Consider the following 70427-nt stretch of genomic DNA (forward strand, 5'->3'; position numbering starts at 1 on the left):
ATTTCTCTCTCTCTCTCTCTCTTTCTCCCCCTTTCTCTAAAAGCAACAAAAAGATGTCCTCAGGTGAGGATGAAATAAGAAAGAGAGGGAAATTTCAAATCAGACTTTTCGGAGTCTCTCAAAATCTAGTTTGCCACGCTCTAGAGCCCTTCTGAAGCATTTTAACATCTTACTCAAGTCATCAAAAATCTTTAGTAAGTACCCATTGATGCTCAGCACTGTTCTTGCTGCTGAAGGGGAAATAAGTGTAGACTCTAGTTAGAAACAGAATCCCAACTCAGATAACATGACTGGAATTAATACTACGTTATTATACTGCAAGCTCAGCTCTCAGAGGGCAGTTCTAAGTTGCAGAAGTTCACCAAGGATTGCAGAAGTCAGGCTGGATGTCACAAAAGCTGTGAGGTAGGAGATTTGGGTCGGGAGGGAGGAGAAAGGGTGGCATTCCCTTGGAGAAGAAGAGCTTGAGTAAAAGCAAGCGATAGAAAAAGCAGGGCCTGAAAAGTGGGCAAAGCAAAGCTCTAGGCACGCTAGCTATTGGCTCAGCAGACTGCGTTGCTGCCAAAGTGTGGTTAGGGAACCGTTGAACAGACTGGTCACATGGACATTGCCAGCGGGGGTCCTCCAGGGAACTGAGGTAGGTAAGGGACAGAGACCTAGGCCACCAAGGAAGGGCGTCTACTCAGCGCTCACTGATGCAGAGAACTGGCCGGGGTCCACGGGACATTAAAGCTTGTAAAATGGTCAATGGCTGCCTACACGTTTCCTTTGGTCTAATGAAGAAACTTAGTTGTTGAAAGATCATTGTTGAGGGTGGACTTCCCAGCTCTTTTTCTTTGTGTGACCCGAGATCTTCCAGCAATTAAGCACTCATATACGGCCACGTGCTGCATACCAGCATCTCGGTCAATGATGGACCGCATACACGACGGTGGTCCCATAGGATTATAAATGGAGCTGGAAAATTCCCACCACCCAGTGACATGGTAGCCATGTGGTGAAGCACATTTCTCACATGTCTGTGTCAACACTAGCATGAGCAAACATGCTCTGCCACCAGTCGTATGAAAGTATAGTGCACAAGTATGTACCTCCATACATACATACGACTTGATAATGACAATACACAACTATGTTATTGGTTTATGTACCTATAGTATATTTTTATTGTTATTTGAAATGTACCCTTTTTACTTCAAAGGACAGGTCTGCCATGAAACAGTCGCTGTGTCACATTGCAGCGACCTCACACACTCCATGTCCTGGTGGCATCATCTTCTCTTCTGGATTTGACCCCGTGCTTTTTTGCCCAGGTGTGCAGTGGAGAAGCAGGAGGCTGTACCACACAGACCAGGTGAGCGGCAGGCTCTGCTCTCTAGGTCTGTGTAGTGTGCTCCGTGGTGTTTGCTCAACGATGAAGTCACCCGGTGATGCATTTCTTAGATCTTACCCTCATCCTTAAAGAGGCACATGACTGTAATTTGGCTGTTGATGGTTAGACAAAGTTCTGAATACCACACCTTTGCCGTTGTCCCTCTAGTAATAATGAGAGGTTTGGGTTAAGTAACCGCAGATATTTTTGACCAGAAACTCACAGTAGCAAGAGAAGGGAAGGATGACCCTGGCTCCGTGGACCACAGCCCAGCTGAGACGATCACCCAGGACCCAGTTCCGCAGTCCCGGCTTCACTGACACCTCAGATTGCCAACCCAGGTCTCCCCACACACGTGGAGCTTCCCACGCCGGCTGAGAAGGGGCCTGGCGCGCTCACTTCTCTCCATCCTGGCCTTGGGGACTGGCTGGGCATGAAGGTAAAGGGCAGAGGAGTGAAGCCATATTTACAATGTGTTGCAAACACTTTTCAATAAGCTCTAACAACATGAATGCTTTCAGACTCAAACTGCATTTCCATTTATATTATTTATTTATTTTGGTCCCTCCAATTCCTTTGGCTGTGTCTAAAAAAAAAATCTAGCCATTTTCTTATTGAAGTGTACAACATCACAATTTTCAATCAACACACCTATGATTTACCCAGAGTTAAATATCAACTTAAAGTACACTGTGGATTTTCACTGTTTAGTAAGATAAGATCTATGTTCTAAACAAGGTCAAAAGCCAAGGGCTTTGGGTGTGGCTGGGGAGATGAGGGTGGAACCCAGAATTTTTCAGGCAATTATGGCTTGAGAAGAATGGAAGATTTTAAAGCAGAGAATTTCAAAGAAAAAAAGGTTTTCTTTTTCTTCCCAAAGACCAAAGGGTCCCTTGGCAGTTGCTAGAATCAAAAAGAAGAAAGGGGTGCAATACTTTTGTGTATGGAAAAAGGCCCACGGGCAGCCCCGTCAAAAAGACAGCGGAGCAGTTGTAGAATTTGGTGGTATCTTCAGGGCAGGTGGGGTGGGCAGCCTTCAGCTCGTTTCAACAGGCGTGTGTAGAAATTACTAAATTGGTAAGTTTCTGAGTGACATCACTGTCCCGATGAACTTCTTCAATGGTTCCCCAGCAAACAGGCATTTCTATCCTAGTGATGCCGTTCTGAGTAAAATGTTGAATCACTCAAAGCTTTCAGATTAGAAAGAGAGAGAAAAAAAAATGCTCCGTGGGAGGGGCCGAGCTTTATAAAACCAGTCATCACCGTGTGTGAACCCCGACAGCTCTTCGAGGGTGTGTTTCCTGCCAGAGAGCCACTCGGCGACGACCAGGTATTTCAGAGATTTCTGTGGCTGTCCCTGGGCAGCGCGACCTCGTGGCTGCTCCTCCTTCCTCACTGCTCTTACTGACAGAGTGTGGTTCTGTTGTTACGAATGAAATGTCAAGTGTGTGATGTTTTTAGAGGGTAAGTGAGCGTTTAGTGGCGTTGTCTTGTTTAGCTGTTTGACTGGATATATTTTAGCTCAAGATCTGAATTAAATGTATATAGCAAGACTTAATTTTGAATCTTGGAAGCCAGCCAATGCTTAAATATTTAGCCAAATCTTTCACAACATTAACCAAACCAAAATGTACATTAGAGTTTCCATATCTGTTTTCTTGACGAGGTTAGAATGTGTATGTTCTTTACTAGCTAGTGTTTGGACACTGAATTTAATGGGAATAGCTAGGATATTTTAAATATATTATTTTAAGTAATGGGAAATAATCTACCCATTGAATACAAATATTTAAAAAAAGTTAACTGAGGTTTTTTTCTAAAATAATCAGAAATTAAGCAGTTTTCTAGGTTAGGTCAGCTCAATACCAGAATGTATGTATTGAATTTAGTTGATCGGTGAATTTAGCGAAAGGGAAAAATCAGCCGAACTTGTTGCACTGAGTGAAGTGATAGCTCAATAAATAATTTAGTACTCCATAAGCGACAATTATTCACCAAGAAAGTCATCAAATACCAGAAACTGCTTTCCACTGTGTGTGTGTGTGTGTGCGTGTGCGTGCACGTGGCGGGGGTGGGGAGCGGAAATGTGGTCATTTTGGACAAAAAGTTTCCTAGGACTTACTGTTTTCTCTCCGTTCTCATTGATTTTTGTGGTCAATATCAAACCGTTTGCACTGTGTAGTCACAAATGATTTGGTTTAAACGCCGCAGCAAATTCGAATCTAGCATGGAGTGTTAGGGAGGAGAGGGCCCCAGCAGCCCCTCCCGGGTCCTTGGCTGCCTGGGCCAAGTTTCAGTGGCACAGCTGTCAACCCGCACAGCAGGAATTGCCACACGCCCGAGGAGCCCAGCCCTGCCTGTGCTTCCCACCCTCTCTTCTCGAGGATCGGAGCAAACAGTAATTACGAGCATAGCATACGGGTTAGTGAAGGTGTGTGACTGACTCTCGTTAAGAAACTCGGAACAGGTGCTCCCTGTTCTGGGTGGTCATGCTTTCGGTGTCCCCTCTGTGACTTCAGCTTCACATTGTCTTGGGCAGATTCCCATGCAAATGTAAGCCACGGACGTGTCTGAGGGTCAGGGGACACTGTATATGGGTGTCTCCAGAGAGTTCTTATTTTTTAAAAATGTTTATTGAGTTCATTGGGGTGAGATTGGTTAATAGAATCATATAGGTTTCAAGTGCACATTTCTGTGATGCAAGAGCTATGTATGGCACTGTGTGACCACCGCCCAAATTCAAACCACCTCCTGTCACTATATATTAGATTCCTAAAGCTATAAACTTCTTAAACCTCATTTGGAAGGTGCGTAGGAAAAACCCTAGACTTTCAATCAAAGGCTGAGGTTCAGTTGAGGCTTCGGAACTAATTAGGGGTGCAATCTCCATCTCCATCATTTCGTCTGTATGACAGGGATCACTGGGCTTTACTGGGTGAGTGATTATGCAGATTAAACAAAACAACTCAGTTGAAAAAATTTGGTAACTGCAACATAGACATCAGATATTACTTTTATGTTACATGCAGTTAATTGTATCTTCTTTTTAAAAAAGGAAATTTAGACTATTTTTAAAGGAAGGAAATGCATGTGGGGCAATTTAATTTTGTCCTTATCTTCTTTTTTCCCCCGTGTGCGGTCACCTGAAACCCTAACGCGGCACTGGAAGCCCTGTCTGAGAGTTTGTCGTGACCCCTCCCTTCTGTTCGTGTCCGGGTGACGGACCATGCAGGTCCTCATGCAGAGTCAGCTACGAGCAAGGCTTGCATTTACTCTTCCGGTTCTGATCTCTGACTTTTTTCAAGTGGGAATACAGAAATATTTTATTTATTCATTCTCAGTTTGTTTCCAAAACACTGAGATGTTTTACGAAAAACATTTTCCGCATAAGACTAATTAATTTAAAAGACCATTGGAAAGCAGTGGAAGGAAGAGGGAACACACTTCCGAGCCACTCAAGTTAACCTAATCTCAGCGACGAAGCAAGAGAAAAAACGTAGTCTTTTTTTTTTTTAAACTTAAAAGGCCTTCTTGGAGCATGAAAGACTTGCAATCTTCCTCTTTTTATTTTCTTTTTCTAGCATTTCTCAAACTAGTAACTTGCGTAATCCCTTACGCATCAGAGTCAAGGTCAACACCGGCGTGGGGGCAGTGTGGGGCGCTGGATAGAGCGGCTTTCTGAAGCAGACCTGGGCTTGCATCCCTGCACCGTCACGTCACGCTGACCTTACACAAGGTAGCTGACCTCTCTGAGCGTCAGTGTGAAACCTGCCCTTTTAATGAAGATGACAGTATGTATCTCCTAGAGACCTCATGAAGATCGAATGAGAAGACGTGAGAAAGTTTCAGAGAGACGTTTTACTTAATGTACTAGTTTGTCTGGATAAAACACAGTAGGGTGGTATCTCAAAGGAGAAATTTTGATACAAATTGAGATCGCTGTCTTAAAAGGAAATGTTCATGACCCACGTGTTCACATAAGACATCCACAGATTAGGCGGGGAGGTGAGGGCCGGCTGGGGGGAAGCCGTGCCCAGCAAGCCTAGACGAGGGCTCAGGGCGTGCCTCAGCCGGGGGGCCTCCGCAGCTCCCCCAGCTGCTCCCCAGCCCTGGGAAACCACCTTCACAAGAAGTTTTGCTGTGGAATCATGAGTGTCAGCATCGTTTGGTATATTTGTGTACTCTGGTAACTGTAGGGTGTGTTTAAGCCAATACGAAAGCATAACATACAGAGGGGAAGGCAATCAGTGGCCAGGACCAACAGATACCTCCACCCACCTGGGTGTGTCCGAGCATTTGGCTGCACGTGAAGCCTTTGGCCATGGGAGGTGTGTCTGCTGTGTTTGTTCAGACGGGTGATCTGGGGTGTGTGTGTGTGTGTGTGTGTGTGTGTGTGTGAGTGTGAGAGATATACCCAGAATCAGTCCTGTGGTGCTACCTGGCACTGGCTTTCCTGCCAGCATGTGGCAGGACAGGAAGGGACCTTCCCAGCACTCCAAGAAATGAACTTCTCAGCATAAGAAGCTCTTTTGTAGCAAGGCTGTACCCCTGTACCCCTCTGCTGACATCACCCAAAATGCTGTTTCATCTTTTAGAGCTGTATTTCCTTCCTTCCTTTCCCTCTAGGTTGACATGATGGAAGACATTTATGTGGCAAACACCATCTTTGCCATCAATTTCTTCAAGCAGCTGGCAAGCACGAGCCCCACCCAGAACCTCTTCTTCTCCCCGTGGGGCATCTCATCCACCATGGTCATGGTCTACATGGGGGCCAGAGGCAACACCTCAGAGCAGATGGCCAGGGTGAGTTTCTGTGGGAGCCCCACACGAGGGCCGCGCGACTCCTGAGCTGAGCCGCCGAACCGCTCTGATCGCGTGCTCGAGATATCTCGCCTATCTCAAGGTCAGCCTTCATCACCCGCCCAGGTGTGGCGACATCACCTGTCCTGCCATTACAACACAAGTTCCTCAGATTCAAGTCAGCCAAAGACCCAGATCACAAACCACCGACGCGAGACAGCAAAAGCTGATAGGAGTTTCTGACACAGCAGGGCTGGACGTGAGGAACAGTGACCACATTTTACATCGTAATAATATAATGTTTATGTTTTTAAAGTGTCTTACCTGCCTTATAACACTTTTGGCTTTAAGACAAGTGCCATTTTGCAGGCGGGAAGGTGGGCCGTGGGAGGGGAAGGCCTTTTCCGGGCCTCCTAAGCTGCCCTCACTGCTAGGTCAGACGCCTTCCATGGCTCAGCCTGTGCGCTGTGTTTGCTCCCCGTTCGTGAGAGAATTCCTCCTAATGGGTTTAAGGGAGTGTCGCACAGAGAAAAGCATGTTCCAGAGCCGTGGAGACTCTGCTCTTGCAGACACACGGAGACCAGTGACAACTCGCCCACGTCATCAGCCCCGTGAGATCATGTCAACAAAATGAGGCCTGACCTGATGGTCAGCTTTTGAAATCCAGATGGACAGGGTGTGGGCAGCTGGCCTCCTCCCGGGAAATGACACAAGCGCAGACGGGGGACCCTTTCACTGAGTGCAGGGTCCTGAAATTACACTGGGCTAGTTCAACCGCACAGGGCGATATTCCCAGGAGGCGAATTCAACCCATTGAAGATCCACGGGATTCTGTTATTTCCTGGGTCAGAGACCCGGACGAGGTCGCCCTGTAATGAAATTCTTTCCTGTACACATGCACACGAACGTTACCATGGGATCGCTCTGGTTTCTTACAGGCACGCCTTGTACTTTCGGTCACACCAAAATGCCGCTGGCTACTTTCAGGTTTCCCGTGAGCCTTGTACCTCGGTGCATATCTGCCCTTCCCAGGTCCAAGGGGACCCATGCAGGATGGGCCTTTTTGAAGGAGAGAGTGTTGGCCAATGTCCTCGCAGGAGGAAGGGGATGGATGCATTGCTCCTTGTATGTGGCAGTTTAAACATCAAGACTGGTAACGATAGTCAGTTGTTCAATCCTGACACCAACAACCTTTTGCAACCTTCCTTCCCCTTTATTTTCTTTGCCTTGAAAAAGACCATGACCTGCACTGAAACTTTAGAAAACATCAGGGTCTTAATTTTTTAAATGTAAAGAAATCACTAGCACTCAGAAGCATTTTATTTTGAGGGCAAATGCTGAATGAAGCACTCTAGGTTGCTGAAATTAAATAAAGTAGCTTATGGTTCACTCTGGGCACAATAAACCTTCTCTGTCTCTGGAAAGGGCTAGAGCATGTGGGACTATGCAAAGGTTTTGTAATGTTTTCTTGTAACTCTGCTGCATGTATACATTTTAAAATTCAGAAGCAGCCCTGACTGGTGTGGCTCAGTGGATAGAGTGCCGGCCTGTGAACCAAAGGGTTGCCAGTTCAATTCCCACTCAGGGCACATGCCTGGGTTGTGGGCCAGTTCCTCAGTAGGGGACACTTGCGTGGCAATCACACATGGATGTTTCTCTCCCTCTCTTTCTCCCTCCCTTCTCCTCTATCTAGAAATGGCTAAGTAAAATCTTTAAAAAAATAAATAAAATTCAAAAACAAATTTACTCAGTTCCCTACTAAAACTCAAGAAAAAAATCTTTGGCTTGGAGGGAGAAGCACACGCTTTGGGGACAAGACCTCCTATCTGTGTTTGGTGGCTTTGCCACTTCAACGAGGTGTGTGAGTGAAGGCATTCAAGCTCCCTGAGCCTAGAGACTAGTGACTAGTATACAGACTAGTATAGATACCTCACACTGACTGCTGCGAGGGAAATTTCAGTTGGCTGATGCTTATATATTACATAGAAAAAGTACCTATGCTTGTACCCCATACATGAGGGCAGGGAACTGGACATAGAACTTCTAAGAGGAACCTGTTGGCAGCAATTTAAAAGTTGAGTAATTTAGCAGGAGTGTATCACCATTCCCTCTAATTCCCGTTGTAGGTGCTTCAGTTCAGCAACATCGGAGTCGGGGCAGTCACCGCAGTGAGCCCAGAGAACGTCACCGGTTGCCCATTCATGCAGCAGATCCAGAGAGCCACTTATCCTGACGCTATTTTGAAGGTATTGGACTTATTCGCTCATATTGGTTTTGTGTGTTATTTGTAGAATCTTCTGAAGTCACAACCTTAGACTGAGAGGGAACCCAGTACAACTCCCCCATTCCCAGAAAGAAAAACAAAGGTTCACAGTCCTTAAGGAAATATTCTGTGGTTCCACCACTAAGAAAGAACAAAGCCAGAGCAGAATCTAGACTTCCTGACTTTGAGGCCAAGATTCTTTCAAAATTCTGTGACACCCCTCTGTCGCTGGTTGGGTTTGTGTGATTTGTTCTAAAACCATGCCAGAGGAGGCTCCTGGAATACGCATGCGTGAATGCAGACTTCCAGAGGGGCAGGGGAAGGAGTGACAAAGAGCTGAGGAATGGAGAAAGTCAGGCTCAATGACTTCCTAAGAGGCCAAGGACCTTTAGATATCCCTCCCCTAGCCCTCTGTCTATCCATCTATTATCTTTCTGTCTATCTCTCTGTCTCAAGTAGTATTATGTTTTCTCAATACTGCATTCCTTAAACACCAGCTCTCCAGCTAAATTATAGGAACTGGACACAGATAAGCTTCTCCTGGTGACACCTCCCATAATTACACTCCTGAGTAAGGTTATGGGAGAACAACTCCTGTAGCTTCCTTCTTGGGACCACCGATGCTTCCTCCAGCTGTTACCCAGGGAATTATGGTCTAGCGGAGGTGGAGGTGGAGAGGGCCCATCTATGGACATTCACCAGGTGTCTGGAGACAGCTGGCAGTCATCTGCAGGGCTCTGTCTACTGCTGTGACTGGCCCCCATGTCTGGCATCGTGTTCACAAACGTTGGGCTGTAGACTGGAATTCCCCTTTGCTTTTGTGGTTCTCTAAAACCTGTGTTTCCCACTGCCTCAACTATCCCTTAATTATAAAAGAAGTCCTTTTCAAAGTTGTATGAATTTTTAAAGCACATTCGTAAAGGAACATTTTAATACAATAAAAATTCCTTAGAGACCTTCGAGTTTAGGAGACTGTAACAGGAGCTTCTCTTTCCTCTAGGATGTTGGCTACTTCATGGTCAGATCCAGTCCGTAGGTGAAATATGAAACAAGGAAAACACTACCTCATTAGTTTAGCACCATAGCCACATCAAAAGTATTTCCTCAGAGATTCCTCTAAAGTACCAGAAAAAAAGTATATAGTAATACAGCATTTTATTGTTGCATAGGAAAAAATGCCATTGCTTGAGAAATATCTTCCCGTGTTACATAAAGAGGACCCCTCCCTTCTGTTCAAGGCACAGGCTGAAGACACAATCCTCTCCGGCTTCAGCACGCTCATCTCTGCCATCAACACATCCACAGAGGGTTACGTATTGGAAAGTGTCAATAAGCTGTTTGGAGAGAAGTCTGCGAGATTCAGGAAAGTAAGTAACCCTGTCATTGAAACAGCAGGGCCCTGAACCTGCAGTGAGGTCACTTACAAAGCTGTTGTCTAGCATTCATACCCACTGGGAGAGTCAGAATTGCACAGGGCTCTCCAAGGCTCCCTAAGGCTCCCTAAGGCCCTGGTCGTGGCAGCTGACCCTGTGCTTCTCCTATTGGTGCTGCTGCAAAAGCCCCACTTGCAGGGCTGTAAGTCAAGAAGAACAGAACTGACTCCCACAGCCACTATCTGCAGCCAGCTCCCTCTGATTTAGTGTCTATAATGCGAAGCAAGCCAGAGGACAAAGAGAGTTGGAGCTTCCTCGTAGGGAAGGGGGTCCACTGTGTGTGTATATTGTGCACTATCTCCTCTTTGAACACACTATCCGGCTTCCACCCCTACCCTGACCTCAGGTCCCCCGGTCTTGACAGGAAGCCCGTAATTTACTCTTACGTCAAGGCATGTTCAGTAGACCTTCTACGTAACCTCCTGCACTTTTCTTGCTTTAAAGGAATACATGCAGCTCTCGAAGAAATATTACTCTGCAGAACCCCAGGAGGTTGACTTCCTAGAATGTGCTGAAGGAGCCAGAAAAAAGATTAATTTCTGGGTCGAGACAGAAACCAAAGGTAAAACCAAGGAAATGTTTTCTGTTCTTCTTCCCACTTAGAAAACTCTGATCTATTTTTTTAAACTGTCCTTGAACTTAGCCCTTAATCCTTTAAAATTCATTCATCCTTAGTTATTTTGGTTAATGCAACCTTATTCTTGTTTAGCTGAGTGGTGTTTTAATTGAGGTCTGTTAATAGAAGACATGTTCAGTACTCAAATAATTGGATTTTGAATATCTCATTAGTAAAGAATGTGAGAGAGGACAGCTGTTTTCAAACATAGGAAATATCAGTATTGAAATAACTGTGACACTTCTTCCACTGTGGACAAACCTCCCCCCCCCAAAAAAAACCCCAAAATGATTTTCTTAACTTCTGGGATTAAAACACCATTTCAAACAATAGTTTTGTGTCTTGGTTTCTTAACTCCCATAATGAAAAAAAAAGCACATGAACTAAGTTCTATAGAATTTAGAAAGATTTTTGCTCCTCTGAAAGCAGGTGAACTATGTATCTCACTTCTTCATTTCCGTTCTGGATTTTGAAACCGCTAGTGTAAAATACCGACACACTGCTGCCACAAAAGAGGCAGGAAAAGTGACGATGAACAGGAGTGAAAGTAAAAATGACATGCCTAACTGGAGACACATGAATTTTCTCTTTCAGCATTGTGTGGAATGGCTGTAAAGGAAAACTAAACATAGGTCATTTTTATTTTGTAGGTAAAATTTCAAACTTGTTACCCGAAGGTTCCGTAGACTCAGAGACCAGGATGGTCCTGGTGAATGCCGTCTACTTCAAAGGAAAATGGAAAACTGCCTTTGAGAAGAAATTAAATGGGCTTTATCCTTTCCGCGTGAACTCGGTACGAGACCATGAGACAGATTTTCCCAGCGCGTGTTGTAGAGTCTTAGACAAGACGGAGAAACAATGACTAGAGACCAGTCATTGATGCCACTATGGGATGTGCTGGTTATAAGTTATGGATATCGGACAGTTGATTGACTCTTTTAAGCTACTGAATATCACTCAGTAATTTTATGAGGTCATATGAGTAATGGTGAAAAACCATGGACCCTGTGCTTAAATCCTAGACTCAAATGTAGGCCCTACCACTTACTAGCTATAACCTTCTGTATGTTCCATGAATTCCATTTTTGAATCAATAAAACTTGGTTAACAATAACATCCAACTCAAAAGGTTGTTGTAAGGATTCGATGAGATTTAGTAGAGTTCTTGGCCCATGATAGGTACTAAGCAAATGTTTTAGGAGTATTATTATTGTCCGGAATGGGTGTAATGTTGAAAAGGATGATAAGGCCAGAGTACTGTATGCAAATAATTTATTTTGTTGATTTTTTAAACACAAAAGCAGAACCTCTTCTCTTTTATGTCTAACTGTAAATCTCTTGACATCTGAGTATTAACTTTCATATTTTACTCTTCAATCACTTTAGACTCAACAGAAGCCCGTACAGATGATGTACTTGCGTGAGATGCTGAACATTGGATACATAGAAGACCTAAAGACTCAGATCCTAGAACTCCCTTACGCTGGAGACGTCAGCATGTTCCTGCTGCTTCCAGATGAAATTGCGAATGTGTCCACTGGCCTGGAGTTGGTAAGCCAGCCCAGCTTTACATGTTTTAGACTTCTGGGCTTAAACTTGCCTTTCATGATGACCATGACTACACCTTAGGAAATGGTGTGCAATTGCTTACAGATGTGTGTGAATCAGTTGATAGTAAGTGTGGTGTGTCTGCAACTTTCATTCAAAACATAATGTTCCCTTCTTGCAAAAAGTTGACCAGTGTGTTAAATTATTGTATCACTGTGGGTGATAAAAATCAGCAGTCCCTGATTTTTAAACAATACACGTAGAAGTCGTTTTCCTTCTTTTCTAAGCACTCACTGGTTATTTTTTTAAATTTCTGGACTTGTAGCTGGAACGTGAAATAACGTACGACAAACTCAACACGTGGATCAGCACGGACAGGATGGCCGAGGATGACGTTGAGGTGTACCTCCCGAAGTTCAAATTAGAAGAGCAGTACGAACTCAAACCCATTCTCAGGAGCATGGGCATGAACGATGCCTTCGTCAAGGGCCAGGCCAATTTCTTAGGAATGTCAGAAGAGGATGACCTGTTTCTGTCCGAAGTGTTTCATCAAGCCACCGTGGATGTCAACGAGGAGGGCACCGAAGCTACTGCTGGCACCGGGGCCATCATGACAGGGAGAACCGGCCACGGGGGCCCGCAGTTTGTGGTAGATCACCCTTTCCTCTTCTTTATAATGCACAAACCCACCAGGACCATCCTCTTCTTTGGCAGATTCACCTCCCCGTAAAGTTGGGAGGTTCTGTTTCTGCACAGGATTTTGTAGTAGGAACTATCAGCCTCAGAATTGCTCTTAGCAGCAACGACTTAGGGACTTTTTCTATGTATTCTGTCTTCCTGAACAACCTACACCATGCACTAAATATCAACACAGAAAAACCCAGACAACTGTCAATCCTAACATTACAACCCTATTCATGATCTGGTCTCCTAAAATGGAACTTGTATTATTTAGTACTCCCTCTTAAGTTTATTTTATAGCACTAAGTACTATTGTATTATTTATTATTTTGTATAATTTTGTATTATTGGTAGCAGTCTATTTAATGTAGCTGACAGGTGACTGAGAGAGACAGGTGATTGGTTATGTTTCTTTCTAAGGAGGTGCATTTATCTGTTTTAATGAGGAAGGATGAGTAGGTGTTTTTCTATCCCCTTCTCAGATAAACACCCAGAAGAAAACAGTGAACAGTAAGCAAATACATATTATGTAACTTTATAACATTATGCATCACACAGATGGATCTGTAACTGATGGGAAACTGCAAATATATAATAAATAAACATGTTTCCATACAACCATTTGTTTGCTGTCGTTCCGTTAGGTCTGTGGATCACACGACCTATTACAGCTTGGTTCCCAGGAAGCAGGCATTGGGCTCATTTGTCTGAATGAAGAAAACCAGTCAGAATGAAGGAGCCAAGGGGGTACGCACCCCTCCTACAAGGGGCCCCACGGCTGGGGTACACTTGGGCTCTGTGAAAAGTGGTTTAGAGCTACCTTCGCCCGGCAGCAGAGGGTGTAGCAATTCCTAAGAACAGGCTGGGTTAGCGTCCTCTGCACGCTGGTGTTTAAACCTCAAGAACATCGGGAATAAAGGGTAAATCCAGCGGTCTGGACATAGAATCAAGGTCACGGTCATTGATCGGAGAGTTGGGAGGAATGAAGATGGACTGGCAACACAGAGGGAGGGCGTTTCCTTCAAATAGCACTCCGTGCTTTTGAGTGGGTCAGAGGCAGACGGAGCATAATTTAAGACCTGGGACCTAAGACATCTAAAGTTTGGGGGGTGATCCTGAGCTGGCTGGAGAGTTTGGCTGCAGGAGCGTGGCTGGATCTGGCAATGGGTCGCAGGCACCGGCCTCCCTGTGAGGAAAGGAAGGCAGGGATGGGTGACCCGCAGAGCTTAGTGGCTAAAGAGGCGGCCTCAGGACCTCAAGCACCTGCATCCAAGTCCCAGTTCTAACACTTACTTGTCATCTAACCACGGGTGGGGAATAGCGCTTCTCTCTGCTGCTTTCCTTTCAGTGTAAACTAGAGAATATGATGCCTTTTTCATAAGGTTGCTATGATGGTTAAGTGAATTCATGCATAACGAGCAATTAAATGAATTATTGACATATACAGTGTTTAAAAATACCAGTGATTATAATTATTATCTTTGTAAGTAATAAACTGTCTCTGGTTTTATGTCCTTACTGTCAGCTGGCCAAACATAAAATCCCAGAAAATTATTGAGTGAAAATTTTTAAGGCTTGAACTGTGGTTTATTCTCTCTAAGACATTCTTGAAAATTCGGGGTTCCTGCTTCATGCATTCCCCGCTTACTTTTTAGATTCATTTGTCTGTGTACTTCCATAATTCATACAGCAAAGCAGTGAGTAGTAGCTTCCTGACCTGCTGTTTGTTACCAAACAGCCAGTGGAGTCCCGCTGCCCACTGCCACGGTCTATACAAAATCCCAGGGGTAAAGGTTGGGTAATAAAGGAAAGAACTCTTTATTCAAAAGCTAGACAATTTCGGAATAACAGCTTTCCCCTTGCATTAGTTAGTTAAGCCTATCAATTAAGGCTAAAATCTGTAACTCTTTAGTTACAGCTTTAATTACGTAAGCCTATCAATTAAGGTTAAACTCTCTAACTCAGGAGTTCCCCAATCATTCCTTCATTAGTTTTTAATGATCTTGTTTCTATTGGATTAGTTTATAAACTACAACAACACAAGATACAAAAGCTGCACAATTTTGGAAGAATGGCAGGCCTCTGCCTCTGAGCCTGTCACCTCTAGAACACCCAGAGAAGCACAACCCTGCCAGACTAGCCCGATCCTAGGCTGCGCCGAGTTTCTTCTCCTGCCCAGAACACCGTCCTTTGGGAAACGCAGGCCGCTGCTGCGTGATCTCCTAGGCGTCCCAGAGGAAGCGAGCCAGAGAGCCAGTCTCTGCCCTCCTTTCATTTTAAATCTTCTGGCCTCTTTTTGTTGCACTCTGGAGGCATTCAGCTTCTCAGGCTGTTTACCATTTCCCGGGGTAATCTCCTCCTACGGCCCTTCCCTTCTCCTCCCCAGGGATCCGATCAGATCTCTGTAGCATTGTGAGTCTTTTTCACGGGGGAGGGGGTAGCTTTCTGTATGTATGTAGGTATTCACTTTTTTATTGTATTTTCTCCATTACCATTTGGTCCCCTTCTATTGACCCCATCCCATAATCACCACTCTGTTGTCGAAGTTCATGAGTCCTTTTTCCTTTTTACTCAATCCCTCCACCCTCTAAACACCCGCCACCCCAAGAAAGGTCAGCCTGCTCTCTATGAGTCTGTCTCTGTTTTGCTTGTTAGTTCAGCTTGTTCATTGGAGTCCACATATGAGTGAGATCACATGGTATTTGTCTTTCTCTGACTGGCTTTTTTCCCGTAGCATCATGTTCTCCAGGTCCATCCACACTGTCACCAGGATAAAATTTTCTTCTTTTTTTATGGCTGAGTAGCATTCTATTGTGTAAATGTCCCCTAGTTGTTTTATCCACTCCTCTATGGATGGGCACTTTGGCTGCTCCCATATGCTGGCGATTGTAAATAATGCTGCAGTGAACGTAAGGGCACTTATGTTCTTTCAAATTAGTGTTTTGGGTTTCTTCGGATAAATTCCCAGAGGTAGAATTGCTGGGTAATAAGGCATTTCCATTTTTAATTTTTTGACGTGTCTCCATACTGCTTTCCACAGTGGCGGTGTTGCAGAGTTCACCAACACTGTAAGCGAGCAGACCCGGGCCCGTCCACGTAGTGCCTTGGTGAAAGCCCCAACAATTAACGCTGGAAGGAGCAAGTCTTGATTCACAACCTTTCAACCCTGGGTGGGGCTCAGAGCCCCTCAGCTCAGAGCCCTCCTTTCCCACGAGACCCAGCACTTCCCACGCTCCCCACCATGCTGTGAGCCAGAAACCGCACAAGTTTCCCATGTCCTTATCTTCAGCCGGCTGCGCGAACAGTTCTCCAGTCTGTTTGGACCGAAGTCATCCATCATCCTTACGCAGAAGCTCTCTCCTTCAGGATCTGGGACACGTGACCGTCAGCCTCTACTTTAACGGTCTAGGGAAGCGTGTGCCATGTGACTCTGGATCATGGTGACACTCAGGAAAGGCACAATTCTTAATAGTCTGGGTAAGATCCAGGTGTAGAAGGACAGGATCTTGCAAGGAAGTCCTTTGTAGCTCCCCAGGCCGCCTGGCCTCCTTCCTCACTATAAACTACATCCTGCTTTTCTTACCCTTTCAGAATCGTGTGGCCAAGGCTGCTTCTCCTCCTCAGGCCACACGGCCAAAGAGACTTTCCCTTCCCAAGCTGCTTGGTGAAGAACCCAGGGCTGCCCTGCACTTGAGTTTAAATCCTCACCCTGCTCCTTCTCTGTAACCCCATTTCCGACTCCTCCCACAGCCCACAGCCGGCTACCTCTGCACGTACTCTGGTCTCTTTTGCCTTTCTCCACTGCCGTCCAAGCAAGCGAGGACCCATTTCATAGTGGAATTGTCTTCCTCATCTCGTTCAGGCACAGCAAGCCCCTGCAGCTACCTCACCCGTCCCAGTCACGCCCATCTCCCTGGCTCTTAGTGTTTGCTGTGCCTCAGCCGTTATTGATATGCAGAGTAACTCCCAAGGGCTCTCCTCCACTTCTCCCTCCCCCAAGCGTTGGCTGTGGGGGGTTTGGGGCTCCTCAGCCTTCACCGGGTCCTGAACCTCATTCCACACCCATTACAGCTGCACCAGTCTGCATTCCCACCGACAATACAAAAGGGTTCCCCTTTTTCCACCTTCTCACCAGCACTTGTTTGTTGATTTACTGATGATAGCTATTCTGACTGGTGTGAGGTGATATCTCATTGCAGTTTTAATTTGCATTTCTTTGATGATTAGTGATGTTGAGCATCTTTTTGTATGTCTATGGGCCATCTGTATGTCCTCTTTGGAGAAGTTCCTATTCAGGCCCTTTGTCCATTTTTTAATTGGATAGGTTTTTGTTTTGTTTTTTTTTGGTGTTGAGTTTTATGTCTTTAGAGAATTTGGATGTTAACCCCTTATCAGATATATAAGTGAATATGCGCTCCCATTTGATGGGATTTCTTTTTATTTTGCTGATAGCTTCCTTGGCTGTGCAAAACCTTTTTAGTTTGATGTAGCTCCATTTGTTAATTTTTTCTTTTGTTTCCCCTGCCGGAGGAGATATAAGATATCTGATATAAGATAAAATATTGCTACAAGCAATTCCGAGACTTTACTGCTTATGTTTTCTTTTAGGATTTTTAAGGTTTCATGTCTAACATTTAAGTCTTTGTTCCATTTTGAATTTATTCTTGTGTGTGGTGTAAGAAGGTGGTGTAGTTTCATTTTTCTGCGTGTCTCTGTCCAATTTTTTCAACACTACTTATTGCATAAACTATCTTTAGCCCATTGTATGTGCTCACTTCCTCCAGCGAGTATTAACAGGTTTTCCGTTAGGCTTGATCTCTGAAATAGCCTCCAGTTCTGCTCCTCAGCAGCCAGGCTTAAGCTCCACCACAGGCTGAGGCAGAGCAATTCCTGGAGACGGGGCTCTTGGTTCTCCCCAGGCTGCTGCCATTGGGAGAGGCGTGCTCCGCCCTGGAAAGATGGCTCCTGCAGCGTGGGGAGGGAGCCAGCACAGGGGGCCCGGTGGCGGACCTTTCAGCTCTCCCCCCAGGGCCCCCAGCCCCAGGCTCTGTCCTCAAGCACCTGTAGTTCACTCTGTCCCCCTTTTGCTGGAGCCCAGCTGTGAACAAAATCTGGTGTGTTGGCCCTTTAAAAGGCCCCCGGTCTCTAGCCCTCTCTCCCTGACAGGCAGAAACCCTCCTGCTCTACACAGCTGGAAGTCGTTTGGGTTCCCTTCTTGGTTCTGGTGCCCTAGGGAGGGGAGCCCAGCTTGGCGTTACATCCTACACTTTCCAGGGGGCTGCTCAGATACCAGCTGCCACGCGTGGGGGCCCAGCCAGCCCTCTGGAGTCTCTGTACTCCCTACTGGTCTTGTGGTGGGGGAGTGGTTTCTTCTGCAAGTCCTTTCCTCTCCAGCTAGAGTCCACTTGGTTATTTGGGATGATTTTTCTATAATTTGGTTGTAATTCCGGTTTGGTCCGGAGAGGAGGTTAGTGTAGCTTCCACCGATTCCATTGGCGTCTTGGGTTTCCCCGTGGTGTGATTCTGAAAATATCCATATTTCACTCATCATTGAGTTAGAATATGATGTCAGGGTCATTCCTGCTTCTTTCTTTTTTTTTAATAGTGTTTTTTACATTTCATTGTATTGAATACTTTTTAAAATGGTTTTGAAAAATTAATCTTGTTCATCAGTAGATTTTCCCCATCTGGAAACTGGAATACCTTGCTTCGGGTCTGAAAATGCTCAGTCATTGCTACAGACCAAGTGTTTGTGTCTCCCCTGCCCCCAACACCCATGTTGAAACTCTAATCCCAGCCCAGAAATAAACCCAAGTCTCTGTGGTCAACTAATATTTGACAAAGGAGGCAGCAACATAAAATGGAGTAAAAATAGCCTCTTCAACAAATGGTGTTGGGAGAACTGGACAGCTACGTGCAAAAAAAAATGAAATTAGAGCACCAACTTACACCTTACACAAAAATAAATTCAAGGTGGATAAAGGACTTAAATATAAGCCATGACACCATTAAAGTCCTAGAGGAGAACGTAGGTAAGAAAATCTCAGATATTTCACGCAGAAACTTTTTTACTGACATGTCCCCTAGAGCAAGGGACATAAAGTAAAGAATAAACAAATGGGACCTCATCAAAATAAAAAAAGCTTCTGCACGGTGAAAGAAAACAGTATCAAAATAAAAAGAGAACCAACTGTATGGGAAAACATATTTGCCAATGATACCCCAGACAAGGGTTTAATCTCCAAAATATATAAAGAACTTACAGGACTTCACTCTAAGAAGACAAGCAACCTAATTAAAAAGTAGGCAAAGGACTTGAACAGACACTTCTCCAAGGAGGACGTACAGAGGATCCAGAAACACGTGAAAAGATGTTCAATATTGCTAGCCATCAAAGAGATGCAAATTAAAACCACAATGAGATATCACTTCACACCAGTCAGAATGTCCATCATAAACAAAGCAACAAACAAGTGTTGGAGAGGTTGTGGAGAAAAGGGGACCCCAGTGCACTGCTGGTGGGACTGCAGACTGGTACAACCACTATGGAAAGCAGTATGGAACTTCCTCAGAAAACTAAAAATGGATCTGCCTTTTGACCCAGCAATTCTACTGCTGGGACTATATCCTAAGAATACTAAAACACCAATACAAAAGAACCTTTGCACCCCGATGTTCATAGCAGCACAATTTACAATAGCCAAGTGCTGGAAGCAACCTAGGTGCCCATCAGTAAATAAATGGATCAAAAACTGTGGTACATTTACACAATGGAATTCTACGCAGCAGAAAGAAAGAAGGAGCTCCTACCCTTTGCAACAGCGTGGATGGAGCTGGAGAGCATTATGCTAAGTGAAATAAGCCAGGCAGTGAAAGCCAAATACCATATGATCTCACCTTTAACAGGAACCTAATCAACAAAACAAAGAAACAAGCAAAATATAACCAAAGACACTGAAATAGAGAACAGGCTGACAGTGACCAGAGGGGAGAGAAGAGGGAATTTCAGGGGAGAAGGGGAAGGGGTTTACAGGAACAAATTTAAAGGACACAGGGACAAAAACTAAGGGGAGGGGTGGTAAGGGGAGAGAAGTGGGGAGGGTTGGGTGGGTGGGCTGGGATGGGAGTAAAAGGGAGAAAACTGTACTTGAACAATGACTAAAATGAAAAAAAAAAAGAAACCCTAATCCCCAGTGTCATGGTACTTGTGGGCAGGGCATTTGGGAGTTAGGGTTAGGCCAAGTCATAAGGGTGAGTCCCTATCATGTAATTCGTGCCCTCCTAAGGGGATGAAGGGGACCGCTCCCTCGCTCTACCAGGCGAGGACTCAGAGAGCGGGGCCGCCATCTGTGAGCCAAGAAGAGAGCCCTCGCCAAGAAGCCGGCCACGCCAGCACCCTCGTCTCAGACTTCCAGGCTCCAGGACCGTCAGGAATACACGTTTGTCGTAGAAGCCTCCGAGTCAATGGTCATCTGTTATAGCGACCTGGACTGAATGAGACCGCTATCACCCATCCACTCCGTTGTCTCTGCCCTGCCCTTCCTACTTCCTTCTTCTGGATCCCCTTTAGAATAGTATCGGTTCACCTGGAGTCCCTTTGTTTCACATTGTTTTTGCATGCCTAATAAATAAATTCATGTTGTCTAAACCCCAGATATCATAGAAAGACTAGAACGAAATCTCTCCCTTCCTCCTCTTCCCCCATTCATTTAGTGCTTCTGCTAAAATCTTCTCTAGTAATATCTGCACATATTGCTAAGTATACATAGGGAATGCCATGAATAACAACAACAGACAAGCACATTTATGCTAATAATATTATATTGTTAACTTAGGATACTATTACCTGCCCCACCCGCCCAAAACAGATATCAAAATAGTGCACAATCCTGTTTTTCTCCATGTAGGTAGTCTACCTTTTTGTAAGGATTTTAATCAAGAGATAAATGGGAAGGACTTTGCAGAAGGCTTGGGGGGAAATGCATAAAACTTAGTCTGTGACTTTAAAGAAGACGAACCAATTTCTTGGCTGGTTCAGCAGCATCTACATTGAAGCATTTAATGCACGATAACCAGGTTGTCTTCACACCATGCAGAGTTGCAGCCCAAGTCACCCTCTGCGGGGACTGCCGCCTGCCACGATGAACAGTCCCTCTATCTAGAGCTTCCATGCAATAATACTTCCAGCTAGTAATAGGCTAGGGTGCCCATGGATAATAATATCTGCTCAACACATGCCTGGCAGGCACCACAGACTTTCCGACCACAGGTCACAGTCCCTAGTGAAATCCAGAGGAACATTCTGCTCTGGGCTCCGCACCAACCTTCAAACATTAAACTCTGAGCCAGTACATGAGAACGTAGGTGTGCCCCTACACAGAGAAAAATAAGACTTTTTTTTATGAGAGCTGCCCATGAGAGCTGCACGAAGGGAAACATACGGATAGTATTTACTTTCATTGACCATTGTTACCCCACGCATTGGAAGCTTTCTATTTTTTTCTTCTTAAGGGAAAGCAGTCTAATTGCTGCTGGCTGGCAGCCTGGAGAAGTGATTAAGCAAGGAAACTCTGAGTTGCAGTTTGTCAGAATTCAGGTCTCCACATGCGGACAGACCTGGGAAATGTGGGTAATTAAAGAATTCAGGGAAAACCTTCGTTAACTGTCTCTCTTTGGATTTGAGCTTCTGGCCAAGATAAACTGGAAAGGCAGTGTCCTCCGGGCCTGTGACAGTGAATCAGAAGGGTGGGGCTTGGAAGAGGGAGGGGCTACTTTTTTTGGTTGTTTTTTTAGGTTTCTACGGTTAAAAGTTACTTAACTAGGCTACAATTGCTTCCTTTAGGGAGGACTTTCCAATTCTGCTCCAGGGGAAGAAAACAAGGTATTGTAAATTCTTTTTTTGTTTAAAAATGTTTACTTACGTTTTCTTTCTTTGTTGAAGTGCCTAGCTCAATAACAAATGATGGGGACTCCCTGAAACAGGAGTAGATGGAGCTGCCCTCCCCAAGAATTCTGTGCAAGTCAGAGAGATTTAACCCTTAGCTAGTTCAAAGTTGCTACTGGAAAGATGGCTAAGGGAGGGGAGGACATTCATTTCCAAAGAAGTTAGAGATATACGTAGTTTTACTAGGATTGCCAAACTCCAAATGGAATTTTTTTCTAGTCACATTTCTGAACCTGGCAACATAGGCAAAGAGAAATAGAATGTTCTCAGAATAACTGAGCCCACACCTTTTGCTTGAATTTGATTCTAGTCATTAATGTGTGGATCCAAGGGCTCGACTCCCTATACCCTGTCCCCACGCAGCATCCCGTTCCGGCCACCGCTGCATGAGCCGTTAACTTTCTTCTCTTTCATGGAACAATCTAAGCCCCTACACCCCCCATCCTTACACTAGGTGCTTGTTATAACCGCCCCCCTCCAAACTATTACCTCCCTCAGAAAGTGGGGTGAGGTGGATACAGACATGCTGGGGGGGGCATGGCATGTTCTGGTATGTGGCACTCCGTGAAGTCAGGGACGGCATCGGGATCGTTCGGAATTCAAGGAGCTTTGGAGACCCTCTTCTGGAAAAGGGCACGGGGCTCCTTCCTGTGCTCTCCTCCTCCCTCTTGCACCCTCCCCCTATCCACCCTCTTCCATAACCCAATGCCTCCCTTTTACTGTTCAGATCTTAGTGACAATGAGATCCCATGACAAAAGCTATTGTATTCAGAGTCCAGAGAACGGGACTGCAGGGATGACTGTGCTGCTGGGTCGTTGTGCGTGTGCGTGTGCGTGTGCGTCGACCCCCTGAACCTCCCTGGGCCTCGGTTCTCCCGCTGATGGCGTGAGGCCATTGCCGCAGAGGCGCTCCGAGGTTCTTTCCCATTCTGATACTGCAGGAGTGTGTGTCTCTACAACGAGACGTTTTGTTAAAGGCACAATCATTTTCTTATTTTCATAGTTCTCCATTGTCACCCTTAAACCCCTTTGCAGATTGAGAAAAGGAGCATTTCATTCTGCAAATGGCACCCTAGGCTTCTGCTTTAGGGATTTATAGTCTTCCCTTAAAAAAAAATCATTGTGGCCCTGGCTGGCATAGCTCAATGGATTGAGCACGGGCTGTGGACCAAAGCATCACAGGTTCGATTCCCAGTCAGGGCACATGCCTGGGTTGCAGGCCACGGCCCCCAGCAACTGCACCTTGATGTTTCTCTCTCTCTCTCTCTCTTTCTCCCTCCCTTCCCTCTCTAAAAATAAGTAAATAAAATATTTTTAAAAATCATTGTTCAGCCTTTATATGGATAAATTATTTCCTATAAAATCTCATCCTAAAATATTGCATCCTTCAGGAAATCTTTTCCACTGTCGGGTGAAATTTTACTAATGGCTGCCTTGGCACTTCTGTGAATTTCTTTCAAGAGGAAAAAAAGGAAATTTTTCTGTTTATATGTGGGCTAATATGTCTGGGCTACATCTGATATGTGAGTGATGGTATTAATGAAAGAATTCATGAAGCAGAAGATAATTGCTTCATAACTTTCCATGAAAAAAACTGTGTGGAAAAAGTTTTAACTTAACTTTGCATAAGAAATTAGTTCTTTCATTAGAGAGAATTATTGTTTTCAGGAATTTGTTAGAAGTAACTAAATTCCAAAATAATCGCAAGTAGAAGGATACAAATCCCAGACTCTGAGATAATACTTTCTCCTCTTCTCCCTTCATGGTGAGTATGGTTTGGCCAAAGAGCCAAGAATTTTCCATATGAATGTAATTCATGAGTACTAACAAGATAAAGTGTAATAAATAGGCAGCAAACAAAGCATTATTGAATGACTATCACCCCAAAAGAAATAAGGAAGTGATTTCCAAGATGGCACTGAATCTGATAAAGAAAAAATATCCACAGGCAAGTTATTTTACGAGGATATAGAAGTACTACGAAACTAGACTTGATTTTTCCTCTTTAATCAAACCATGTCAGCCTAGGATTAGCCTCAGCTTCTGGAATGGGCAGGGGCTGTAACAAGAGCACGATTTAGAGGCTTGGGGAAGCTGTTTTGCTAAGTGTGAGCCTGTGGCTAGAAGGGGCTTCCGCTGTATCACTTAATCCCCACCATGATGAAACCAAGGCTTTGTCTACGCACGCCTCTCCCTTGCTTCAACCATCGGCCTGGAGGGAACTCCTCCTGGCTTTTCCTAAGTTCACATTCTGGTTTCCCCAGATGGTCGGGTGAGGCCAGTGGAAGACCCGCTTCTAGACAACATTAGCACTAGTGGGGGGTTCTGGGCCTCCGATCTGATTTACTTTTCGTTTAACCAAGCTGAGACATTATTTGGCTATAGAATGACAATAAATTGAACTGTTTTTTGTTGTTGTTGTTGTTTAAAGTAGAGACCTGGTCTTAAAAGACTTAAATGAAAATGTCAAGGTAACTAAAGTTGCCATTTAGAAGTTGAATATGATGAGGGAGAGAGAGAGAGAGAGAGAGAGAGAGAGAGAGAGAGAGAGAGAGAGAGAGAGAGAGAGAAGCTGAGTTCTCTTGTTTAAGAAGATGTTTCCGAGGGTCTCAAGTGAGAGAAAATAAAAGCAGAAGAGCCTGGGTTTCTCTATTTCTCTGATAGCATTTCCCACTAAACTGTGCATGATTTCGAGTTTAAGTAGATTAAAAAGCGGTGGCTAGAGCCTACACAATGGACTCAGTAAAGAAGTACTTACAGGGCTTCCATTCTGAGCACAGTGCTGCGCTAGGCTCTGTAAGATGTCTGAAGTCCTGTGAAGAAAGTTCGCTCTGGAGGAACTCGCCCTGGAGCTGGGAAGACACAGCCATGTGGAAACAGAACTGGCAGCGTGACAACTGCCAGTACATGGCAACAACCATGTCATGGGACTTCGGTGGCGGACCAGTTCCTGTGCACCCAACAGGCCAGGAAAAGCTTCCAGAGAAGAGGAGAAACTCGGTCAGAGTTGGATTTCAATAGAATAAAGCTTGATGAAAGCTTTCCAGAACCCAAGAGGGGTTCTGTAAAGGGGGTATGTAAAGGTGTAAGGCGATAAATGAGGTTAAAAAAAATAGAAATATGGATGAAAAGGGAGTGAGAAAAAGTATGAAGTTGAAAAGGTGCATACTTATTTCTCACCTACCCCGTCAATCAGCGGCTGTGCGGTGTGTTGAACGAAACCCTGGCTGCGAGAGTGAGGGGACCTGGTCCCACCGCCAGCTCTACTGTGACGTTGTGACATCTTATCGTGCGCTGCGGACTGGCCGGAACCCAGCCGTTCTCTGATGTGCGTTAGCACTCACACTTGAAACAATTCTCTCAAACTCTCTTGACTTGAGTTTTCTAGTATGTGAAATAATAATGTTGGACTAAAAAATTTTTAAAGCCCCTAACTCCATTCAATTCTTATGAATCTAAATTGGATATGATATATTTTTGTCATTTCATTGAAGGATAATTAAAAAATAATATATAAGCTAACAAACTTTTATGAAAGTACAATGAATGGAAAGGGTTATTAACATGTTCTCTCTCTCTCCCTCTCTCTTTCTCTCTCTCTCTCTCCATCCCTCGACTTTATTTTTCTTAGATTTTCCCAATGGATTCTCTAACAAAATCAATCAACCAATTTGCCCTGGAATTTAGCAAAAAGCTAGCTGAATCTGCTGAGGGTAAAAATATTTTCTTTTCTCCCTGGGGCATCTCCACCTGCTTGGCCATGGTGTATTTGGGCACCCGAGGCACTACTGCAGCCCAAATAGCCCAGGTGAGTGGCAAAGCTCAGTCACCTCTATTCCCTGAAAACAAAATGCCTTCTTTATCTTTTGTCTTCATTTTCCTCCCAAACTCCAAATAGCTCCCATGTTACAACCATATCCTCTGAAACAAAAGATATAGTCAAAAAACACTCAAAAAAGTTTTCTAGGCCATAAAAAGGAGTCTGGGAAAGGAAGTCAATTTGCTAAGAATATCATTAAGGACCTGTGTTACTGATTTGCTGTAAGCACCCTAAAGCATCCTAAAAACACAGCATCCTAAAAACGTAACGTGTGTACATGTAGCTGTAGACAAAGTACATAATAAAATAGCAAAACATGTGTGTATGTATGCTTGTGTGAACATAGCATATGTATGTGTGTGTTTTAAATAAAAATAAACACATAAAAGTAACTCCAGCCCTAAATCACACAACAATGGGAAGGGCAAATAACAGAATTTCACCTAAGAAGGGGTCTTCTGTGCCAGGGTAGAAAGGGGCACAGCGCATAATTCAGAGTGTGACAGACAGAGTATCAGTTCTGTGAGTTCAGGCCCAGGATATCACCCTTATTCTTGCCAGTCACAAGATACTGTATGGTTTAAAACAGCAACAACAGAATCCTGGCTAAAAACTAATTCTTAAAAAGCTTAACCACTTATATAATAGACTTGATCTGAGATAATTCCAATTTGGACCTATTTCATATAAATATATTGCTGGGTGTTGTTTGCCCGTGTTTGATTTAATACTTACTTGAACATGGGCAGTTTCAAGTTTGCACCTGAGACTAAGGAGTGGCCTATGCACCTCTTTTCCCTATGGCTAGTGGTCCCTGTTCTGTCGCCACGTGTCAGCACAAGCTCCGGCCAAACAGACTGTATTCCTCATTGTCAGGTGGGTCCCGGATGTGGGAGGTGGAATTCTTGCCTTGGTTTTTACTGTTGGACAGTTTGGGGGAAACAGGGATGCCCACATCCTTCCTGTGAACTTGCACATGCCATGCTGGGGTGAAAACAGAGAATATGCATCCGCATGTCAAGTTGTGATGGACAATAGAGACGGAAGCACTAGCCTTGGGAAGACAACAATTTAAACCCCTGCATTTCCCATGTGACTGGGGTCGTGGTGGCTTCTGCTAAAATTGCTAAATGATGGTCTGAATCGAACAGCTAGCCTTCTTTCCAAAGCAGCCACAGATGAAAATGAAACGTGGAAAACAAGAGAATTTTACCGCTTTCCCAACATTATCCTAAATGCCTTATAAAAAGTATTAAAATAAGGAGTAACTCAAATTAGACTTTGAAAGATTTATTGAAAAGCAACTCTTGACTTACTGTCCTAGGTTCAGCTAGCGCACCATTAAATCAAGTCAGAGCCCCTTGGGCTCACCTGTTCGTTACATGCTCTGTTGCTGTAGGAATGACGGACTCGTATTAATTGAGCTGTGTTCCATATGATTAGTGCTGTGCAAGTGTGCTCACATGTTGTCTTTTTTTTGTGGAATCACAGGTACTTCAGTTTCACAGAGATCAGGACAACAAATCTTATCCTGAAAGTGAAAAGAAAAGGAAAACGGTATGTGTCCAACTTTTGGTGTCTCTGGGCCACACTGGGAGAAGAAGAGTTGTCTTGGGCTACACGTTAAATACACTGCGACACGTAGTCATCAAAAAATCTCATGATGTTTTAAGTAAATGTAGGATTTCGTGCTGGGCCGCATGTGGTCCATGGGCCATGGGTTGGACACCCCTGCTTTATATCTTAATATCCATTTGATGATTAAGGAGAAACTGCTTTTAGCACCTGCATGATAGTGGTTAATTTAAGCAACCTTTACTGAGTAACTATTCTTAGAAACATATATTAAAATTATAGAAACATTTTTTTCATAACACAAAATGGCTACACTTTCTGAAAGGGTCTTTTTTTTTCACCTTTGTGTTTTACTCTTGTGAAAAGAGAATTTTGCTTCCCTTTCAAAACTTTCAAAATTGTTCCTGCTTTTGCAAACTAAATGGAAAGAAACTGAAACCCTCAATTACTTTTATGCTTTTGGATAACATTAGAGAAAACATTTTTATCTACCTTAGAATTGATTTCAGCATTTGTTTATTGTACACCAAGTCATTTCGCTTAGTTATAGGTTGTGCTGATATAGGCAGCTTTTGTTCAATGTCTTCATTCGACTCATCCCTTTTCTTAGGACTGCAACGTGGGGAGGGTTGAAGAAATACACTCGGGTTTCCGGACACTCATCTCTGAAATCAACAGTCCCAGTGATGACTATGTGCTTAAAACAGCCAACGGGATCTACGGAGAGAAAACTTACCCATTTTATAATGTAAGTGCAAATACGTTATTTAAAGTTGATGGGAAAGAAAGAGCCATGTGAGACTATTTGGTTAACTCTTTCCACATTTCTCCAGGGACCCCAGGACAACAGTAACATGGTCGGCATTTCTGGTAAACAGTCATTTAGACTAACCAATATGTCTAGTAACGAAAATCGATAATCGGTCTCAAACCAGGTCTAGGATCAGATTTTGACACAAAGTGATAATACATAAGTTTGGTTTATATATTCTCTGTGTCAGCCTGTGTTTCATGGGCAGTGGAGCAGAACATGGGAGCAGGACGTGGGGTGAATCTGAAAGGAGCAGAGGGGAGTATTGGTCAGAGGCGTGTATCTGAAGATGGTGTATGTGAGAGCAAAGCTGACCTTAGAGTCAGACAAGGCATTTCCCATCATGGCTTTAGAAAGTGAAGAGACTTTGAAAAGACTCTGCACGTGGAATAATACAAACTTTGCCCCTTTGCGCATAATGGGAACCCCATAGTGCCAGCCATGCCTTCATCCTCAGCTCAGACTCAAGGGCTCCTCAGAGGGGTCCACCCAGAGCCAGGACACTCATTGATTCCCCTCACGTCTGTCCATCACATCTTCTGGCACATCTCAGAAAGAAGCAGGAGGACACAGATGCCCAGTGGGCAAAAAGCAAGGACATTGGATAGGATGGAGGGGTAGCAATAGACACAAAAAAGCTATCTTCAGACTTAAGGCAGGGAGGGCAGAGACATGAACAGTAGGCCTGTCTTCCATACCTGGATTTCTGCATGGCTAGTCTGTGCCCAGGCAAGTTGAAAGAGGGTGTGTGTGTGTGTGTGTGTGTGTGTGTGGTCTTTGACCAAAACCCAAGTGGGGAAGAGAGAAAGGAGTATTGGGCATGTGTGTGTGTGTGTGGGGGGGGGGCAATTGTTTCCCTACCTAGCTTTTTGATGATCTAAATTGACTTGATCTCTCAGTTTTGGAAATGCTCTACAAAAGGGTATTTTACCTGTCTCTTTCAGAAATATTTAGAAGACATGAAAACATACTTTGGTGTAACGCCACAGTCTGTCAACTTTTTGGAAGCTTCTGACCAAGTCAGAAAGGAGATCAACTCTTGGGTGGAAAGCCAGACTGAGGGTAAGCTTCCCCCGAGGTGTCTGGCAGAGTGCTTTGTCTAGGCATCGTTTCATTGCTGACACTGTCCACACTGTTACTGAAATTACGCTGATGCTTCATTTCATCCACCACCCTCCACCCCCAGACTCAAGGACCCCAAGCACAATAGATCTGTCATACTTGGGTTTCAGCTTTGAGTCGCTCACACATTACAGGCCCACCTACTGTCATTGTGTGGGACATTGATGTTCATTGGAATGAATGGAGGAAGTTGGCAGCCCTCAATCCTCAGTTCCTTTTTCATTGAACTAACGACTCAAAAGTGATGGTGAGGCAGGAGTGACCATGTATTTACTCCAGATTTGGATTCATCGGAAGGTAAGTCCTACTTTTTAAGAATTAGAATTAGCTAGCGTTGACTGCGTACTTGCACTGTCCCTGCGGGCACGAGGACCACGTGGGATGATAGAAGAAAAAGCACATTGTAAAACACAACTCAAATTCAACATGGTGGAGGTGGGAGTAAGAATGGTAAGAAGCTGAACTAGATCTCTGCTCTCAAGTTTTTAGCCCGGTGCCTAGTCTGTCGACGGAAAAACCCTACCGAGAGGAAGGCTGGGCGCTAGCATCCAATCTGCTATCTTCACCCCCAGCAAAGGCTTTCAGACCTGGGACCGGACTCGCTGTCTGATGCGGAGCCCATAGCTCGGTCCTTGCCATGCTTCCCTGGGTAGACGGACACACGCCGGAGCTTACAACTGTCTAGATCGGGGTGTCAAACTCATGTTCACCGGGGGCCACGCCAGCCTCGTGGTTGCCTTCAAAGGGCCGAATGTAATTTTAGGACGGTATACATGTAACTACTCCTTGACCGTTAAGTGAGAACTCGGCGCTGCCGCCGGGTAGAAACAAGGTGCTGGGCCGGATAAAACAAGGTGGAGGGCCGGATTCGGCCCGCGGGTCTTGTGTTTGCCACCTGCACTCTAGATGACAGAGAACTCCTCCTGGATGACAACCGTGCCGCAAACCTGCACTGCCCAGTTTGCTCCGTGTTCTATCCACATGGGACTAGGGGTGACTGGAAATATGGCTAACTGGACTGAGGAACTGAACTTGTACCTTTAGTTCATTTTAATTAATTGAGATGGAAGGAGCCAGGTGTTTCTGGGAACTACTGTATTTGACAGCGCAGAAGATCTGTTTTAGAGGAAGAGAACAAATACTTTAAGTTAATGAGGAATGAGTAAACCCCAGGTTACAGTCACTACACGGTCAAAAGACAGGATGCGTGCATTTTGAAAAAGCCTCTGTTGTCATGGCACCCATCAAGTAAGAGCCCCTGCCCCGCAACTAAGCTCACCCTGGGCGTGGTCAGGATGCTTTATTAAGCCCTCTTTTCCCTGCATCCCATGACTTCATTCCTCCGGCTGGTCCTGCTGACGCTATTTCTCAGAAGTGAACCTTCCAATGAGGGAGAAAGCTCGGATCTTCCGGTGTGTTCTTTTACATGTTGGACACACATACCTGCTGTCCGGGGCTCTGCACCATCAGTGTAAGTGGAGCACTGATCGGCTGTTCAGTCCCTTTGACTTTGTTGAGGAGGGTTCCACGTGTTCTTATCGGGAAGTTGCTAGAAACTCTTTGGCGCGACTAGGTTCCGTCAGAACCACTTGAAAGGAGCTTCTTCCCTTACTCCTTCAAACAGGTCTTTTTGCACATCGTCCTGTGGACTGCGGGGGGGGGGCGTACACAGCATTCAGAGTTGAATTCTCTGAAATAATATCAGTCACACGCTGCTATGATTTTTTTCTGACTTGTTTTTGTCACAGCTTTTAAGTCCCTAAAAAGTGAAGGGTGGGGAAGGCAATTATCTGCATATATTAATGTCAAAGTCTATCACATGCTGGGCACATTGGACACTCTCCAGTCACATGGGTTGTGCCCCAGGACTGAACCTGAATGTCTGTGAAGAGGATGTCCAGTAGGTGGCACTGCAACTCTCAAAAAGGTCACAAGATTTCTTAGAAGAGTCCGTTTGCTCTGTGTTCCTTTGAAGTTGTATATAAGTACATTTTACATATACTTTGTCAAAGAAATGAACGGCATGGACGTGGACTCAAGAGGCTAGGTTCCCTGAAAACATGTGAACCCCGAGAACAGGGCAATAAGACTTTAAACAAGTGGATCTCACTCAACTCAAGCTGTGTCAGCCTCAATCCTCAATGTGTTCTCTGCTTGCATCTCCTACCACTCAACCAAATGATGGAATAATTATTTTAGAATGACACAGAGGTTTTAAAAAATGAAACTTCTGTGCAAAGGAAAATATTTTTTAAAATGCCACAGTGGGACTCTTCATGTTAAATCATCAAAGAATTTTTAAATGAAATTTCATATACTATCTTCATTTATTTTTAAAAAATATTTGATTTATACCTTTAGAAGGGAGAGAGGGAGAGAAACATCGATGTGGGAGAGATACATCGCTCAGTTGCCTCTCTCATGCCCCCTACTGGGGACCTAGCCCACAACGCAGGCATTTGCCCTGGCTAGAATCAAGTTGGCAACCTGATATACTGTCTTTAAACAGATTAAAAAAAAATACAAAAAATGTTTCAGAAGGTTTTCGCATAGGCATTGAAAATCACATTTAAATTTAATTTCTAAAGCCAAGAAATCTGTTTTATGGGGGATGGGTGTTTGTTTCATTTTGTTTTGAGTAGACATGGTCCAACCACACCTCAGATCTGCTGGAATCTCTAGAAATGCTGCCCTTAGGACTTTTAAATAAAGCTGCACATCCCTGACCAGTGTGGCTCAGTGGGTTGGGCATCTTCCTGCAAATAGAAAGGTCATAGATTCGATTCTTGGTGAGAGCACATGCCTGGGTTGCGGGCCAGGTCTCTGGTTGGAGTTGTTTGAGAGGCAACCGGTCAGTGTTTCTCTCCCTCTCTTTCTCCCTCCCTCCCCTCTCCCTAAAAACATAAATAAATAAAATCTTAAAAAATAAGTAAATAAAGCTGCACAGTGTTTTGTGAGCCGCCCGTGTGAACACTGTAGCATCTGAGGGGTATGCTGGAAGGTCACAGGAACCAGTTTGCATCTCTTCAGGGGTTAGGATTTGACATATTTTTCTTGGAAGACCTACAGCAACGGCATTCTCGCAAAAATGCATAACCTGAGTATTACCCCAAGGAAACATTGGAGCAATCTGAACTGATGGATATTCTTACAAAACTTTTTCAAAAGTATTGAGGTCACAGAAGACAAAAATTGACTGAGGAACTGTCCCAGATTAAAGAGGGCTAAGAGGAAAGGACAACGAAATGCAACCTGAGATCTTGGGTTGATTTCTGGTCCAGAAAAAAAAGAACAACTGATAAAAACTCAGTAAGATCAGTGACTAGTATTCTGTCAATGTCAACTGGCTGGTTTGGATTATTTGTGGATATGTCATTCAACAGCATTTCACAATCATCACTTTTAAAAGTGTGGCATGTCCCTGAAATATAACATGGGGGTATTCCATTCGAAACCTGTCTTTTGCTCTTGTAGGAAAAATCCCGGCTCTCCTACCTGATGATGCAGTGGATTCTACAACCCGAATGGTTCTGGTGAATGCCCTTTACTTTAAAGGACTCTGGGAACATCAGTTCTTAGTCCAAGACACCACGGAGAAGCCTTTCAGAATAAACAAGGTAGGAACCTTTGAATAATCGGTATGGATTTTCACGTGGCATTGTAGAAGGGATTCTATTTTAAATTCACCCCTCTTTCTACATATATGTTCTCACAAAGTATGGCTCTTACTAGGGTGTGGGTGGCTGAAATGAAAGCCCCCAGTTCCATCCCACCTTGAAATCCCCTTTTCATTGTTTTTCTCTGAAAAGAGACTATTCACACACTTGATCACTCAGAACTTGCTACAACTAAGCCAGAGAAGGTAGGGTAGCTATTGCATTTATTTCCCAGGTGAGACACACCATGTAGCACGTGACTAGTTTAGAAGTTTATCATAATCGTAACCCCAAAGTCTTCACTGTTAAGTTCTATTCTTGTTCTACTAAGCCTATACTCTGTTCTACTCCCCACAAAAACAAATTAAAGTGTTAAAATTTCACCTCTTTCATTAAGGTTTCTCTCTGTGTTAGAACACAACCACTTGTTGTGTTCTGTAGGAACCTGCTACAGCCAAAACAGAGACAGACATAAGATGACAGATATATCTCATAGCAGCCACGGGCTGGAAGGTGGCTGGGTCATGGGACTTGCATGGAAACAAGGATTCAAATGTTGTCAGGATTCATTCTCTATCTTTTCAACGGTTTCTCCCATCATTCTTCTCAGTCTGAAGTCTAACTTCTTCTCTGTCCTGACCTACAATGGCAGAACCTGGCTACTCACAACACCTCCTCCATTCTAGAGACAGTCCGACAGATGTCACTCCAAATTCCTAGGAAAGGAAGCGATAGGCCAAAGTCTGTTAGGGTTGTTTGGTCCTGGGGTGGGTCCTGTCACACACACAAGCAGTGCTGCTGAGGACTGACCGCTGTGATCCTGCGGGTGTGGGCAACAGGCAGCCCTCCATCAGCGGGGTAACGATGGGGAAGGGATGCGGCACATAAGACTAACTAGAAATGAGCTGGATAGTCACCTTAGTGAAGTCACCAGGAATTTTTCAGTTGCAAGTGATAGAAAAGCATCCCCACCTAGCGCCAGTACAGTGTGAACTGTGTTAGCATGGACTGACGTAAATAAGAGGAACTCACGTGTGTTGGAATATGGCGCCTCTGGAGTCTCAAAACGTCATCTCAGTTCTCTCGCTCTCTCCCTGAAGAGGTGTCTGTTCGGAAATTTTGCCTATTTGTAAAATTGGGTTGTTTGTTTTATTCCCACTGATTTTTAAAAGAGATCTTTAGAAATTTTGCATATACCTGCTTTATCACATGTGTTTTGCAAATATGTTCTCCTAGTCTGTTGCTTATCTCTTCATTCTCTTAGTGAATTTCCATTTTTATGATACTGAAAATCCTTCTCAAAATGTTTGCATTTGAAGTACACAGCTTATTCAGTTCCTGAATCATTTTCACTTACATAGTGTGCATAAGGTTGTGCACTTTTTAAAGTGTTTGATAGGATCAGCTTGCTATGATACATGCATGTTGCCACAGTAATGTTAGAGAATGAAGCTCCCATTCTACCTGCTAATGGTGTTATCCAGTACAACACATTTCCAGAAAGTGAGGTCTGAGTAACTTTATTAGCAGTTAGCAGAGGGTCACCAGTTCTGCCCGGGTGCCAGACTCCTGGGGACACTTTCTCAGTGACTCTACTTATTTTCCATAGACCACAAGCAAACCTGTGCAAATGATGTCGCTGAAAGAAAAGCTTCCTGTTTTTCACATAGAAGAGCCACGAGCCACCGGCCTCCAACTCCACTACAAGAGCCGTGACCTCAGCCTGTTCATACTGCTGCCGGAGGACGTCGGCGGGCTGGATCAGGTGAGGACATCGTCTGTCTGACATGAGGGTGGTCCCGGTGTTTACCTCTGCGTAACACGGCCGCCCCATTCTCTGGTTCCTGTAGAGGAAGGCAACCAACGTCCTGTCTGGCCTAGGCACTGTACCTTCCCAATATCATTTCAGCTTTACAGAACTCTGTGAGGGCAATATTCCTTAGAAAGGCTGAGTCCTTGCTAGACACCTGTAGCACGGGGTGGCCACACGAACAGCCACATGAACAATAGATACAGATACTCTTTGTCAGTCACAAAGCCGAGTGGGTTGATCATAGCAATCTTTCAGTGGGTCTGGGTCTTTCTTCTCTCTCCGGTAGGACCTACCTAATGGGAGATCAATTTTTTAATCAACTTGCATTAATGTAGCATTAGATATACCTTTGAAAACATTAAGTTTACTTCCAAGTTTTTCAAAAACAGTTTTTTATCAAGTAAATAGTTTTCAGGAGAAATAGTCTATATAAGAATCATGTAAGTTGCTTATCTGCCAAATGTCTATGAAGCTTGACATAACTTTGGTCCGATGACATTCCTGAGCAGTTTGCACGTCTGATGGGACTTCGCTCTCCCTGCTGCGGGTGGCCTGTCTTTCTCCGCGCAGTGCCTAGTTTCTCGTGCGCGCTGGACTTTTCATACTTACACGTGCTTGTGGCCTTTCTAGTGTGTGGAGAAGATTTCCAATGGTATCATAAGATTCATGAAACTGGAGAGCATGATAAAAATAGGACCAAGGGGGGACACTAAACCAGCAGAGTCCCACCCGACAAGATAGCCCTTCCTTCCCACGTGCACGGGTTCCTGAGTGCAAGGTAGTGTCACATTGTTAATGTCCATCATTTACAAGTGTGTCATTGATGGCAGTGCTTTGGTCTAGAAAACTCTCCAGGCAGCAAAGCACGTGCTTTAAAGTTAGATTATTCAAAAACTGAAGCACTGGTTTTCCCCTCACACACACATCTGTATACGTACATATGCATACATATCTATTTGTTTAAGATTTTTTTTTAAATAAAAAGGAGAGAAATCACCCTCAAAACCACTATAAAAGTGTTATTACTCTTAAGATTTCGTGATCTTTTTCTCTTTCTTTCTGTCTTTCTTTCTGCATTGTTTATGGTTACTAAATTCATATTTTTGTGATTATAGACATCTTATTTTGCCTCAGATTTTGTTTTCAAAGAACTGTCTCCCATGTTAATAAAATTAATGTTTTTTTGTATCCTGACATACAACTTGTCCTATATTATATGCCTTCGTGAAGATAGCATGTAAATTATATTTATTTTGATTTGAGTGCATAGTTGATATTTTGTGTATTATCGTAGAAGTACTTCAATCTAAAAAACAAAGATTCTATAGGCATGACCAGGTGAGGGATGTTGTGAAGCAAAGAATTTCCGTGTGTGTGTGTTTTGTTGTCCTGGGAAATGGGGGCAATCAGCACTCATCTGTGTCATTATGTAGACAGAGCTCACTTAAGCAATGCTTTTTCTCTCCACTTTGGAATGACTGACTCACTTTGGCTTCGCCGGCTCTTCCTTGGCCCCACCCCACAGCTGGAGAAGGCCGCCACGTACGAGCAGCTGAGCGAGTGGACCAGCGAGGACATGATGGAGATGTACCAAGTGAAGCTGCACCTTCCCAAGTTCAAGCTGGAAGAGAGTTATGATCTCAAGTCAGCCCTGAGCAGCATGGGGATGAGCGACGCCTTTGACCAGAGCAAGGCCGACTTCTCAGGGATGGCGGCGGGGCGGCAGCTGTTCCTGTCCAGTGTTTTCCACAAGTCTTTCGTGGAGATAAATGAGCAAGGGACAGAGGCTGCCGCGGCCACCGGGAGTGTGGTGGGCTTCCGATCCAGACCCCTGTCCATGGATTTCAACGTCGACCACCCATTCCTCTTCTTCATCAGGCACAACAAAACCAACAGCATTCTCTTCTACGGGAGATTCTGCTCCCCCTGAGCCCGCGTCCGTCTCATCGGACCAGTGACGTGATGTGTTTTTCACATCATAAGATGGAAAAAACGGTTATAATAACTAGTGTGTAGTCTAGATCTTTTCCACATTTGAATATTAGCAAATAAATCTTGAAATAATGCATTCTAGTGATGTCGTGTCTTTATACCTAGAGAGAATGACAAATTTTATTTTTACCACAAAATGTTTTGTCTTTTTTAAAAAAGATCTTATTTATTTATTTTTAAAGAGAAGGGAAGAGAAGGAGAAAGAGGGAGAGGAATATCAATGTGTGGTTGGTTCTCATGCACCCCCTACTGGGGACCTGGCCTGCAACCCAGGCATGTGCCTTGACTGGGAATCGAACCAGCGACCCTTTGGTTCACATGCCTGTGCTCAATCCACTGAGCTATACCAGCCCAGGGGTAAACATTTTGTCTTAAAGTGACTTCTATTTACATTTCAGAAATACTATATTATTCAATTGAATGCCTTATAATTCTTGAGCTGTTGGTCATTGTATTGTCACTTATATTTCACATATATTATTTAGTGAAGAAAAATTTTTATAAAGGCAATGTATTGATGAACAAGGATTTTTTTCAGGAGTACAATTTTGATAGTTCATAAATTACCACTGAAAAATGAAATACCCCTCTCCTGTTATCTATTTAAAAAATACTTATTTTGACATTAACGGAAAAACTATTGAAAGCCAGATGAAATCTAGAACTTACTTAACAACAACGTACCAATGTTGGCTTCTCAGTGTGAACCGGTGCGTCACGGTCACGGTAGATGTTACTGTCACCAGCAGGGGACCGGGCCTGGAGCAGGGTTGACTACAGGGTGTGGGTTCTTGCCTTTGTGTGGGGCAGGTTTCGCAATAGGAGTCCAGGCGATTTTGAGAGTATGTTTATTAAAGCTGGGAACAATGAAACAAAGGAAGGTCTTAACATAGAGCAGGGGTGTCAAACTTATGTTCACCGGGGGCCACATTAGCCTCCTGGTTGCTTTCAAAGGGCCAAATGTAGTTTTAGGACTGTATATAGTGACTGCTCCTTAACAGTTAAGTGAGAGCTCGGTGCTGCCGCTGGGTAGAAACCAGGTCTCGGGGTGGGATCAAAAAAGGTGGAGGGTGGGATTCGGCCCGTGGGCCTTGTGTTCGCCACCCATGGTTTAGGAGAAGCGACAGGAGAGAGCCTAGGTGGGGCTGCTTGACTCCCTACCTGTGTTGTGGGAAAGAAGTGGGCCACGGGGTGGGGGGAGGGGGCTGCAGTCAGCTCACTGGGAAGTCAGGGGAGACAGGGCTCAGACACAGGTTCGGGGGAGAGCCTGGCACAGCTGCCCCTGCCCGCTGCTGCCCTGGCCGCAGTCTCCCGAGGGAGCCCGCGGAGTTCAGGAGGATCTCGTTTTAGAGGTCGATCGTGTCCCTCTAGGCTGCTCTTTGGATCTTCATGGAATGAAATGGAAGAGTGGGTCTGACCCGAACAGGGTATACACAAGTGTAAGAAACTGTGTTTTCTGCATCAAATCCTGGTTCAGTATTGCAGGATAAAAAATGACTTCGTGTCTCAGTTCCAAGGATGAAGCTGAGACATGAAGTTCCCCTCGTGCGGATTCTGCTGCCGGCGCTTCCCTTCCGCAGGCCAGTTCCAGCTGGCCCGCACCCCTGCCCGCACCCCTGCAGCAGCAGCAGCAGCAGCAGCAGCGCCTCTGTGGACCAGCTCCAGCAAGTTCCTTTGCCCTTGGCAGTGGGCACATTCCTGTGTCAGACACCCGTCCGAAGGAGTCGGAACCTCAGCCTCCCGGTGTGAGGCTGCTGGAGGCAAAGGTGCATCTTCTCTGTGAATGAGAAGTCAGCTCTGCTTTGGAAACAGCCGACTCCCACCCCACCCCTTTCACCACCGTACAGGATGATCACTTTGAGAACCTACCTCTATTTGTGTCTTTTCCCATCATCAGGTGACTTTATTACTCAAAAAGATATTAAAATTCTCATATATTTGCACTTAAACTTGGAAATACAATTTCCAAACTTCAGAAAAATCTTCCAAACAGAAAACATTTGGTGGGCCTTAATCCGTTAAAATGTTAAAAATACAGCCCTTAAAAAAATTGGCTTGCAGAAAGAACTGATTTTCAAGAGGATGAATAGTTTTCTACTAGTGAGACTTTAACTAGAAATTGTTGCATAAATTAGTATGAGGATTGAAAAAAACAAGTGTCAAGATTTAGGAAGCACAGCCAAAGACAGCTGTACTGCATTTAAACCCACCCATTTCTCAAATAGCCTTTCTTCCTGAGCCAGCAGTACAAGTTCAGAAACAAACTGAACTTAAAGCCAGGCCTTCAGATGAACTCCATTTCAAAGCCTTTAACTAAAGATGAAATCAAACGCATATTCAATTACACTGGTCTCACTGAATTTTAAAGTAATTTTTGTAAGCAACTAAATACATATTTCTAACAAAGTTTTTCTTATTCTTTGTAATGTCTCTTCATGTGTTTTAGAGTGTTCACCGTGTGTTGGTGTTGAACCTATGAGCACCCGTAAGTTCACATGAGCGGCGGGGATGCGTGCTCCAAAATTGTTTTGATGGGTGCGAACGGTTTGGAAACGAATGGCTTTAGGAGCCAGTTTTAGCCTCTGGTTTTGCTTTTGGTTAACTTCCGAAGCCAAGTCCCGATTTCCAAACTAAACAGGACCAAACAGACTAAACAGGAATGCGCGTACTAGCCCGGGAGGAGGAACCCGCCCACCCTGGGCAGCAGGGTGCGGGCGAGGCTCAGGCTCCTCCCGGGCGCCAGCCTGGGGATGCGGGTCGGTGGGAGACGGCACCGGCGTGTGCAGCCTCGGGCTGCGGTGAGTCATCGCCGGAAGCCTTGCCCGAAATCAAAGCGGACGTGAAGCATCCACCGAACTGGACTCGGCCCCGACGGCCAATCGAAGCAGGAGCAGCAGCGCCGGCAGGAATCTCCCAGGTACCGGGGCTGAGAGGCGCTCGGGTCCTCAGGACCCTGCCTGCCGGGAGCTGGGCGGAGCGCGGGATCGTGGGAGGGAGGGAGGGAGGGAGGGAGGCGGATGGCAGACGCTAGAGGAGGAAGAGGAAGAGAGGACTCGGGGAAAGGTGGGGGGCTGCCATCCCGCCCGACCGCTGCTGCGCTGGGGTCGCAGTGGCCCCGGCCGCGCTCTTCGCCCCGCAGGAGGGTGGGCGTCCTCCTGGGCAGGGGGCGCAGGACCCGAGCGCAGAAGTGCAGCGACCCTCCCTGGATCAGAGCGTGGTCCCGGGGTGGGAGAGACACCGGAGCCTGCTGACGCCACTGCCATTGGCCAGCAGTGAGGGAGTGGCCGGTGGCTTAGGTTGGGCAGCTGCTGACCCAGAAGGCGGGGCGGGAACCTTGGGGAGGTGAGTGGGAGGAGCCGCAGGTGCCGCCGGGACACCGGCGCGCCGATCGCAGCCTGGCCTGGAATTTCCGGGGAGCCTGGGGCGAGTTCCGAGGGTGCTGATTGATGCCACCTCCCCCGCAAAAGTCTGCCCCCTGTCTGTGTCCTGGAGCTCCAGCCCCTACTCCGTCTCCTTGTTGAGGCTGTTTCAGGCCCAAACTGCTTCCGGAGTTCGCTACCTCCAGGCTTCCCAGCCCCCCTGGGCGGGCCACACACCCACCCACCCAGCTCTCCCAGGACGTCCCCGACGATTGGGTGGCCGTCCCTTCTTCCTCATCCTGCCTGCAGGTATTGGGCCGAATTTCAGTTGCAGCTCTCCCAGAAATGGGATTGACTGTCTTGGCTTCTGCCTCCCCCGTGCCTTCTGAGTAAGGCCATGCGGGCTGCCTAGACTCGCCTGGAATCAGGATGCTGTGGGCTGTCTTTGTTCCGTGCCCTTGGTGAGGTGTGCTCCGCATCTCGCGTGGAATGCACACCTTCCCCATTCCGAGCTGGCTCCTCACATAAACTTCCTGCGGTTCCTGGCCCTCCTCCGCATCCCGAGCTAGCAGTCTGTTAGAAGGTAAACTGAGGCATATTTAAAAAGTCAAGAGTTTATTGGAGCAAGAAGTCAGTGTGAATCCAGCAGCATCGAATCTGGCAAATAGAAAGGAGCTCCGGGATGTTGTAGTGAATGGAAGGCTTTTGTAGGCAGAAGGGAGCAGGCAGGATAAGAAAGTTATTGCAAAGTTACATTCCTTTGGGGACGACAAGGGTCTAGCAGGCAGGAGACTTAACTAGTGCTGATCAGGTGATTCCTGATGGACAGCTGAAGATGCCATTTTTTGGGAGAGCTGACACTGTCATTTTGCTGTGTATCTCTAAAACATCCATGAATTCCTGCAAACCATTTGTTTAAAAGCCATGCACGGCTTTCCAGCTCACAGCTCAAGTTCAGATGTCTAAACCCGGCACCAGGGGCCCGTCCTGTTTTACCACACCCTGTCTCTCAAGGGACACTGGGCAGACACCTCCCTGGCCCCACAAAAACACGCCCTTCCCCCCCCCCCCCACGTCCTTTGCACCTGCAGCCACAGCCCTAACATCTTCCTCCTTCCGTCACCACCACACAGAAACGGCTGCCCAGGTCCCAAAGTGAATTCCTTCTGCTTCTCTGTGGCTTTCCTTAGCTCTTTGCAAATCCTCCCATTGCAGAGTGCACGGCCGGCTTGAAACCGTGCATTTACGTCTGCGTGTCTCCCCTCGGGAGGGAGCTCCCAGTCCGGAAGTATGACATTTGTCGTTCATTTCCTTCCCCAAACCTATATGAGGGAAGTTCCACATAAACACTCGTTGAGCAAATTCGCTTTGGGATGTGTGTATGGGGAGGGGAGGGGAGCAGGGAGTTGGCAGGCGGCTTCCAGGAAGAGGAAGATGCCACACGATTAGACCCAGAAGGCTTGCTTTTGTCGCCGACTCGGCCACTTTTACTACGAGACCCGAGGACAGTAGCAACTGTCCTGACCTTGTCTGTTCACCTGCCGCAGGAAAACTAGTTCCATGCCAGCTCCTTTTATTGGCCGGAAATCGGACTTTTCCATGTTGCTGTGTTTTTATGACGCAGTTAAGCGGTGGCACTGGCACCCAAAGGCGTTATTTTGTTTCATAGTGAAATGAATTCCTTGTTAGATTCATGGTGCAAGCTCCATTTTGTTTCCAGTTCCAACCCTCTGCCAGCTTTAATGGACACATGTGACTGGGGCACCGAGAGGAGCTGCGGGAAAGGGAATCATTCTGCTACCCTGCTCCACCTCCGGCATCTTCAGGGTGTGAGCTGGCCTCCTCCAGGGCCCTCGTGTGTGCGTGTGTGTGTGTGTGTGTGTGTGTGCCAGTGTGTCACTGCTGTGGGCAGGCACTGCTCACACATGACGGCGGCCCAGTACCTGGGTGCTGACAAGGAGCGGAGGTGAGGAAATGAGATGAAGGAGAAGGAAAATGGAAGAAACCAGACATGGGCATTTCTAATTTGGAGCAGTTAATGTGTGACGTTTAACTTGATGAGATACTGCATTAAGTTCATTCCTCTGCCTGTTCGGGCAGGACAATAATACGCAGGACACAAGTACTCACACAGACACACACAGAGACAGACACACGTATACACAGACAGACAGGCAGGCGCATACACCTGCTCACACTCGCCGGCCTAAGCTTACGCCTGCCTCACTCGGAGTTCCAGCTCTTATGCCCAGTTAGGGTCAAACTCAAATTTATTTGAAAACAATTTGCTAAAATTATAATGATTAATAAGCCGTAATAACTTTTTAAGCTTCTACCATCCCCCGCCCCTGGGCCTGGGAGGTAGGGCGCTATCTTCCTTGAAAAGTACGTGTTTAAAAGGAGAACTCCGAGGGACTTGAGAAAGACTGTTCTGGGTTGTAAAAGAGGAGAGCGGCTTTTCAAAATACTTCCGTCTGCGAGGAGCAGAGAAAGAGTTCACAGTGACAAGTGGTCTGAAGCAAACACTCTAAGGCACGGGCGGCAAACAAGGCCCGTGGGCCGAATCCGGCCCTCCACCTTGTTGTATCCGCCCTGGCACCTTGTTTCTACCTGGCGACAGCGCTGATCTCTCGCTTAACTATTAAGGAGTAGTTACATGTATACAGTCCTAAAACTACATCTGGCCCTCTGAAGGCAGCCGCGAGGCTGATGTGGCCCCCGGGGAACGTGAGTGCGACCCCCCTGCTCTAAGGAAAGGCAGATGCGGGGAGAGGCAGGAAGAGGGTTGCTGACATGCAGTCAAGCTGGGGGCAGGTCAAGGTCGGCTTGGTCAGGCTGGATCCCAGATCGGTGCCTCTGGTTCGGAGGGTCCACCTGACGACTGGGATTTGGGTCGTATTTGACAGCCTTGCTTGTGGGCTCGCTCCCTAGCCCAGTTTCGGCAACTCCGTGGAAAACGGTGTGCACTTTTGGAGTCCCCTGATTCATAGTGACTTTTGTGTCTTCCCAGTCGCCCCTGTGTTAGGTCAGACCATCCCAGACCGACTCTCCCAGTCCGTGGAAATCCATCCAGCTGACAGAAATGGCATTTTTATTTACAGAGGACTACGTATAGTTCATAGAACTTGACCTTGGTGAATAAATTGTGCTAGGGACACCAAACTGAGGGGAAAGTAGTACCAATGAGGGGATGTTGTGTAACGGTGAAGACTTTCAGCTCTGGACTCAGCCATGGGTTCCAGTCCTGCCTTCCTCAATGACGGCCCGTGGGGCCTGGGACAAGCGAGTGAACCTTACTCAGTCTCCTGGACTCTGCCGTGTGGTGGCCCCCGTGCTGACCTCCCCTCTTGCTGTGGGGAGTAAATGAGACGAGACATGTAAATTGCAGAGAACTGTGACCGGCACCGAGACGTGTTGGCTGTCCTTGCACTCAGGGGAGAGCCAGCAGGGCTGGGAGGGTGTCCGAGCCCCCGCAGAGGTCGCGTGGCTGTGGTGGGAACAGCCATGAACTCTGGATTGGCTACATTGTGAACAAACCAGTGTATTAGTTGCGTGTTGATGCTGCAACACCTTATGACAAAGCGGGTGCCTGAAAACAACACAAATTTGTTACTGGACAGGTCTGGAGGTCAGAAGTCCAAAATAGTTCCCCAGAATTACTTTTTTTTTCTCTTCCTGGAGGCTCCGGGACAGTTTCCTGGCCTTTTGCTTGCATCCCTGGGTTCGTGGCCCTGCACCATTCGGCCTTTGCTTCCAACGTCACATTTCCTCCCGCGGCTTTGACCTTCCTGCCTTCCTCTTATAAAGACCCTGTGATTACATGAGCCCACCTGGATCATCCAGGAACATCTCCCTATCTCATGATCCCCAGTTCAATCCCGGAGGCAAAGTCTCTAGTGCCCCGTGAGGGAGCGCAGTCACAGGTTGGGCAATTAGATGTGGACGTCTTTGGGGGTGTGGTCATTCTGCTGACCACACCCAGCATCCGGGGGCCTGGGTGACGAGACAGAAGGTCTGGCTGATGTGCTTCTGTGTTGTGTCTTTGACACAGGCCTTCTCTGATGGGTGACCTCGGGGAAGCAAATGGCACCTTCGCCATCACCTTATTAAAAGTGCTGGGTGAAGAGGACCACTCACGGAATGTGTTCCTGTCTCCCCTGAGCATCTCCTCTACCCTGGCCATGCTCTTCATGGGGGCCAAAGGAGACACCGCCGCCCAGATGTCCCAGGTACGTGCGCTGTCACAAAGGGAGGGCAGCTTCCGTTCTCTGCTTCCCCCGAGCTGGTCTTTCCCTATCTTCACCCCCGCTGATGAAGACCTGTGTGGCTGGGAGGTGGGGGTCGGGCATGGGGATGGACAAAGGGCAGATATAGGTAGGACAGGTAAGTTGTATGAGACAGGGAATCTCCTTTTAGTATTTATAGGAGAAATCAAGTCATTATTTTCTCTGGATAAAAGCATCAATATGTTATAGCAAACTTGTATCTTTAATAAGTAAGACAAATTATAATCCTGTCCCATAAAAAGGCTGAGGATTTAAACTTTATTATATTTGCCATTTTTGCTAACACATTTCAAACTGAAATATAGCTATGTAAATGACCTTTTGACAAACAGGTTATTTCTAGTGTATAATTGTGCATAAGTGGATGGAGGATGCCACAAAAACGTGGGCTTGTATCTTCAGGAGTCCCCTAGAGGGAAAATATAATCTGATTGATCTGACCCAGGTTATGGGTGCCCTCAGTTCCACACGAAGTAGTGGATGACCCTTTAGGGAAGGGGTCCTTCACTTCTTAGTGTCTCAGAGTCTTTGGCTGTCCTGTGGAAGCATCCCAGAAAATTGCATAGGCTCACCACATTGCCACGCGTGTCCAGAAGCACATCCACTGTCTACAGTTGAATCCCCCGTGGCAGCTCCTTGCAGCTCACGGATGGGCTGAGGCTTTGGACTGGGTAGGTGGGTGATACAGGCACAACCTGAATTTCCACTCTGGTTTGACATTTAAAACACAGTCTGGGCTTGAGCACTTCTGTAAAATTGCTGATGAGACATTTTCATTTCATTTTGTCTGCTCATTTTTGTAATCCTGGGTCAGGTTAGGTCTGTTCCAGCCACCAATTTGTTCTGTTCTGTCTCCCTCCTGAGTTTTCACATCCTGCCTGCCTGGCCTGTGTCCATCTGGAAGGGCAGTGGTTTACGCCAGTGGCTTTTGCCTCTTGGGAGCATTTGGCAATGGCAGTTTTGGCTGCCATCACTGAGAGGCACTGCTGACATCTAGTGGGCGGAGGCCAGAAATGCTGCAGAATATCCTGCAACACACTGGACAGCGTCCACAACAACGCAATTAGCCCCAAGTGTCAATAGTCCCAACGTTGAGGAACTCTGTGCTAGCCGGTTAAAGCCAGCCGCTTTTGAGATAGGATCCTCTGTGATGTTCAGCTCAGAGATTTGTTGGAGGAGTAAAATGACAGTGTTACAGTCCGTGTTTTCTGTGCCCAGGTACTTTGTCTGAACAAAGTGGAAGACGTCCACCAAGGCTTCCAGTCGCTTCTCACGGAAGTGAACAGATCTGACGCCCAGTACTTGCTCAGAACTGCCAACAGGCTCTTCGGAGACAAGACGTGTGAGTTCCTTCCGGTAAGTAGTAACTCACGCATCGACTGAAGAGAAATTGAAAATACAATAGAAACTATAGGGGAACAGAGATAAAATATAACTTGACTGCCTTAAAAAGTACTTAGAATATTACCGGAATAATTATAATTTTGACTTTTATGATGGCTTCTGCATCATGTCCTTTTTAAACTGTTTCTGGTGCATTCCTCCTGACCCTCAATCTCAACCTGTCCGTCCTCCGGCACCCAGACCTGCTTCCTGCCCTTGATCTGAGTAGTTTGTATTGATGGCAGCATGTAACCCCAGAGTCCCCTAGTCCAGTGAAGAAGCTGCTGCGATTCAGTAAGCGAGGACCACAAAATGACGCTCCCTAACATACAGAGTGGTGCCATCCTGAGATGAACGGGATGATCGGGACGAGCCTCCCACCTTCTTGGCTGGCGGTTCCCAGGCTGCTTCTGTAAGACTCACAGACCTCCTGTCCAGCCTGCTGGTGGGTGCTGCTCCATGGAGCTGCCTGTTCTGGGTGTAAAAGTCCTTGGAGATAATTCTGGGCCTTTTAGCCGGCTAGGCCTTCCAGGAGAAGCATGAGCGATTCCAGGAGTCTCCTGGTTAATCGATGTTTGTTTTGAACATCAGCCTGACCTTTGAAGAGTGCAACTGGGGAACGTTGGGGACACAGGGACCCACCTTCTACTTTTCTCAGTTGCTCGTCTCTTCTCTCTGCATTGTCTTTCTTCTGTAGAAGCTAACATACTTGAGGACAGGGGATGGGTGGAGGATAGGCGTCAATTGCCAGGCACATTTTATCTGAAACCAAGTTGTTGTGAGGTGAGTTGTCTTTGGGATTGAATGTGTTGGGTACAGACCCTTCTTGATTTAACCCCACCCTACATTTCATAGCTCATCCGCTGATACTGTGTTTTTCCCCAGTCCTTTATTCTCTCTCTCTCTCTTTCTTTCATGCACACACGCACACACACACACACATCTAGGCCAGCCACATTGCACTCCTGGAGGACTGGAGGATTTCTTGATAATCCAGTTCTACCACGGAGCCTCCTAATCAGACACCGGGGCTGCAGAAATGAGGAAATCCAACAAGAAGATCAAACACGAAGTCCAGAGGGAGTCTAAGTGTTTGATGGACATTCACCACGGACCCTTTGGCGCATGCCCGTCCCTGTCCACGTTCTCGAAACACCCTGTAACTCACTGCATGCTTACGTCACCTCTCTTCTCTGCCTGGGAGCCACCCCGAGTCTCATGTCAGCCCTTCCCCCCTTCCCCATGCTCTGCCGGTGTCCAGCATGGAGCTCAGGCCCAGGCCCAGCGTTGGGGGTCTGTGCGTTTTTGTTAATTGTGGGAATGAGTCCTAGAGGGCAGTATGGTCTGTGCAAGCAGTTGGGCTAGAAACACGGTCTGAAAGGGCAGATGGTCCCCTCAGCACGGGCAGCTTTGCAGCGGGGGCCAAAGCAGCATCTCCCGTTGCAGGCCTTTAAGGAGTCCTGCCAGAAGTTCTATCAGGCGGAGCTGCAGGAGCTGGCCTTTGCTGACGACACCGAGGAATGCAGGAGATGCATCAACGACTGGGTGACACAGAAGACGGAAGGTGAGAGGTTTCATTTCGGTAGACTTGGCAAGTTGTGAGGGAAAGGGGGGCGGGAGGTGGCTGGGGGTGTGGCCTCCGTGGGGCTGACACTGCCACCCTGTCACCTGGTTGGTGTGCTTGCTCACACGGACCAGCCGTTGGATTCTGTCGTCTTTCTGGGGCTCACCAGACCCCGAAATGGTGACTTGGAACACAGAATGATCAAGGGACAATAAAAACTGACCGTAAGGGTCCCAGACGCCCTCCCCAGTGGACTGTCCTAGAAAATCCCAGAAAAATGCTTCCTCCTGGGAGCCTTGTGGATCTTCTGTCTGGGAAGACCCTTGCCCTGCCCTGGGGGCAGAACGACATTCGGTCTGGGTGGCAGGTGCGAGAGAGCCACCTCTCAGATTACCTCCCTGAGGGAATGGAACAGCTCTGGTTTCGTCCTCTGCCCTCTCTTTCTTTGTTACGAGACTGTGGCTGCACTTGCTTTTGGATCATGATGCTGTCTGGGTTTGCCCCGGAGTCAGGAGCTGCAGCTTATGTGGAGCCCGCCCCGTGCCCTGCCCAGTCCGTGTTCCATCTCAGCAGAAAGAGCTCTGCCCGTTCCCTCCCGGAGTTCGGAGGAAAAGGCCATGCTTTTAAGCACTCTAAAGAGAGTTTAATTTAGAGTGTAACCTGTAATTTAGAAACTACAAAAAGGGGGGGGGGCAGTCACTCTTTCTCCCCATGCCCACCCAGCACTCAGTATTCCACGCGCTCAACCTTTAAGGTGCACCCGCTGCGCCTCAGGCAGCAGCAGTGGCCCGGATGATCCTGAAAGCCGGTAACACGATGAGCCCCCAAAGGGAAGAGCCTTGCAGGTTTCCTGTGTGACGTGTGTGGTGGTCTCTCACTCTCCAGCAGGTGGAGCTGTCCTAAGTCAGTGGGTTAGCCAGCATCCTCGCCACACCTCTCCTTCCCACACCTGACACTTCCCCTCCTTGCCTGCTCACACTTTTCCTTCCATCAGGCTGGCCATCCACATGTTTTCCCAGAACACTAGAGCTGGGGGTATTCTGGGGACCACCTTGTCCCCACTTTCATTGCACAACTCAAGTGGGGCCCCTTCATTGCATCCCTCTAATTCCTTTGCCCCATTCACCCCGTTCCGGAAGCCTACCTCCTCCCATAGCGGGTCTGCACTTCCCATTCCTTGGCGGGCTTTCCTTACCTAGATGCGATTTGGAAGTGGGCATAGAGCAACAGTTTCCAACAACCAGCAGCGACCTCCAGGAGACACTTGGCAATGGCAGAAGACATGTTTGGTTGTCACAGTTGGGGAAAGTGCTGCTGGGTACCCATCTTACAACGCACAAGCTAGTCCCTACAACAAAGAATGATCTGGCCTAATATGTCAATAATGGTATGGTTGAAAAATTATGCTGCCCAGGTGGAGAGGCTTACAGTTAAAATCCAGACTCTTGGATTAGTTCCTCAGCTTAGTCACTTGCCACCTAGGTGACCTTAGGAAAAAAGTCAAGCACAGGCCCTGAACCTGAATTTCTACATCTGTAAACTGAAGACACAATGATAGTTGGCCTGCCTGCTTCAGGATTGTTGCTGCGGGACACACTAGACCCTGTGTGGACGCACAGCCTGAAACGTCGTTGCCCGGATCCATCAGGCAGCCAGAGAGTCAGGATTCCAGCCTGGCTGTCAACACAGCTGCAGTGTCCCAGGTCGAGGAGATCTTTTTGTAAAAGAATGATTATTCCCCACCGCCACCGAATAGCCACAAACTTCTCTCATGTTCTTTCCAGGTAAGATTTCGGAGATTCTGGCTATTGGCACGGTCAGCCCACTGACCAAGCTGGTTCTTGTGAACGCGATCTACTTCAAGGGCAAGTGGAAGAAGCAGTTTGACCGAAGGTACACGAGGGGGATGCCCTTCAAAGTCAACCAGGTAGGGACGGAGATTTCAGGTACACTGCTACTTTCTCAAAGTCACCATGCTGGGGGAGGCTGTGAATGGGGCAAAGCAATAATTTATTTCATACCACCTTGATTGTTAATCCACATCTGAATGTATTTCATACCCCACCCCCCATATATCTGTTATTGGAGAAGGGAGGAAAAAAATGAAAATAATTTTTCTGTTGATAGTTTCCTGTCTTTCACCCTTGATCCAATTGACCTTCTATCTCCGGTCATATTATTGTGGTTGAAAGAATATTTCTTCTAAGCCTCGGAATTATGGCTGTACTGTTGTTGCTGGTGAAAACGAGCTCTTCTGCAGTGTTGAGAGGAAAGAATTTCAGACGGCACACGTGTGTGGGAAAGTTTAAATGTGGTGGCAAGACTTCACTGGGGTGAAGGGAATTAACACGCCCTGGGGGGGTGCAGAGAACCAGTAGGCTCTAGCAGCAACTGCCATGACACTCCTGTTACTCCTCCGTATATTTTCTTGGCTTTTGGTAAAGAAAAAGGTGCCATGTAAACCATCTAATCCAAATTTCTGATTCTTTTCTGGCCTGAGTGGGGCCCTCCTCCCAAGCAACCCCTTTCCTGGACATACTGGGGTTCCGCGCCCTCTCTCCAATTCGATCACCTTTCCAGTTTTCCCCGGCTAGGCTCGGAACCCAAAGGTAGATTTCCCACCCAAATAAATCTTACCACCAATCACATCCTCCCTTGTTTCCTCCCAAAGTGCTTTCTCGTGACACTGCAAGTCCCGCATTTCCACCGGCAGCACGGCCGCCATCTGCATGTACTTAGATTCCTTCTAGAATGTCAGTGACAGCGCTTCCTGTTGATTGCCTTAGGTTCCTGACTAGACAGCTCTGAGCGCAAGGAAAGGGGTGTTAGGAGATGTAAAGGTTGACTATTTATTTTGAACTTTTTTTGGCTTTCTAAAAAGATTTTATTTATTTATTTTTAGAGAGGGAAGAAAGGGAGAGAGAGAGAGAGAGAGAGAGAGAGAAACATTAATGTGTGGTTGCTGGGGGTCATGGCCTGCAACCCAGGCATGTACCCTGACTGAGAATTGAACCTGCGACACTTTGGTTCGCAGCCCGCACTCAATCCACTACGCCAGCCAGGGTTTTTTTGACTTTTAAAAATAAAAATCATATATATTCAAGGTATGCAGGATGAGGATTTGCTATACATAGTGGAATGAGTAAAGAGCTAACTAATATATCTCCCCACGTAGCTGTCTTATTGTGTGTATGATGAGAGTCCCTGAAATCTACTCTTAAAAACTTTCCAGTATTCAGTGCAGTAGTACTAACCGTAGCCATCACGCTGCACATTAGATGTCCAGATGCAGAAGCCTTACATTAGAAGTACTTTTCTCCATTCCCCGTTGCATATAGTAATGGCTGGGGTCAATGGCTATTAGCTTGGAATTTGGCCTCTATCAACTTAATAGCATATTGCGCAAAGACTTCAAAGTCTGCAGTATATTTGATGCAAGCTTTAAAAATGGTAGAGGATCCATATCTCGTTAAGTTTCCTTCTCTAAGAAAACCAAAGCTGTAAAACCAATTATATAATTGAGCAACTTTTCAGAATAAAAGTTGAACTCCCTCTGGCCTGTATATCTTCTCCAACCCGATCCTCCAGCCCACAGGCCTGAATACTAGTTAATTCTCCTCTCAACTCAGAAAAATAATTTTTAATTATGAGGTCTCTGGGAGTGCTTCTTTATGCATTTTATCAAAAGGGAAAAAACACAACTTCTTCCAAAAATAATGAGAGAGTTTTATGTCTGTCTATATTCACCCATTTATTCTCTCTCACCTGGTTATAATTGATCTGCAGGGGCACGAGCGTGTTATACTCAATACTAAAATGTAATAATGAGGATTTTGTATCCATCGGCCTGAATGCACAGAAGTAATAATCCTCTTATATGTACCTAGGGGTTCTGTGCAACAGACATACTTTTGGGGAACAGTGCTCCTTTTGCAGTAATCTGATTTTAATTTGATGTTTTCATTAGGAGAAGAAGACAGTGCAGATGATGTTCAAGAAGGATGAATTTAAAGTGGGCTACGTGGAGGAGGTGCGCAGCCAGGTCCTGGAGCTGCCCTACGCAGGGGAGGAGCTGAGCATGGTCATTCTGCTGCCCGATGAAGACACTGATCTCGTGGCGGTGAGCCCTTGGCAATCCATCTGAGTGTCTGTGCATCCAGCCTTAGCGCCTCTCTTTGAGCCCATTCACCAGAGAGTGTTTGAGGAGTTTCCAGTGTAGGGCTGTTATATATAAAGAGTGCTGGAGGGACACCATTGCATGTCTTTGGTGGGGAAGTGTGTGCATTTCTATGGAGTATTTATCTAGGAGTGGAATTGCAGGTAAGGACAAATGTTGATGAAGCTAAGAAGACAGAGTTCCAAGACTATGAGCATGATTCTTCATTCTGAAGAGAGGGGCTAGTTGAGGGCCTGATAACTAACGAATGAAAGTACTGGAAAAAGATAAGGATTGATCTGGGCAGCCTTTCTCCAGCATTCGTATGCATACGGGTCTCGGGGGATCTTGCTACAAAACAGATTTTGATTCTGGGGGTTATGGCCTGAGAGTTTTGCATTTCTAACAGGATTCCAGGTGATGCAGATGCTGTTGGTCATGGACTGCACTTTGAGTAGCAAGAGTCTAACATACAGGAGAGGGATTTACCTTAGACAGGAGGAGAGAGCCCCCTTCCCCAGACAGAAGAGGGACAGAGCTCAGGAAGACGGTACATTTGGAAGGTGGGAGGTGTAGGACCAACAGTGTGCTGGTTGTCTGTCTCTCTGGGGGTGGAAGAAGTCCTCCTATGTCATGTGTGCTACCTTCCTGCTGTCAGCACTCCCTCAGGGCTAAGTTTAGGTTACCAAGGGTTTGACGATTGACTCTCACCAGGGATGCTAGCCAGCTCCGGCACACCAGTGCACAGGATGTGAGGTTCCTGATTTCCCCGGTTTCTCTGTGGAATCTGGAAGCTATGGGCATAAGTCAAGGATGAGATCTGTCATGGCTACTTAAGAAGAAAATCAGAGGGGTCTAGGATTAGAGCGGACATCCAAACAGCTGTCAGTGGGCAGGGGCACTCACCTGGGCTCCAGGTGGTAAAGGGAAGGAGAGGAAGATGCAAGCTCCTTCTTTTATTTCTCCCTTGTGGATAAATAGAAGGAGTGGTGGGTCTCAGAGGTTTGCAAGCCCTCCCCAGCGCAGACAGAGGGCAACCAGGGTGCCAGGGGCTGCAGGCCCATTGAGTGGCTCGTTTCTGCTCTCCCTTCCCCAGCATCCACACCTCCCCGGCCACTCAGACGAGGCCTGGTTTCCTCTTTCACAGACCAGAGTTCGGGCCTTGCCCTGTCTCTCCTTTTCAACAATCTCTCCTCCTCACAGGAATGTGCATTGCATGAATATAATCAATTGATTATGACAGTTTTCCAAACTAAAGAACATTTGAAATGAATTTGGTACACATAGTTTAAAAAAAACCCCTCTCTTTCTCTCTGATGCTTTCTAGCTATTTTACTTTTGTTTCTATAAAACAGGAAAAAGATGAGAATTTGAGGGATGATCTTGGTCTGTTTACAAGAGAGACCATCTCTGTAGATCGTCTTGGACCGGAACTCACCATCCAGTTGCATGTCCTGGGGGGAGGGGAAAGGGGAGCACCGCAGGTTGTGACATCTCGGTTTTAGGATTTGACTCTTTGTTATTTCAGGTGGAAAAAGCACTCACATCTGAGAAGCTCACAGCCTGGATGGATCCAGAGAAGATGACTTTGGAGAAAATTCAAGTTTTCCTTCCCCGATTTAAGCTGGAGCAGAGCTATGACTTGGAGCCTTTTCTGCGAAGTTTAGGAATGACTGATGCTTTTGAGGAAGCCAAGGCAGACTTTTCTGGAATGTCAATGAAGAAGAACGTGCCGGTGTCCAAGGTCGCACACAAGTGCTTTGGAGAGGTCAACGAAGAAGGCACGGAGGCGGCCGCGGCCACCGCCGTGGTCAGGAATTCCCGGTGCATCAGAACGGAGCCCAAGTTTTGTGCAGACCACCCGTTCCTTTTCTTCATCAGGCACCACAAAACCAACAGCATCTTGTTCTGCGGCAGGTTCTCTTCACCATGAAGAGGGGCCGTTGCTTACAGGTGCTCCGTTTTTTTTCCGGTCAACCTCACCTTAATTCAGATTCCACATGACTACGTTGGTGCAGTGGGCTGAATGCCAAAATAAAGTGTGTACACCTTGGACGTCTGTGAATGTCTTGACCGAACATTCCAGAGCCACTGAGAATAAATGAGGCTCTAGATGTGTGGAGTTTGGGGAGGAGAAGGCTATGCTTGTTCTGGAGTGTTTGGGGAGCTCCTTCCTCTCACAGGCTCTGCCCACACCTACCTGTCGTAGGAAGGCTCTCCTCCAAGTCTGTGCCCATTGTTTGTGGGCATCTTTTGGAACACGTCAAGGATTCCAGTTCCTCCAATCAGCCCTCTCTGTGCACTTCCAACCTGCAGTGACCTCAAAGGTCATTAAAGTGCCCAGCACCCCTGCCACGCTCTCCCAGAGCTGCCAGTGTCCAGGTGCCCTGCCCACAAAGCCAGGGGCTGGCGCTTCAGAGTGAACAGCATAGCCAGCAGTGTCTCGCTGACCGCTGAGATAGAGCGTCTCTCCCGTCAGCGTCACACAGACAGCCCCACGTGTCCCATGTCTCACACAGCCCCTTACGAGTTCACAGGCTCAGCGCTGAGCTTGTGGACTGAGCTAGGAGCCAAAGCTCTGAAACGAGCCCAGTCCTTTCCATTCCCTTTGCTTCCAAAACATACAGGCAACCGAGAAGGAACCCCGACGCAACGCTTCTAAGAAGCAATGGCCCTCTAGTTAATCATATGTGGCCATGTGTCACAAGTACCCCTCTCGCTTAAAATCAGACCTCCCTATCACTTTTTCTGATTAAAAAGAATTTGAGTTATGGCAGCAATTTGGAAATTATAGAAAAGTATAGAAGGAAAAGTTGCCACCCACAGCTCCACTACTGGCAACCGTGAACTTGAGCAACAATCTATATTCTTCCCTGTTCTGTGCATGCAAATAGAGGTTTATAAGCATTTCTCTTTTGCATTTACTTTTTTAATTGCAGCTTTCAATGATCATTTATCCCCCTCTACCTTCTTCCACCTCCACCTACCCACTTCCCTGCAAAGTTTGTAAACATTTCAGCACAAGTGAGTCATGTCCTTCTGTATCTTATTTCTATGCTCAATTACCACCTACTTACAACTATCTGCTCTTGTCCTTTGGATTTGCAGGAGCATTTCTATAGCATCTTCTGTTCCCATACATATCGTTCTCTCTGTGCTGTTAGTGCAATTCCATCTATTTGTCTGTCTTTGACCAAGCTGCATGGTGCTTTATTAGTAGGGCTTTGTACTGTGTCTTAGTTATTTATCTCTGCCATAGAGAAGTGCTCACAGTATTTGTGGTTTGATCTTAGATGTCTTTGGCTTCCTTATAAACCTTACTGTCATGGTCCTCATCTACTGTCTTCTTATTTTAACCATCACAATTTATTATATATTTCAAATTGTTTTTTATCGCTATTAGCTTCTTTTATTTCCTTATTTAAACGGTTTGTCTGTGAAACAGTTCTGCTTCCAATGTTTAGGTTGGGCAATTCTTTTATAGTGTTTTTCTTCCTCAAATATCTAGATTTGGGCTTGTGGGTTCAGGTTGTTGACCCTGGGTTATCGGATGTGGTCTGCTGATAAGGGCTGAGCAAAGCTTCCAAGTCGGACCTCTGTGTGTGTGTGTGTGCGAGAGAGACAGTCGCGCCCAGTCTGGTGACCCACATTTTCTGGAGCCCCTCAGGTAAACCCCATGGTCAGAGTTGAAGCAGTGATGCTCCAAGGGTCCTCAGTTCACACCTGTTCGCTTCAACCCCTCACCCGTGCCAGGCTGTTTAAATGCACTAATATAACCACAAGGATGCTAATATGGATGGCGCAGGCTGTGGAGTTAGGGTTTTGTCCCGAAGGAACGAGGCTAACGGAGCCGAGGCAGGACCCTGAAACACCTGGTCCAGCCTACCCCCTCTCCGGAGCCCACAGGTGTCTCCCTGGCCAGACGGCAGGCGAGCGCCGCCTGAACACGCACGTCCTGGCGCCAGCCTGCCTCCCGTGGTTGGCTTGGCTGCCTTGTTGCTTGGTGACTCTTAATTTGTTGTTATTGTTTGTTTGATCGATTAGTTCTCAGAATCCTTGTTTCTCTCCTGCCTGTAATTTCTCTAGAGCTGAGTTTTGGGAAGAGAGTCAAACTCCTGCTTTGTGCCATCTTTTGCAGGCATCTGAATTATCTTTTTAATGATGTCTGTGCTGCTATGTCAAGGCAGAAAAAAAAAGATTGTTTTACCATTTACTCATAGGCCTTTAATACATTTGAATTCACTCTTTAAAAACCAGAAATTATGTTTTATAGTCTCCAGATTTAAAAAAAAAGTCTTTAAATACCAAATGTTGGCAAAGATCAATAGCAACCCTTATACAAGGCTGGAGGGAGCTGAAATTGGTAAAACCAGCCAGGAAAGCACATGGTAAGCATTTGTTAACACACTATGACCGGATATTCCACTCCTGGTTGGAAACCCTAGAAAAAATGTATGTTCGAGAAGCATGCAAAAAAAAAAACATGCTCATAGCCACATTGCTCATCACAGCAATAAAAAATGTAAAAAAATAGGGAGAACACTGAATTATTAAAATGCATAAATCACGCTGCCTTCCTGCGGTGCAACCAGGGTCATTGCGTCGCTCCGCTCCGGGGCGCCAGTCACAGGGCTGGCTCGTTTTATACAGCACGTAACGTTCCCGGCGTCTCCTGGAAGCTGCACAAATTCGTGTGGAGTACTATATATTAGGAGAAATAAATTAATCCTAGCTACCACCATAAAACACAATGCTGACCAAAAATAACAAGTGCCTGTTGCATTTGCATAATGATAAGCAATAGGCGAACGGATTATTGTGCTGCCTAGAGAGACGTACATATAATAAAGCTACAGAGGAAAAAAACAAAGGAATTAATGCAAAATATAGAATAGCATGAAATCCAGGGCAGGGAAAGAATGTGATTAGCTAGGTCAGAAGGGAACTTTAAAGTTGTTCAGGGTAGTTTGTTTCTTAAGCTGGGTAGTGGATATTTGATATTTATTCAATTTACTATTAACCTATAAATATGCATCTATGTAAATCCATTGCATTATATGCATGACACATTTAACAATGAAAAGAAATTTAACAAAATAATGGATAAATCATGGTATAATATGCATCAAGGACCACCATCAGCTAAGAGAGGTAAGATTAAATATCGCAAAGCTCATAATCGAACTAAATATAACTTTCCTATGCATGGACAACATCCTTTGGATTGGAAATGCAAAACTGTGTCTTGCCAAATGTGGATTTCAGTGAACATTCCTCAAACCAAGTGACACAAAATACGAATGTGAACTGATAGGCCAAGATGTCTCAGACTAATTTGGAAGAACAGCAGTAGTCGAGCTGTTAGTATCAGGCAGACTTTAAGGAAATGAATTAAAATGGGGAAGTGCTGTCATTTGATATAGGAAAGGGTATGATGTGCAGGGAAGATAAAATGTACACATCACCATGTCTCTTTCAATACCACATGGATGAGCATCAGAGAGAGAAATCCTACAAGTTGGATGAAAAAATTTCAGTACCGCACTGCACTTGGAGACCCATTTTTGGACATTGTCACACTTCTGAAATTAAGATATGACTTGAGGTCATCGTTCCTGTCTGCACATGTCCGCATTTAGTCGTGGCTGTTGATGCTTTTTTCACTTTAACTTATTATTGATGTTATAGTGTTGAGTATCGTTGTCATTATTTTTAAGATTATATTATTGGCATTGAAAAAGTTACTGTGAATGTCAGAAGTTATTGAAGTGAAACAGTGATATGGAATTTGATATTAGAGAAGCAAATTATTTTTTTAGATTTTTTTTGTTATTGATTCTAGAGAGAAGGGGAGGGAGAGAGAAAAACAGGGACAGAAACATTTATCATCTGCGTCTTGCATGTATCCCTACTGGGAACAAAACCTGCAACCTAGGCATGTGCCCTGGCTGGGAACTGAACCCATGACCTTTTATTTTATACTTGAAGGAATGAGTGAAATGTCCTATTTTCATGCAAAGCAATGACCCTGATTTATAGGAGCGAAGAACAGACAAGCTCAAAAAGCTGTGCTAAATGATTGCCTATCACGTGCCAGCAGCAAAATTTGCAGAAAGTGTTAGCAGCCTGGAAGAAAATCCCAGAGACAACAGTGCTGTGTTTGCTTCTGTCCAGTGGTGTTCGGTGATCCCCGCATGACAAAGCTGTTGGTGGCACAGCACACGATAGTTGATGAAAAACATGAGCACCTGTGGTGTTCGGCCCTACGATTCAGCCTCAGACTCTGAGTCTGTTTTAAGGTCATTTTGCAAATACTTAATTTTACTCATGAACAAGAACAAGGTACACTAAAATATATATCTAAATCTATAAAAGAACTCTACGTATTTATGGAATAAACATTTAATTAAAAGACAGTATTATGTCATAATTCAGCTGGCAGAACTTTTACTTCCTTAGTGATACGTGAATAAATGCATTTCAGAGCTGAGGTCATTTTAGGATGACGAAGTGTGGTGTAGTTTGTGGGGTTACTTCTTCCCTTCCTGTCTTACTGTCTAGTATGCGTGTGTGTTGAGTGCTGGGCCCTATGGCTCAACTCTTCTCAACTCTATTTTCCATTCTTAAATCCCAGAAGATTCCCTGAACTTTTTCTCTTAGTGCTTCTATTGATTTGGGGGTCAATAATGTTCTACATTTCACAAACATATTTTTTTTGCCTTTTGATTATTCCTTTTTTCATATCAGTATGTGTGTCTAAGCAGGTATAATACCTTCCAGGATTAGCTAAAGATAGTAATTGGAATTTTTAACGTTCTCGTCTAAATTGTTTTTCCAAATCAACCCTGCTGAGTGTCAGTATTGGTTGTTCTATAGTAAACCAATGATTAAAGAGTTTTAAGTTGAGGAGGAATACGCTTAAGTTTGCAATTTCTAAAGATTGTTTGGGCTGTTATATGGAGAGTAAAATAAAGGGGGCAAAGGTAGAAACAAGAAGCCCGATTGGAAGATTATTTAATAGTCTTGACAAGCGATAAGTGCTGTTCACACTACATCAGTAGAGAGATATACACAGGGGAGGGAGTACATTAGAGTTGTCTTTTAGAGAAGAAATCAGAAGTCTTGGTGTTGGAGAGAATGTGTCAGCAAACACGAGGCGGGGGTGAGGACAAGGAACATTACTGAGGGGTTGGGGTGAGCAATGGAGGACAGCGGAAGGGGACCAGGGCTAGGAGGTTTTAGGTAGGTTGGAGACCAGTTGTGCCATCTTGAACTGTTAGCATTGGGATTCCTGTACCATGTTATTTCCTGTTATTTGATGGAGAGAGCTTCATAGCTGGGTCGGGAGCTCAGCAGATCATTCCAGATGGATGAAAGGCCATGGAAGAGTCTGGAAAGCAGGGGTCCTGGGAACAGTCAGTGTGGGCTGAGTGTCCTTGGAGTAATCCTTCCTCAGGCCAATTATTCAGTCTTATCATACCAGACTCTTCTCTCCTTGACGGTGTGATCCCGTTTCATAAATTACACATCGTCTTGATTCCTGCGGCGCATGCCAATACATTATCTTTAGATTCTGCAGGAGGTGGTTCTCAGATTGTCTTTCTCCGAGGATTTTTCGTGCTGTTTCTTCCTCTTTGATCTGAAGCGGTTTAGCTCTACAAGCTCCATGCTTTTATCTAGTTTTTAAACCTATTCTTAAAAAATGTGTACTCTGTTTATGTGAAAGGTGCATTAAGCTACACAGCCCCAAGTCCTTTGCAGTTTCTAAAAGGTAAATTGTCTGAGTGTCTCGCTTGCTGACTGATCCTCAGGGCCTCTCATACTAAGCAGTGTTTAAAGAAATCTACTTTTCGGGTTTTCTGTCTTCCCCCCTGAAATTCTGTGGGCTTCAGTTTCTAGAATGCACCATGCCTTCCTCAGCTCTCCATGCCTTTGCCAGGATTTTTTTCTGGAATTTGTAGGGTTTTTGTTCTCTATCATGTGTCAGACAAACCTAACTGCAGACTGAATCGGTAGCTGTGGGGGTCGTCTATGGTAGGGGGGCACCTTCCAGCAAATCTGTGGGGGCACAACACAGAGTGGATCAAAGACAGCAAGACACATCAGCGGCCCCAGTGTCTTTGAACACCAGCCCTCAGTAGCTGGGCAAAGGTGGATACGCAGGTAGAAAACTCAGAAATTGGCTCCTTGGACACTGAGAAGGCAGCTGCTAACAATTCAGAAGTCACTAACTAGTTATATGACCTTGACCAGGTAACTTAACGTCCTCTGGGTTCAGTGAGTCTTCCTTTGTAACCTTCGGGGGTTTGTGCAGATGATGATCCCCAAGTGGCTCCCAGCTGCAACTGGTCTCTCACAAACGTGCAGCACCAGGCTGTCCGGGACCCCGTGCTTTGCTTTCTGCATTGCGAGTTTTCGCTAGTTTCTGAGCGTTTGTTATTTCAAAGATGACTCCTCCTGTTAGAAGTCTAAGAATGCTCTCGTGTGCTTGTTACACTGACACCTTTTTCATTTCAGCTCAAGACTCCGAGGATCGTTGCCCGTGAGAGCGTCGCCAAATAAAATCATGTTTTCTGTGCTCACCCTTGTTTGATCTTCATCCTTGTCAGTGGAAGTGTTGTATTTGTCTCTTCAACATTCTTCAGTGACACTTCTTTCCTCACTCGTGGCCTCTGAAGGTTCTCTCATCAGGATTAAGGCCTTTGCTAATAGTTCTCAAGGCTGCCGCTTGTGCCGGAGGAAGGGGCTTAGGCGAGCCTGCTTGTGTTAACCCGGGGCTCCGGGCAAGCTCCCTCTGCTCCCAATACAAGTGACTGTGTGGTCCAATTAGGGGACTCCCACGAGGCTCTGCTTCGTGGCTCCCTTTGCCTTCCTGCTGCTGATTGGAAGTCAGCTTCTTTCTAAGCCAGGCCCTCCCCAGGGAGGCCTGGGAGTTCTGGGGTGGGGGCAGGTGCGGGCAGCAGGGAGCTGACCCCCTGGGAAGCACAGCTGGTGACTGAAACGCACCAGCAAGCCCTTCAGCTGGGAGGGCCTCCCTTCCCGAGCTTATCCAAAGGGCCTGAAAGCTTTTCTGAAGGTGCATGAAGGAAGCCAGCATTCACGGGAGCTGATTAGGACACAACACAAGTGTGTTTTCTGAGAAAGAGGCTTGAAACCAGGTCTTCTTTTTTTTCCTTTTTTTTTTTCTGGTTTGAAATCATCATTGTTCTGATTGAAACCAGGTTCGTTCTGGTTTGAAATCAGGTTTGCGCCAGGAAGCCCAGGATCTCTGATACTTCTGCTTTCAGGGGAGGTTGAAGGATGATTTCGTGGGTGTAGGTAGCCATCGGAGAGAACTATCAGTGGTGGTGGGAGGGAGGGAGGGATAAACCCATCGTTATTGCTCAGAGTGACAAGGGATGGAGGGGTTTATTGGGCAGTCACAGAGATGCGGTATTTGAATAGGGAGGGATTTTAGGAATAATCTGAACACCACTCTTATTTTTATGAAATCCAGCACCCAGAGAGCTTGTATGGCCTGCCCAGCACCCTGCACGCCACCTTACACATTAGTTTATGGACTGTGTTTGAATGAGGAGTGCAGGAGCACAAATCAGCAGTAGTTCCGTGAATGATAGGAGTAAAAGGAGAATGGTAGGCGCGAGACTCTACTGGAGTCACTGATGTCTCGTGTCCCCAACCTGCTCTGTCCCTTGCTCTGAGTACGCCCCGAGGCTGCCTCATTACAAGCAGTAGCAGAGGTATCTCTGCCCTTCCTTCTGTGTTTATACAACAGCACCCGCCAGGGCACTACAGGAGAAACCTGGGCTGCCTCCTGTTTTCTGTCTTTCTGGTGCCTCCCGTCCTGGTCAATGAAACCCCACCGCCCTCCAGCCGTCCCCTGGTTCTTCTGGGCTCCCCTCATCTCCTCCCTCCCGAACCTAGTCTTTATCAGGGTCCTAGTTTTTAAAAAGTAAGGATACAATATACAGATGATGTCGTGTAGAATCGCACACCTATATAACTTTTCAATTTTTACTTTTTTCTTTATTTTTATTGTTGACAGTATTGCCGATGTCCCCACCCATGCACCCTGCCCCCAGGCCCCATTTCCTTACGCCCCGCCCCCCTTCCCCGGGCCATCACCGCACTGTTGTCTGAGCCTGTGGGTTACACATGTATGTTCTCTGGCCAATCCCTCCACCTTCTTTCATCCCGCCCCGCCCCCTTCCCGTCTGACAGCTGTCAGTCTGTTCCGGTGTCCACGCCTCTGTTTCTATTTTGTTCATCAGTTTTTCTCTGGTTCATTAGATTCCACACATAAGTGAGATCATATAGCATCTCTCTTTTTCTGACCGGCTTATTTCACTTAGCATGATAATCTCCAGTCCAAAAACTAAAAGCATTTCCCTTAAGACTGGGCATACCTAATTAACCAATACCACCCCAGTAAATTCAATTAAAAATAAAAAAGTAAGCATGTTCGTATCATCTTCTGGTTTTCCATGACTTCATGATAAAATTCCAACTCGTTCGAGGAACATGTCTTTTCTGGTCTGTCCCCTCACTAATTCTGTATTCTCTCCCCTCCCTATTTCTTCACACTTCCATGTAATTTCTCAGCTGTGGCGACCCTGGTACTTTGATGAATATCCCACACTGCTTGGCATCCTCGCGTCCGTGGGTGTCGGTGAAACAGGGTGCCTCCCCTCTGTCATCCTATGGAGCGCCTTACCACCGGGAAACTTTCCAGGTGGTCCCAGGTAAAGGTAAGACAAGAGGCGCCCAGCGCTCTGAAAGTGACCACAGACCCACTGTCTGGTCCAGCTGAGTTTAGGCCTCCCCATTTAAAGATGGGAAAACAACCTATTAGTGAGAGATTTTAAATAATGGGCATTTAAATAATTTAGAATAATCATACACCTAATAGCGAAGCAGGACTTGACCTTTCTGGTCGAACCCTTCTGTTGGTACCTGGCACGATGAGCAGGTACCTTTGTAGAATGCAACGGTCACACTGCCCAACACCCGCTGCCCTCTTGTCACAGGGTGCAGCCAAGAGGGGAGCCCCAAACAGGTATGTGTAACAGGGTCCAGAAGAGCTTGGAGATGATGGGCTGCACACCACAGGGCCACACCGGCCCAGAATGCGGGCAGCTGTGGCCAATTGTGGGAGGAGCCGGCAATGGGGCTGCAGAGCAAGATTAGTGCTGGGATTTAAACGGAGGCACGGCAGCCATTGGACGTCTCTCTTTTTGGGACCACGTGTCTGTTTAGGACCACGTGGCTTTGCTGTCTTGGTTGGGACCATGAGGCTTTGGAAGTGCTCCCTTTTGCCACGTGGAGGGTGCTGGGAGGACTGTGTGCATTTGTGGGGAACTTTAGTTTGTGTTATTTCAAACGAATAATAAATTCCTTTCCTTTTCACAAATCTCTGGCATGGAGAGACGTCTTTCCCCAGGCGGTGGGCAAAACGAGCCCAGATAGGTGGGGAGGAACCCCCTGTAGGCTGTAACACTCTCACTTTCAAACAGTGAGCAAAATTACTTCTGCTCACTTATGTGCATGGTAGTCTATACGGAATTTCTCATTGGATGCTGAGTCGGTCCTGAAGACAAAGACAAACTTTTTATTACAGAAGCCCTGGTTGTGATTAAAATTTAAAAGAACCCACCCACTGAGAGCCAGATTAAAGATACGCCACTCACAGAAACCATTCTCCTAGGGTGTGATTTCTCTCAGCTGTGTAAAAACCAGACTACAAACATTTCCAACCTGCTACCACTTGGTGTCGCTATTAGTCTGTTCACCAAACGATGATTTCCTTTTCTTGTGTTCTACACAAATGACGACCTGTTTATTTGCAAGAAATACTTCTGGGCTAAGCTGAAATAGATCTACCCGAATCAAACTAAATTTCTTGCTTTTTAATATTATTTTTCAAAACTTAATAGTAATCAACTTCAGGCTTATTTCAGTAGACACATTTCCGCTCAAAAAAAATCTCTAATTAAAAATAAAAAGCCTCAGTTATTGCATCCAACTCATCTTGGTGTACTGAACAGAAATAAAAGGACCAGAAGGAAACTCTCAAAATGTTGGCAAGGCCAAATCAATGCAAAGTGAGTTAGAATATTGAGAATTGACTTTTTTCAACTAGTAATTTGATTATTAGTACCATTCTGGTTTTTATGGTGCTGAAGATGTTGCAAGCACTTGGGTCCATTGAGGTGGGTGAAAAAAAATATATTGAGAATGTATCATGTGAATATATTTTGTTCAGCAATTTACATGTATAAAGTCTAATCATCTTCATCATTATGACCATTTAAATTATTTAATGTTTTTCAGCTCACAAAGCATTTATCTTAATGACTATCATGAGGCAGAGAGAAAGTGTCAAAAAAAATACTCAGGGAAACCATTAGAAACAATGGAGATACAGAAGAAACTTCTACGAGTTATACTCCCTATTATTACGGATTTATAAAAGGGCACCAACATTTATTAGGCACATCTTGATATATGGCTGCACGTTGTCCCTAGTACTTGCTAAGTTCCTCTGATTTCTTCATGGCTTAAAGAAAACCACATTAATAATTAAGATGGAAAGAAACTGAGTGTCTCCGGTTATTCAGTTCTAAGGATCATAACCTCCCTTGAAGATGGAATACCAGCTGGATGAAGAATCAAGGCCAGCGCGGACGCGCGGTGTTGACTGACTGCATCACAGCTACCAAATCTTTGTATTAGTACGGATATCGCCTTGACGTGATATAGCGAACTGCCTGTTGGAAACCATCTTCCAGCTTGTTGTCCAGATTGCCAACAAACTTCAAGGAAAGGTGTGTTCCATCCCTGCATCTGCGGCACCCCACCCGGCCCCCACCTTGTTTGCCCCCTTGATTCCAGCGGCACCATCGTCCACCCTGTTGTTCTCCAAGCCAGAGCGCCCGGAAGTCATCCTAGACTTCGCCTTCTCCTGCCTCTCACATCCCATCACTCATGTCTTCCCATGTGTCCTGTGAATGCTGGCATCTCTGACAACTTGTCTTCATCTCTCCATCTCCACGGCCAATGACCTAGCCTCAAGTTCGCATCATCTCTCTCTCAGGACAGGGCTGTTTCCTAACTCTTGCTCCAGGTTCCCCTCTGCTCCGTTCTCCAGAGTGTTGTCAGAGCCGGCCAAGAAAATCTGATCACATCACACCTCTGCTCGGAGTTTCCAGTAGCTAACATTGATTACAGGGTAAAACTAGAAAGCCTTAGTCTCTTCCCCCCACTTAAAGCTACAGTACTCTGTTAAGATTTGTGCTATGGCACCATTGAACTCCCCAGGCAGTACTCAAGGAATTGTGGTTGAATTAATAAGGAGACAGTGCAATTTGATAGAGAAGAGACTTGTACCTCAACGTCACCAGTTTGTGACATTGTCACTAAAACATTTTTGGGGAAGCGTCCTGAAGTTTCTGTTGGGTTCAAAAATCCTCAAAAATGAATGATCAAATAAATGCATGAATGCATGTGGAAAGATTTGGGAGTATAAAGATGTATTAGTTTAGACATAAATTTTTAGTTAGCTGGCTAAGCAGCTTCAATATGCAGAGGTGAATCCTTTGTTTAGAGCCTGGAGTGTGGCCAGAGGATGCTGTAGGTACCCTGGACTTTCTTCCCCAGGTAGCTTGGGGCCATGGCTGGGAGGAACTCTTGTTATTTCTGGGGGACATCCACAGCTGGATAACTTTGGGCAAGTTAGTCTACTTCAGTTCCTCCCAAGCAAAGGTAAAAGAGCAACATTAACCTACACCACAGGCATGTTAATGTGTATATTTTCCCCCAAAGTGCAATGTATGAATTTTCATTACTCATAGGGCTGCGATAATAGTTAATTGTCCCTCGTTCTCCTCGTTATTTACTGCCCACTCAAGCAAGAGATGTTACTGAAGGGACCGAGGGTGGGGGAAAGTTGCAAAAAATGCTGATGTGCCAAATAAGTTGCCAAGGTAATAAAAACGTAATCAAGGCTGCAGAAGACCTTCTGATTTCCATCCCAACTAATCATTAGAGATTCTATTGCAAACGAATTTTCTTATCTCTTATCTCCAAGTCAGCGCCTCTGCCAAGGACTTAAAGGCTCAATTTATCATCTCCCTTAACAGGTACCTTGCCTGCCAATGTGCCTTGGCTCTGGACCTACCCAACTGATTTAAAGCCAAATTGATTCTGACTCACAATATATGTGCTCCGGGTTTTAAATTCAAATGCCTAAACGGTGAAGTAATACACAATGCAACACTTACATTGTGGATATGCAACTCTCGCTCTCGCGGGCTCCTCTTCTGAATGACTAATACTGTCATGAGAATCAACCCAATGTATCACACCACCAAAGACCCTTCATTTCTCTCTTCTGTCAGGATGTGAGAAGAAGACAAGACCAAGGAGACGTATAGGATGAAGAACCTATAGAACACCAGAAATCAAAGTAGTTTACCGAGGTTTGTGTCTCAGTTGACCCATCTTCGTCTTTCCAGTTATTGGTCAGTTGACAGGACACTTACACAGTATATAGATAGAGAAACAAGTCAGTAATATGGTCGAGTTTCTCAATAAAGATGAACGATGAATATTTGAACTTTTAGATGTTAGAGAGAATATAAGTAATGATTTTGCAAATGAGAGAACCCTTGAAAGGGTTTGCCCAAGAGGCATAGTTAATGCTGCAAACAGCTGCGAGAGCTGAAGGGTCCAGTTTAACTTTATCTGGAAACAACATGCAATCCAACTTTCATTGTAAATAAAATACTGGTTTATTACCCTTATGTGTTGAACCACAGGCGTTGACATCTTTGCACATTCAGTGTATTGCAGTAGGTCATGTATCGACATATTCAAACATAAACTGTGATCATCAGAGAGCATGACTATTTTATAGCAAAACAACCTCTATCACTTTTCCTTAAGTCTGCCATATTAGCCTTGAACCTGAAAAAAACCTTATAGGAAAGCAATTTAATACTATGCAAGGTGACATTGTCGTTATCTCTCCGTGTCATCTATGTCTAATTTCCTGCCCAAGCATGTGGGCATAGGTTACTATCTAATTCAACAATATGAAGATAATTCCCCCAAACCTGCCACCGTCTGACTCCCCTCAAGGCTGGGCCCAGTGGGCAGGAAGTTAAGGCTGGACACGGCCATCACCTTTGTTCGTGACTGCAGAGTGAGGCGAGGCTAGCTCCCAGCAGGCCCAGGCCGGGCCCTGGTGAATAATTCATCAGGATGGCCACCGGCTGGGGAATATCCTTCTTCTACTGATTACTTGCTTTGTACCCACCCATTTATCTTCATTAAAGACTTGGTTTCCTCTCAAATAATTGTCTCCAATTTTCCCACTTAAAGATATCTTTTCCTCTGGCTTTGAGGTTTCAGATACTCTTCCTCCCTACCCCCAATACCAACATTAACCACAAATTCCCAGTACAGTGGAAGCTTAAACCCTAAGATCACTCCCACTATGGGGACATAACCAAATGTCACAATGTTCAGTCTTGACATCATTAGTGTAGGGTCTAGACTCATGGAAATCAGACCTTAGACTTCTGGTAACTATTCTGACCCTTCACTCAGAGACGTCTTTTTTGTGAAGATAATTATCAGTCTCCTCTTGCCGGGGCGGGGGGGGGAGTTTCAATTGACATAGCTGAACTTCTAAATAGGTCACTTAAAAGTGATTTTTCAAGCGAATGTTTGATTTTCCACATTCCAGAATCACGAAAAAATGCATATTCATAGTCAACGTGAATCTTATTTTCCTTCTCTCTGTATTTCTACGGTATTCAGGGAAAAAGAAGAAAGGTTGTTTTATTCTGATCCTGGTGCCATGATCTTTTTTGTCATGCCCTGAATTCTAAACTTATGATTTCACTAATAATTAATATCATCCATGGAAAATTACCCCCTGGTAATTTCTGAGCTCATTCTTTCTAGTCTTTTTTTTTTGGAAGATGAGTCCATCCACATTGCCAGTATCTGATTTGCTATAAGAGTTTTGAAAAATCATTGTAAGCTAATTAAGTTTGGTGACTAACTTACTTAACAGGCTAGGGCATTAGTCATTCAGACCGATTGCTGACTATATGTCCATTTTTTTCCTTAAGCATTTTCTCACTTTTCTTTGTAAATAGCAATTTTACAAAGCCTTCATTAGTTCCTAATTGTTCAAATTTATCTTCTTCATTACACCTGCTAAAGACCAATTTTAAAATGAATTCATTTTCCCTGCTATTTGAGAGCTGTTATTATATCTTATGTTCTTTGTTTATTACAGGATTTAAATTATTCCAGTATATTTTGCCTCTGGTTTGGGGAACAGCTAAAACATCCATTGTGTGTATTTAGCATAATTCATAAAATCTAAAACTAGGCATTTTGAGGGGAAAAAGGTTTTTCCTTCATTAAAAGAGTTGTGGGATAACATTTCATCTAAATCTTGCGAAATGTTGAACAGGTTTAGCTACTGAAGCTTCTATCCTCCTCAGCGTTTGTTTTTAGCATGTCTGACTCCTGCACAAGCCCGGAGGGTTGACTCCAGCGTCCTCACGAGTTTTTCTTACCACCTACCTCAGACAGTTTGGTCCCAAGTAATGGCATTTTAATTCTTTAAAAGTCACTTGGACAATTTTTTGTCAAGATGGGAAGTTTTTAGTCTTTTGCATTTTAAAGTTTTTTACCTCTTTTGTCTGTATCTTAATATTTGCATTCAAATGCGAATGTTAGAAATTAGGTATTTTGAATGGGACACATATCTGCAGAATTGTGTTTTTACTTTCTCTCCTTATGATGTTGCACTCTGTAGGGGGCCCATTCCGAATACGTAAGTCTGCCTTCACAGGTGAGGTAATGGTCTCCAGAAAACCCGATTAAGTCCAGGTGTACTCAGTAAGATTGATAACAGTGCTACAAATGGCGCCAAACATCAGGAGTTTAAAAACAGAACACCGACACACAAGTGCACAACAAAAGTATCCTTTTCCTATGTTGATTTCTACCTCCCTCCCAGACATTATGAAAAGGGAGTTCGAGGCCACTCCCAATTTCAAGGGTAGGCTGATGGCCCTGCATCACTGCATGTGTGTCCTTCCCTCGTGGGACACCTGACTCACTCCCTTTCGGTGGCAAATCAAATGCAGGTGGTCCCACCTGGTGCTTTTGCCAGAACACCCAGGCACCCTCGACTTCCCGCACAAGCCTGCCCTCCTGCCCATCTGGCCTTCCTCCTGCTGGTCCCTCCAGCTCCCTCCCGGCTCTTCCTCTAGTTCTCACGCCCACGCCCCTCTGGCAGGCAGGGAGTGGTCCAACCTCTCCATCTGGAGGCGCAGATCCTGCTTCCCCACAGTGTCTCTCAGAACCGACAGTCTCACTGAAAACAAACAAAAAGCCCCAAACTACAAACAAACAAACAAACAAAACACTATCTCGCTTTCGCTGTCATTCACGCACAGCTGCTCAAGGCTCAGCTTTCTGATGTGATTTAAAACCATCCCACGTGGACAAAACCAGGAGGGGGTGGAAGCAGGGGAGGGAGGCGGGGATGGCTGGGGTGGGGGGCAGTGGTGGTGGGGGGAAATGCAGACAACTGTAATTGAACAACAATAAAATAATTAAAAAATAAAAATATGTAAAGTAAAACTGTCCCTTCCCATTTCTCATGCCGCCACAGTCACCTCTGACCTGTCCCTCAAATCCCAATTCTGTAGGTGGACCCAGTCTCAGGGACACCGAGTCACAGAGTCCTGACTGCACAGGGGACTTGCACACTCAGGTTGGCTGCATCCAGGGTGTCATTCTGTCCTCCTGGACGTCACCTGTCCGTCTAGTCTTGTCATTCTGTGATTTCCGTGGATGGAGCCGCTGCAGCCGCTGGGTGGAGAGTGGTGGTCGGTTCCCCTCCCAGTTCTCCGGTGAACGCTCGGTTCTTCTTCCTCAATTCCTTGTGTCTGCACCCAGCCCCACGGCGTTTTCTTGTCCTTCTCCCGATGCTCTTCAGAGCACGGGGCCTCCTGAGGGTCAGGTAGCCTAATGTCCATGACGGCTGGTGACCACCTGGTTTCCAGGTCGACATTCCCACATTGCTCCTAAATTGTGGGGCGAGAAATCCTCGGTGACTGTTTACAGCCGTGCAAGTCACAACCGAAGCACGTCATCCGGGCGCTCGGGAAACCTGGGTGTGGGGGAGGTGGCTCCCGCCGCCCTAGTTCCAGAGCAGGTAGGGTTCACTCTCCGGATCAAGGCGGGGAGGCTTGGCCCGTGGAGTCTCGGTGCTTCTCCCGGGGCATCGGAGCGACTCGTGGAGAGGGCGGCCCTCCCCAGACCGTGTGGAAGGCCTGCGTGGCCTGTGAAGGATGTGCGAATCCCTGTTTGATGGCACCCGGCACGCCTAGCTGCGGCGGCGTGCAGGAATGGCTTCTGGCTTGCTCTCGGTCTCTCGGAGTGGCTGGCCGATGTGCTGTGTCCATAGACGCCAGGCGGGGCGTGGCTTAGGTGCCCTTTCATGCCCACGCCGGGTGCACACCGCGTTCTGATGTGGGGAAGAGCTGTTTGCGAAGCAGCGAAAAGCAGGACAGGATGCAGAGGCTGGTGCTTGCTGGGGAAGCAGTGTGTGATGCAGGAGAAAGCTGGTCTCCCCAGGAAATATATCCTGCTCTGGGCGCGATAAGAAAAACCTGGGGTAGTTCTAAAACATGATGTCTTGGAAGAACAGGTAAGTCGGACTGGTGTGAGGATGTGTGGTGGTCTACAGGGAGGGTCTTGGGAAGAGGGGCATTTTGACCACCCATTGCCTCTGAGCCTTCCTCCTCCACCCCACCTCTTGGCGGCAGAATTCTAACTTTGTCAGTAGTCAGTGAGAAGAATTGGAGCTGACCTCTTGAACCCAGTAAAGTTGCTCCTGCTTATGTGTACCCCCTCTTTCCTCCATATTCCAGAGACGGTTTACCTCTTGGTACAAAATGTGGCTTGTGACCCAATTCTACACGGTCTGGCAGAAGCAGGGCCTGCTTGAGTGTGGTTGGTAGGGTACGAATATGGGTGTACTAATTTATGGGTCTAATTTGAACATTTCACCTAAAATGTCAGAAGTGTGCTTGAGTGTGATACTGTTCTATTACACAATTACATGCTTATGATTTTGTAGTAAAAGATTGTGTAATAAAAAAAGGGGTGTTCTTTGTGCTGGACCCTGTATACAGTCCA

General features: G+C 45.8%; 3 protein-coding genes across 5 annotated transcripts; all 3 read left to right on the top strand.

Annotated features, from left to right (window-relative positions):
- Positions 1-2652: 2652 nt before the first annotated feature.
- On the top strand, positions 2653-13331 carry SERPINB2 (serpin family B member 2). 3 transcript variants are annotated; one of them, XM_045850117.1, is made up of 9 exons: positions 2669-2702; positions 4954-5108; positions 5999-6175; positions 8299-8418; positions 9674-9802; positions 10313-10430; positions 11135-11277; positions 11871-12035; positions 12358-13331. In XM_045850117.1, the coding sequence occupies exons 3-9, from the start codon at positions 6005-6007 to the stop codon at positions 12760-12762; spliced, it is 1251 nt and encodes a 416-aa protein (XP_045706073.1). In that variant the 5' UTR covers positions 2669-2702; positions 4954-5108; positions 5999-6004; the 3' UTR covers positions 12763-13331. The 3 variants fall into 3 exon arrangements, with proteins under 3 accessions (XP_045706072.1, XP_045706073.1, XP_045706074.1); XM_045850116.1 differs by lacking the exon at positions 4954-5108 and having other exon boundaries at positions 2653-2702; XM_045850118.1 differs by lacking the exons at positions 2669-2702; positions 4954-5108 and adding an exon at positions 2713-2836.
- Positions 13332-21140: 7809 nt separating this feature from the next.
- On the top strand, positions 21141-36520 carry SERPINB10 (serpin family B member 10). The gene is made up of 9 exons (XM_045850128.1): positions 21141-21338; positions 21556-21594; positions 25289-25465; positions 26969-27034; positions 27663-27800; positions 28808-28925; positions 32460-32602; positions 34251-34406; positions 35980-36520. Exons 1-9 carry the CDS (start codon positions 21318-21320, stop codon positions 36382-36384), a joined length of 1263 nt encoding a protein of 420 aa, XP_045706084.1. The 5' UTR covers positions 21141-21317; the 3' UTR covers positions 36385-36520.
- Positions 36521-39160: 2640 nt separating this feature from the next.
- LOC123826146 (serpin B8-like) lies at positions 39161-53249 on the top strand. Its single transcript, XM_045850079.1, has 7 exons — positions 39161-39363; positions 43857-44034; positions 45310-45447; positions 46921-47038; positions 48823-48965; positions 51006-51158; positions 52723-53249. Exons 2-7 carry the CDS (start codon positions 43867-43869, stop codon positions 53125-53127), a joined length of 1125 nt encoding a protein of 374 aa, XP_045706035.1. The 5' UTR covers positions 39161-39363; positions 43857-43866; the 3' UTR covers positions 53128-53249.
- Positions 53250-70427: the final 17178 nt, after the last annotated feature.

The sequence above is a fragment of the Phyllostomus hastatus genome, unplaced genomic scaffold (genome assembly GCF_019186645.2).
Source record: "Phyllostomus hastatus isolate PE091 unplaced genomic scaffold, TTU_PhHast_1.1 phas_contig_80, whole genome shotgun sequence".
Taxonomy (NCBI): Eukaryota; Metazoa; Chordata; class Mammalia; order Chiroptera; family Phyllostomidae; genus Phyllostomus; species Phyllostomus hastatus.

Coding starts and splice junctions, on each gene's coding strand:
- SERPINB10 (XM_045850128.1), top strand. CDS start 21,318: ATGCGGACAGACCTGGGAAAT. Junction 21,595..25,288: donor CTCCAGGGGAAGAAAACAAG/GTATTGTAAATT, acceptor TATTTTTCTTAG/ATTTTCCCAATGGATTCTCT. Junction 25,466..26,968: donor CTGCAGCCCAAATAGCCCAG/GTGAGTGGCAAA, acceptor GTGGAATCACAG/GTACTTCAGTTTCACAGAGA.
- SERPINB2 (XM_045850116.1), top strand. CDS start 6,005: ATGATGGAAGACATTTATGTGGCAAACACCATCTTTGCCATCAATTTC. Junction 8,419..9,673: donor ATCCTGACGCTATTTTGAAG/GTATTGGACTTA, acceptor CTTCTGTTCAAG/GCACAGGCTGAAGACACAAT. Junction 12,036..12,357: donor TGTCCACTGGCCTGGAGTTG/GTAAGCCAGCCC, acceptor CTGGACTTGTAG/CTGGAACGTGAAATAACGTA.
- LOC123826146 (XM_045850079.1), top strand. CDS start 43,867: ATGGGTGACCTCGGGGAAGCAAATGGCACCTTCGCCATCACCTTATTA. Junction 48,966..51,005: donor TGCCCTTCAAAGTCAACCAG/GTAGGGACGGAG, acceptor TGTTTTCATTAG/GAGAAGAAGACAGTGCAGAT. Junction 51,159..52,722: donor AAGACACTGATCTCGTGGCG/GTGAGCCCTTGG, acceptor TTGTTATTTCAG/GTGGAAAAAGCACTCACATC.